The sequence below is a fragment of the Stegastes partitus genome, unplaced genomic scaffold, assembly GCF_000690725.1.
Source record: "Stegastes partitus isolate 25-593 unplaced genomic scaffold, Stegastes_partitus-1.0.2 Scaffold1354, whole genome shotgun sequence".
Classification (NCBI taxonomy): Eukaryota; Metazoa; Chordata; class Actinopteri; family Pomacentridae; genus Stegastes; species Stegastes partitus.
The window spans coordinates 47469-110478 of NW_007579085.1; the positions used below are offsets into that span (position 1 = coordinate 47469).

The window sequence follows — 63010 nt, forward strand, 5'->3', positions numbered from 1 at the left end:
TCCAGTGGTGACCGTTGTTCGGTAACTCCTGCTTCTAAAAGTAGGAGAGCAACTTCGCAACAGCTCTGGGCACAGATGGATGAATTTCTTTAAAAAAAAAAAGAGAGAGAGAGAGAGAGAGAGAGGGAGGAAGATTGATGATGGGGGTTGCACGAAAAGCAAACAAGCATGGGTATTTATAAAAAGATATAGAGTGCCGTAGAAAGGATCGTACAGTTAAAATGCTATTTCTACCGGTTTCACTTCTCTGTTGGTTGAAACACACGTTCGTATAAAAACACGCCCAAATACACCGCTTTTTTTCTTCTTTTTCTATTTTCTCTCTCTCTCTCTCTCTCTCTCTCTCTCTCTCTGTCGCACCCTTGTCTGTCAGCCAGCCCCCTTTTTGCCTTAATGGACCATACACACAATTACTACTGATTAATCTACCACTTAACATTTTGACCCCACTCAGGCAACACACATGCATACACACACCACTTAACATGCTGGCCCTGCCCTGGTATCGCTGGCTTCTCAGGTACCCAGCATGCTGCAGCGATGCTCTAGGGCAGCCCCGCTGAGACCACTGCTGCCTGAAGAGGAGAGGAAGAGTGTGTGTATGTGTGTGTGTGCCCCTGTGTGTGTGCGTTGAGAACATGCCGGTGCCAGCAGCCTCAAAGGGACGACCATCCAGCCCATGTCCTCAGGGAGCCTCCACACTTTAGGAGTGGCACTACAGTGGGGCAGCACCACAGCCGATGGGGGGCCCAGAGGGTTGGAGGTGGTGGAGGAGGGGGGTTGGGGGTCCAGATCATCTTCAAGGGGCCCAAAGGGAAAATATAATAGGGGAAAGAGAAAAAAAAAAGTTGAGAGTGTAATGAAGAATGGGTGTATAGGAAGCTGTCATAGTATCGATACAACAAAGGTGCACGGAGCTACAATCATATGAGAATGTTACATTTCATTCTACTGGAAGTGTGAAAGAATGAGTAGAAACTTGACAAAATGGTGCCAGAAAGTCACACAGCACAGTTACTCATTACCTCATCGGTTTTATTCTGACCTGTGGAGATCGTGCGTCATTATTCAATGAATTCATTAAATAATTTAAACCATTTGTAGGGTCCGCAGGGAAATCGAGGGTAAACAAAACTTAAACTTTCACTACTTATGGATTTTGGCCAGTTGGCAACACTGGAAAGGCGTCATTAGGATAACAATGGAATATCATTATGTTTTGAGTGGATATGACAAACTTTAGAGCAAAAAATTGTTCATTTATGCACCCAGCAGTAACAGAACATGGTTTTTATCAAAGTTATCATTTATTTGAAGTTATTTTTCTGGACATCGTAATGAATGAAAGTCAAATATTCACTCTCTTTTAGATCTGCTTTTCGTGTCTTGTAAGCCCTGAGATATCTGACTTTTACTTCAAGAGTTTCCACTGAAAACAGCTGAATGCTAAAGAAAAAAAAAACAATACTGTATTTTTAGAGTTGCCAGACAGATCTTTTGAAATTCATTCATTTAAAATTGAATTTTCTGTGCGCTCTTCTAATATCTATAATTTGGAGATATTTATGGGAATACACACCAACTACACTATTATGACAATAAAGCCACTGACAACAGACAATGGAGAGATAGCAGCTAGACTGAAAAATAGTAAGAAAGAAAAACGGAACTAAATCATTACAAGAAGACTTATACAAAGCACAACAGTGTTTTAAATTCTGTTTTACATTAAATGTAAGTATACTTAAGCTAATGCATTGAGGGGGAAAATGTACACGTTTGTCATTATTTCAAATTAGTTGTGACAATATTTAGGTCAGCTATGGCTAGTTATGGTGGATTAATAAGTCAGTCATTACATTTTTTACAGGCTGGCTGACATATGGCTGAGTTTTGGCAGTTCAGTTGGGTAGATGGTGGCACAGTCCTGGCAATGTCAGTTAGGTCTCAGCATCCAGATTCATCCCAGTACAGGGTTAGGTCTGCCATTTTATTTTGGTTGAGGTGTTGTGGCCTTTTGCTGGCAGCATCGGCCTTGTCTCTGCATTCGAAATTTCTTCAGTGTACTTAGGCCAATTCTGGGACATAATTTATAACCAGGTTTTAGAAGAGTTTGGCACTCATACTTGGGTGGAGTTTCTTTCTTCTGGCCTGCTGAATTTGGGCCAAAACCGTTTTGACTATCTAAGAGAATCAGAACAGTAAAGATGTGGACTGGACAGGTAAACAATAAGTTGAGACTCACTATAATGATAAATGGAGATTCAGTTGATAGTTCTCTGTCGGTTCATCACTGTGCAAACAATTACAATTGTTCATATTGTTTTAAGATTCTCATTTGATGCATAAGTATTATAAAGATGTCAATTATAGCTACTTTATAATTAGCTGCAATTTCACATCACAATTTTTTGTTTCGAAAACATAACTGCCAAACTATTTGTCACTTCTACAGCAAATATTGTTGTCTAAAGAACTACAATCAGGTGAGAAAGTAAAGGGAAAAAAGGAAAAATAGGTAGAAAACTATAAGGAACGTGGACACTTACAGTCAGGTTGTAAAGAGTCACTCAAAGAACAGTGATGGATTGAAACAAGTTGTGAAATTCAGCCATTATCCTGTATTTATTAATTGCAGTAATTTTCCTTTACTTTGGCATTTTGTCTGCCAGTAATTCTAGCGTTGTCTTATTTAAATATTGTGTATTCTTAGCATGCTTGGTAACATAAGCTAGGGGGGTGTTGTTTTTATGTCTTTCTGCCTGGCATAGCTGTGGCCAGACGCATCATGTTTCTTAAGTTGGGACAGACGGACCGTTCTCATGAATGTAATATTCGCTCCTCAGGGGAATTTTTTTAAAGTTGGTACAAACATTAACTTTACCTCAAGGATGAACTCATTAGAATTTAGTGGTCAAAGGTCAATGTCACTCTGACAAAACGTATACTATAATTCTAACAAAATTTCACACAAATGTCTGCTAGGATAAAATGATAATATTTTATATCCAAAAGGTCAAAGGTCATCTCCACTGTGACATCCTAATGTTCTGCAAAAACACTTTGCTGGCCATTATTCAGTGCCATAACTCAGGAGAGACAGAGGGTGAGATTTTGAACATATTTCACATTTGGTCAGATACTGAATTGGTGATCTTGGTTGTGCAATCACTGAGGCTACATGAGCTGCTGCTGGATGCTCAGTAAATCCCTCCAAACTGTACTGTTGCCTGCTTGTTCCACTACGATGTCTTGTTTTATGTGTAGATATGGAGGTTGTAGGGCAGATTGAAGACGCCTGACAGAGATGAGCTGAGAGACAGAAGTAAACTAAGAAGTAATGTAGAATGCAACAAATGAGTAATATGCTACCACCACCACCAGATATCAACCTACACCATAAAAAAATCCCTCAAAAAAATTGTGAAAATCTGACAGCAAGCATGCCACAAAATTTTTTTAAAAATGGTGTAAATGGTGAAATGTAATGTTCAAAAACTGTAAAAATTGTCAAATTTATAGGAAATATCTGCAATGATATATTTTTTTAGCTAACTTAAATACAGTAAACAGAGCAATTACATGGTCAAATATGTTATTTTTAAAAATAAAAATGTTTGAGTTTTGAATTGTTTTTTGTTTGTTTTTACAGTCAGCGTGTTTGTTTTTGTTTTGTTTTGTTTTTGTTCTGTGATTTTACTAGATATTATTTGTATTTTAACAAAACAGGGGAATTCTGTACACTAATTGTAACAACAAATGATTTATTATTTTTCCAACATTAATAAACATAATATTTCATTCAAATAATGGTATTTGTTACTGTAAAAAAAAAAAAAAAGAAAGTTTACTGTTAAAGCAACAGAATAAATGACTATTTGTAAAATATACAGTTTTTTGATTGTGCTGTTATTTACAGTTTTGGCCTGCTTTTCAGGGGTTGTTTTTAGAGATAAAATGTAAATTAAAAAAACTTTTTTCAATGATTTTTCTACTTAGTTTCTGAAATCAGAACAGGGAGAATCTGTAAAGTAATATTAAGTTGTTTAAAACACTACAGTCACAAACAAAGAAGTTGTTTTTTTTTACGGTGCAGGTGAACAGTAATGGTGCATTTTGTAGTGATGTGTTAAGTTAGTGCTAACATCCCTCTATTAGACTTCCCGACACTTTTAAATCAATGAATGCTAAATGCTGGTAATACCACAACTCATTATTAAATTGTGTTTAATGTTTATCTGTACTTTGCGTTGGAGCTGCATAGATTCACAAACAAATTGGATGATCTACATTTGCAAAAACTCTACTTTTAGACAGTTTGCTGTTCGGACGGAAAGCCATCTTTAACAATGCAGATAATTCACTTTAACATTGTAAAAGCGTAGAAACGAGCTGAGAGCAAAGGGATGAAAGCAGCGCAACGAGCTGAGGGAATTAAATGATATAAAGTGAGAGAAAGAGAGAAAAAAGAGAGATGCATTATGTCGATAAAAGGTTTGAATGTGGCAGAAAGGTAGCAGTGAGGGAGCAATAGATCAAGGTCTGCCAGGTCCACAAGGGGAATGCAGGGATACTGTGACAGTGAAAGATGGAGGGAGGGTCTGAGTCAAAGACAGACGAGAAGGAGAGAGAAGGATACTAATTATTTCCAGGGCACTGATGTGAACACACCACGGGCCTGATGATGGGTTTGTGTGATGTTCGTTCGTGTTTCCGAGATGGTTCCCTGGTGCAGGAGGACTGTGATAGTGTGACAGTTCAGAAGTCTGTGGGGGTTTGTGCTGCACGTTCCAAAGTTGTCAGAAGCTGATGAAACAGAGATATAGATCATTTTAAATGGATAAAGGGTGTAGAAAGATGATATCTGTCTCTAAACCTGTTTGTTACGTTCTGTTATCAAAGGTCATTGGTGCAAAGTAAACAAATACGTTTACTCTAGTGCTTGTTTTGAGGTACTTACATCTCACGAAAGCATTTCCACTTTATTCTGCTATACTTTATACTTTCTTTACAACACAACTGTATTTTCTGAGTGAGTGAGTGTCAGAGTGAGTTCTGTTGCATACATACAGTGATTTTGAAATGACTACAAGTGCAAAGTTTGGTAAAAGGACTTTTTATGTGTTTACAAATCAATGTACAGTTTACACTATATGAGACTCACTCCACACATGATTCTCTCCTTCTTTCACTCATCATTTCTGGAAGCCTACCAGAACCGGTAACAGCAGGTTGGGGTTATATCAGCGCCTGTTGATTTGGTATGCTCTTGACATTGCTTCAGTTATGATCTTGCATTTTGAGCTCAGCAGAGAGGTTTTTTGTTTTTTAGATTGAACGAAGAAAAACTAATGTACATGTACACAGACTATGTCTCATTTAAATCACTGATGGAGCCCTAAAGAGGTACTTTTCCCCAAAATGTTACAAAAATAAACATTACAAAGAGAAAAACTTCTCATTATCCTAAAGGCTATAGGGTAATATGACAGTCCACATACCTATTGGATCGACCTACCACTCTCTGTTTTCAAAGTAGCATCAATTTGTGAACATAGTTATGGAAATCATGAATTAGCCCCTGAGTTGGGAACCACTAAGTTAAAGTAAGCATCTGTAACATATGCTCCACCTCAAACACACTTGTAGGAGCTATTTTTACCGATAGTCTTTTGATTTGACAGTGTAAGCACAATACAATTTGCTTATCATATTTGGTGCATTTGCTTAAGTAATAGTTCATTATTACTACTGTAAACACTAAACTACTACATTACCTCCTCAAGTCATTGCAAACAAAATCAAGAATATGCTAAATCTAATTAAAACCAATATTATTCACACTACTTTTTTTTTTATAACCTTTTTATAGTTTATTATATGGGAGCATTATTCTATATATGTTCCACTGTAATACATGCATGTGATTCTTTCTTCTGCAGAAACTTTCCCTTTTTGAAAATCACATCTGCATATTCAAGGCCCCTATGGAGTAAGAAAAGGTCAATGTAATGCAGTGTAAAAAAAAGCATAGTACCTTTCCTGATCAAAAAGCAGCATTATTATCATGCTACGAATATTGCTAACAAATGGCACCAGTGCACTCTGTATTGCTAGACAGCCTTTTCCAAATCTGTGAAAATGGCAGAGGAATTTAAAATGTGTAAAGTATTTCAGCGAGATATTTGGATTGTTGTTGGAGAAAGAGAGAGAGAAAAAAAAACATACATGCAACTGCAGTGAAAACTGGGTACAGTGGCTGCAGCAATTTCCAGTTGTCACTGCTGCTCACATTCCAGATGTGTTCTGTTTTGACAAGGATTTAATGAAAATCTTACTAAAACAAGTATGTAGAAAAAAATAACAAGGTTGAATAAAAATGATGCGGTTGCTGACAAGTTTTATGGAGGGTAACATGTTGGAAATCATGTCTGTGTGTGTGTGTCTGTGTGTGTGTGTGTGTGTTTGTTTGTGAGTGCCTGTGTGCAGTCCACTAATGAGATATTGACTCCATTGTAACTGTGGTACATTGTTTATCCCACTTATTTATTTATGAACATTTAATGTGTGAGTTCAGCTGAGTTCCTACAAACACATGGCGAACGAGCGAGGCAGAGACAGAGAGATCAATATGCAACATTAACACAGGATTGTCTTTAATGTTATTTTCATTTGGAAAACACAGATCCTCTGTTTATTTCCATTTCCATAACCCTGATTCTCTTATGATTGATGCCAGCGGTGCTCCTTACCTCTCAGTGTAGCTGTCTTACACTCCCCCCCACCACCTCCCACACTCTCACAGGCATCACACCCCACCCGGCCCTCTCTTTTCTCCCGCTCTCCTGGCTGTGTCAGCAGCAGCACCAGCAGTACTTGGGTCTTTGTGTCTCCTTCATATCATCTTGTTAAAAATTAAAGTGATTCTACTTCCCTCCATCTTTCTCTCTCTCTCTAATGCTAATCTGTTCCCTGTTGGACCAGTATGCAGATGAGACGCAAATACGGCGAAGCCTGATGAATAGTGATGAGGCTACAACTCGTGCACACACACACACACACACACACACACTCTTACACACACACACCTGAGCAGCCTTGGAATGCCCTGTGGTTTACCTGTCTGTCTGTCAATCAAAGCAGTGACCTAGTGAGGGAAGGTTGTGTGTCTATGTGTGAGCGTGTCCTCAAAATCACTCCTCAAACTTGTTAATTAAAGTAAAAATATTACCCCAAAATTCTTTACTTTCATTAAAATGGCCAATGTAATCTTGCCAAACTAATATAGTGGATAATGTGTTTTAATATACAAATGGCCAGGAGATGTTAGAATTATCTGAAAGTGTTAATATCTCTCTCAAAACACTCATTTGCATTTAAAAGAGACTTAAATTAATATAGTATACATATTATACAGTATAGTATAGTGTATAGCTTTTAATCATTTGTAATATAATGTACAGAAAATTCAATAACTCTAACATGGTTTCCATCCTAATGGGAGCACAAACATACAAAGTACATGTTTAAATTTTCTTTATGGTCAGTTTATATAAAAATCTGTCAACAGTGAACCCCACTGAAGTGTTTTGCCTCTAAACTTTGTTTCTCTCCTTGAATATCTTGAAGTGGGGAGAGCAGAATTCCCCTTTGCCCCACTGGGAGATGTATGGTTTCCTGCATGAGTGAACTGGGCTGGGGTCTATTACATACATAGACAGAAAACAGAAGTAGAAGAAACCCAACTGGATCAACATGTTCCCAAATTTGAATCCACTTAGCGATACTTATTAGAAGATGATGGCGAAAATAGAATGTTTATTCACAACCAACATGATCCGCTGAACCTCCGCTGACCTCGCTCGGTGCATTACAGGATGTACACTAAGGCAGCAAACTAAACATATCAGATGTACACATTGCGAGTTAAAGAATCACCACACAGAGTTGTAGTGAAAACCTATGGGGAGCCTGGTATGAACCTAATGTCCTCTGGGATGTCAGTTATAAGTCTGGCAGTTGAAATTAGGTGACACAAAAGGTGATGCGCAAAATGTCAGCGATATGCAACTGTGTGATAATAAAATGTGCACAAATCACATCAGTAACCCCAACTACATCGAAACCAACAAATACAGGACCTGTTAAAGTCCCTTTCAGACATACGATACGTAACCTTACGAGCTCCATCAATGTGTTAAAGTGGAGCCATTCAGTCATTGAGACATCACTTATACACCGATGTTCCTCACAACTTCATTCAGTGATGGAGAGAGACACAATACGGATGCAATATTTGTCATACATATGAGATTAGACAGTACATCAAGCGGCACATAATGCATAATAATGCAATTATAAACAATAGATTGAATCTGAATTAGACTAAACAAGGTTATCAAATTGTCCAAATTACTAATGGCCTAGTTTTCTAATGATTAGTTAAAATTCTGTTCACATGCAATGATAATCTAATTACTACTTTATGAACAGTAAAATAAAAATACTGTGACAGCTGTGATGGAGCTCAGGACCGAACCTGAGGACAGCTGCTATGTAACAAATGTTTTAACTGCAGCTGATAAACTGTGACTCTATGCGACAGCTCACCATGTGAAGAAAGCGCACAATGTCATTTACTGTAAGATCCTGATCGATCCTGTCTCCATGTCAAGGGTAATTTATAATTATAAGTAATTAATGAAGTAACTGCTGTTGTTCCATGCGCTCTCTTCCTCGAGGAGATGCTCATAAGGATCCTGCTGCTTGATGCTGCAGGTACAGCATTTAATAAACTCTGGGGGAAAGATTCCTACAAACAGGTGGAGGCGACAAATTAAACTTCAGCTCCTGTTAACATTTTGTCAAATCCCACATTACATCAACTATCAGAAAGGCTCCGTAATCTGCTAAACTTCAGCTGATGATAAACCAAGTTGAAAGACTGGTGTTGTGACACAGTATAAGAGATTCAACACTCACTGTAGATGGTGTTTGACATGTTTACAAAGTGAGACTTCCGGGGAGCATTACAAGCTTTGCAGGAGCACGGGGCGCAGTATATCACTCCACAAGGTGGCTACTTTGACGATGATGACAGTCAACTCTAAAACAGGTGTATTTTTTTTCTTCACTGGCACAAAATAGTAACCTTTTGATCAATCTTTATATTGTTGCCGAAATGTGAAAAAAAAGTACTTCCCCAGATGGATTTACACAACTTTCAGTACATCCATTGTTAGAGAATCTTCTTTAACTGTTGAACTTAAACACATTGGGAATATTGAAACTTGCTGCAGTAAAGGGAGAGTCTTGCAGTAAAGTTGTTTTTTTCTGGAAAATTCACTTGCAAAAAAAATTACAATTTCACTGCAAAGACAATGATTAAGGTGTTTCGGGAGTTTGGCCACAAACTGTGACAAACTTTGCGCTGACTATGATGTCTTTGGACCATTATAAGGAGTGATCAAAGAGTTCCAAGACTATGCACTTCTGCATCTGTCTATTAATCAATAAAACTGCATGCAGTTCAGATTTGTGGTGGGATAAAAGTAAAACAGACATATTTTTAGGTTGTACATAGAATATTGTCTGACAAGAAAGTGATCAAGGCGCTAATTCAAACAAAAAGCTGATGCACTGAGATGCAGTCAGATGAATGGATAGCAGTCCACGTCTGAAAGGGGCTAAGTAGCACCAAGTCTTATTTTAAACAACAGTCTGTTCTGTGGAGTTGCACTTAAGCAGTGTTTTGAAGGAAATGCAAATCTGCACTCAACAAAGTAATGTTAAATAAAATTGAAGATATCACCAAAGTTGTTAAAGTTCATCTTGAAGGCATGTACCATCTCATGCAGTAGTTGTTCTACTATAGATAACAGTCATTATATACAGAATATAGTGAGAGGCTCCACTATAGTGTCCAATCACTTTTCCAACTCTTTTCCATTCCTGCATACCAGGTGAAAAGAGAGCGACAGAGATTGAGTGTCGACATTTTCAGCTGCTGCAGTGTACAATGCCACCTAGTTCTGTCGCCTGTCACTGCATTCATCCAGTCCCTCTTCTGACTATAATAGCAAACTGCTGCAGCTAATGACACACTTAAAAATACACACACACACACACACACACACACGCACATACAGCTGCAGAGTAGGCTGTTTCCTGTATACCGTTCTCAGTGTGTCCACATTACTGTTCCATCTGTGCAGGCATTTCCTGTCCGACCTTGAAATCAGGCCCTCAGCCACCACCACCGCCACTTCACACACATACGCACTCATTCCCCATTTCCCTACATGCTCTGCATGTTTTCAAGACAAGACATCCTTTTTCTCACACATGCGTTCACATACTCATCCACTGACGAACAAACAACAATCCCACATTTCACTTCAGCCCTGGCGGCTGTCCAAATGAAAGCGCAATTTGGCAAAAACAATCACCAGTGGAAGATAAATGCGTAAATGCCTCCAAACTGTAATTATCAGTTATGAAAAAGCAAACCTGTGGGGGTAAAATCACGGCATTGTTTTCATGACTAGAAGCTAAAATGCATCACAAAGTCCCACTTTACAAGCGCCCTGAGCTACTCTAATCTGCCACTTTCACACTGGGAAGCCGTGATGTCATCAATCAGCAACCCGGCGCTCGAGCGGCGGCCAGCCTTCCCCAAACCAGCCACATGTGTTTTTATTCAGCAGGAAAGTTATAGCAGAAAAGGTTAGGTCACAGATAGTTTACAATAATATTATTCATGTAAGGGAAAGTGGAAATGATCCCTGCATGTGACTTCACTCTGTTTACACAAGCATGCCCCGAATACATTGATATCGCCAGCCAGTAAAACTCACCACGTACACACGGGGAGAGCACAACACACATTAACAGCATGCACTGGATTTCACAAGGTGATGGAAAGGAACCAAGCCAAAGTCCGACAATTAGCAAAGATTTAAAATAACAACTGAGGGCCTGGGGCGTAGTGTTAAAGCAGAGGAGACATAATAAGGGTCAGAGTTATGATTCCAACTCACAGGAGAAACAGAGACGCTGTTATAGTGTTCGAATATTCAATGCCAAATGGTTAGTAGCTCTTGGATTAGTTCTCTGGTTGTATTTTAATACTGACTTGACGAGGAATATTAATTAAAATACGGCCCATTAAAGTTGGGGTATATGCATTTTGTGAATTAATGCTGTTGGCTTTGTTTTACCACCAGGGGCAACAGAAACAAATGGATGGACCCAGAGGAAAACTATAAACTATGACTATTTCTGCTTTATGAAGCTGTCTTGTCCAAGAAAAAGTTTGTGCTTATTGTGTGAGTACAGATGTGGAATCCATTAATCATATTGTGGCCAAAAAGGACAAAACTCATCTCACACAGTCATGTTATGTGGACTTCCCTCCCATTTGAGGACAAAAATCTGATGTCCTCAAGGTAAACTATTAAAGTTTGGGGTTGGGATTCAGTTTCTGGTTAAGATAAGCTCCGAGTCTGCATGATTCATGCATCACAATGTCCTCCAAAGCAACAAAACAAGTCTGTGTGTGTGTGTGTGTGTGTGTGTGTGTGTGTGTTACAGTCATAGTTTCCATGTAAAAAAAGAGGACGCATCATCAGACACACAGGATACAGCACCACGCTTCCCATGGGAGAATACAGAACATAACGAGAGAGAGCAAAAGACAGAAATGTAGTCATGACTCTGAACATTCACATGGCTGATAGCTGTTGTCAAACAGTTGACACAGCGTGCACATCCACAAAAACTCCAGCAGTGTTCCCATTCAAGGTTTGTCTCGTTGTTACATTTGCTCATGTGCTGAGTTCGTACCCCTATATCCGTCATCATTAAAGGTTTTTTTAATCAGTTCTTGCACAGATCCAGAGCTTGTTCACTCCCATTAAGTTCCAAAAGGTTTGGAAACATTCATTTGATCACTGCAATCCATCACTGATTATTGTGAGTGAGAGGAAGCCAATTTTGATTAGCAAAGTTGCATCAGAAAACCTCTGTTATCTGTCCATAGACCTTAACAACACCACAACCACGGCAAACCAATACAAGCCTTTTGTGCAGCATGCAAACGTTATACTGCCTGAAATTATATCAGTATCAGTAACATCAGTAAAGTTACATTTCTGTGATTATTTATTTCATTAAAAAAAAAATTTAAAACTTGGAATCAACATGTACAACAGTTTTTTCCAAGTGGCTACAGGAGTTAACAATGCTGGAGAAAATGGCAACTCTACATGCTGTACATGTTGTACTGCTTACATCCTTGATTTATTTCCATACTTGTCTCCTCTCAACTCTGTGAAAATACGGTCTTCAGTTAAGCTGAAAAGTCCCAGAATTTTTGTCATGTGACCATTGGTAATAGCTATGTTTCTAATGGTTTCATGATTGTGCCGCAATGCGTGAAATTTTGTGTTTTTACAGAATCTAGTTTGAGTAAACAGTTCATTTTGGGTGATTTATTTAAATGAAACATGTAAAATAAAGTGATGATTGGGATATTTAATATATTTTTAATATCATAGTTGTAACCTTTAAATTTGGTACATTTTGGAAATGAATGAACGCCACAGATTATTACTTTAAGAACTGTAGAAAAAATGGAAAATCTGGCAGAAAACTGTTGTTTGTTTGTACCCGTGTGTGTGCGTGTGTTTAAGACAACATACATTTCATATCTGTCAGCTTATTTTGAGGTTGCACAATGGTGACCGAGCCTTTGACTGCTGCTGATGAAATTATATTAAAGCTGTTGCATTTACAGTATTATGAGCTGGATGTCTGTTGCGACAGTCCTCCTTCACAATCACAAGCTGGCTCAGTTAGTGATGGATTTTCCATCTCTAAGCAGTTTTGCCAGAAAAGGCCAGACTTGCTCTTTTACATACCCGTGTGTAAAGCAGCATACTGTTGAATCCTCTACTATGTTTGCAAGTAAATGTTACTCTGAACACAGAATGTGATATGAAGATGCGGCCCAGCTGCCAACTGGCTGTCGATATCGCACAGGCGGCACTGCTTAGATCTCCAGTAAGTGAGGTTCAAAAGCAAACCTGCAATATTACTGCTTAGTACTGCAAAGTTGCCGACAGAAATTGACTCTTTTGAGAGCTTCTTTAAAGGGTCTGATCGATATTTTTATACTGACAATAATATTAACACGCGTATGTGAGGGATTGCTCATAGTAATGAACCGTGCAGCTCTGCTCAGCTCTATTGAACTTTATGGCATCTTATTGTTTTAGTTTTAAAGTCCACAACTTAATTATGGGATTTAGTCCCCATGGAGTCTCTTTCTCTGCAGCAGCAGGAGGCTGTTTTTAGCAAAGATGCTCTAAAATTCCATTGTACACTACTGAAACAAAACCAAATGCAAAGTTATAGACTAGCTGTTGAAGATAGCAGAGCATTTAGCTACTAAATAGCCAAAACTTTCCTTTCAAGAGGTCATAGAGACCAAAAACAGAGCCAAAAGAGAAGGGATGCTGGACTTCATCAAGTAGACGGAGATAAAACCCCATGTCATGACACTCAGATTCCTTAGTGCCTGTTTTTATTGAATAGAATAGAATAGAATAGAATAGAATAGAATAGAATAGAACTTTATTGATCCCCTTGGTGTAAACCTCAGGGAAATTGCTGAAGCCTTAATTTATAACATGTAACACAATATCAACACAAAAGGTGATGATATATCACTACTGTGTTTACACATTGTTTCTGCTGCCTCCAGGTGGCCCAAAAAATCAGATATTGCAGGGGGTATTTTTTCTCTCTCAACATTTGTCTCCCCCAACTCTGGCAGTAAGAGTAATTCCTCAAACACTTTTGACACACGTTTTTGCTCTTAGTTGCTCTTGTCAATATGCAGCCACAGCTGTAGTCCACTCTATCTCAATTGATATGTTTTACCCCCCATCTGAAGCTCTGGCAAACCAGTCATTGCTGGCTGACTTTAAACCCATCACTACTGATGCATCAGATTGGGAACGCAACAAAAAAAAGAAAAAAAAAAGGAGATTTAACCCTTTATGGGGCAAGTGACCATATTTGGTAACTTCCTTGGAAGTTCAATATGTCCAGCCTGTGTCTCTCCTTGAGGTTGAAGAACCATTTGCAGTTTGATTTGGTTTTTATATTAGTACCAATATCACTACCTTACTAAAAATGTCACAAACAAGTGTTCCAGGCACTTTATAAACGCTTTATTACTGGTTTGCATTGAACTCCACTTTGATTTATTTTTTGAGGTTAGTGCCATTAATACCACTTTCCCAAGAAAAATGTCACTAAACGAACCTGCCAAGCACTTTATAAATACTTGGTTACTGGTTGTGTAAGTATCATTACCTCAAATTAAAATGTTTCTAAATAAATGTTTTTTGCAGTTTGTTACTTTTTCTTTAATTTCTTATAAATTCTCTTTTTTTTAGCCATAGACGAGCAAGTTACCATATATTATAACTTTATTAATCTTGATTTGCAACTTTTTTTTATATCACAAAAGTAAAAATATCTTGAAATATCCTTCAATAAAACCCAAGGGTTGAAATTTTCATTTTCCGAGTATTTCAAGGAGTGCCCTATAAAGGGTTAAAACTTCGATACATGAGATACAGCGAGATTCACCTGGCACTGATAGGCTTAAACGGAGCCTTTATTGTGTTAACTCAGCTGGCAAGGCTTGAATGTAAAGGATGCTCCTGCATTCTAACTTGGACACTCTGAAAGTGCTCAGCATTCAAATAAAACTTTTACTCAACATGCTATCACGCTCTGCAGCTGCTGTGTGTACAACTGAAGATTAATGAACCTGTTTTAAAAAGAAAAAGAGACAAAAAATAAAAAATAAAGGTTGCACAATTGCAGTCTACAAATCCATAAGTAGGACCACAAGACTAGACTGCCTTGCTCAAGATCTCCCTAATAGTAAAGTGTTGCTTCATCAGTTCTCTCATGCCTCTATCTTCTTCATCCCGCTCAAAATTTGCCGACTCATTTCTGGAACCATTAAGCAACTCCTGCGCCCTTCCTCTGTGCAAACTTTGTTTTAAATGTGGGAGACAATGCCTTTTCTTTCACAAACCCACACACCAATAATAAACACACCCTTTTCCATAAAAGATCAACCTTATGTCATTTTCCCAGTAGACTGGAGCATCTGCAGCAAATCAGCCTCACTCTTCCTCCACTCCCTCTTTTCTCTCCCACTCACTCGCTTCCCCCTTCTTCCTCTTTTTTTCCCTCTTTGCATTTTTCTGTGATTAGGAACAAGTGTAACTAGCCAAAACGTCCTTTCTCTCACACAGAGACACATACACACACTGGCTCCTGATGCATGTTTGCTGTCATGAGCAGGTGCTTGTCTTCAGCCTGTCCTGTCTCATCAATCATACTGCTGCTCCAAGACTCCAAAAGGAAAGGAAGAGCTGAGTATAAATAGAAAAAAAATGAGATTCACTTCTTTATTCCCCATGCCCCTTTCAAAACATCAGTTCTGCAGCATAATGTGACCTTTGTGTGGTCTGTTTTGCCCACATTTTTATTCATGTGCGTCTCATTTGATTGATATATGTATTTGCATTGTGTGTCCTGGAGATGTCTTTGCCTTGTTCTGTTTTGTATTAAATAGTTAAGTGAACTTAGCCACAAAAACAGCTGCTTTTAGGCAGGAACAGCAAAAAAATGTGTGTGTGGGAGAACTCGAGATGCAGAGAAATAACTTGATTAGTCAGATTTAGCATTTAACACTGCTCGTATTCCTAGTTCACACAGTGGAAGTCCCCTCCTGCGCATGTTGTTAATGGACCGGACCTGTCTGTGCGGCGCGGCGGACGCAGAATTTCCCATGGCTGATCATCATCTCTGGTCATGGGTGCCTTCCACCCCCTCCACTTCGCCCACTCTCCATCCCAATGCAACAAAGAGGGAAAACAAATCAAACAATTCACAGTTTCCCATTATTTTCTCTGTCAGCATATGGTTCCAATCAGCCATGTGTGTGTTTGTGTGTGAGAGACTGTGTGTGACACCATGTGAATGTTTTTTATTTTCCATACATTACTCCGCAGATACAAAGCTCTTTGTTCACACTCTTTCTCCATCTCTCTGGCTCCTCCTTCCTCTCACGCCCTCTCCATCCTCCATCTCTCTCTCTCTCTCCAAATCCATGTCTTTGATTCTCAGGTTTAAAGACTCTCTCTCTCTCCCTCTATTTTAGTCTTGCTTTTCTTGGCCGCAAGTCAGACCTCAGGCAGACCTAGAGGTCTTTTTCCCAAGCGATCTCCAGTGTGGACTCCAGGGAACAGAAAACACACACATACACACTCAGAAACACAGGCGCTGCCCTCTCATGCTCTGTCCATTTCCTCCTCTGCCTCTGCTCCTATCCCATATCATTCCCTGTCTGCACCTCCTTGTTGACTCAGTGCTGTTGCATTACTTTCAAAACTGTGTTGCAGTTGTGGTTTAATCGAAGAAAGAGAACACAGTGTTCAAAATCAAGTATTGTGTTGACGGCCTAGTTGCACCACACAGACCCATTGGTACATTATAAGGCTTTATGGGTGTTTTAAAGGTGTTATTTATCCAGGTAAGTCCTTTTGGAGTCAAGGATCTCATTTGCAGAGCAGACCTGCTTGAGAACGCACATTTACTTACTGACAGAACTGCAAATACAAACAAATGCGCCCAGAAGGCTGATCAGTCAATAAGTTTAATAATTAATGGCACTGAATGAAATGTGTGTTTTATCCTTTTCTGCCCTCTCTAAAAGTTTCCAACAAAACTACACACATTAGCGAGCAGATAAAACAATCAGTTTTGAGTTGAAACTGGCTGAATTCACTTTAAAATGGCAACACACTTTAGGTCATTTAATTCAGTGAAAGTAGCAACAATACATTGTGGAGGAAAGAAACAAGAAAAAGTGTTAAATGAAAACTTTTAATTAAATATAGAAGAATTATCATCAAAATGTACTTCTACCACTAAAAGCACCCATCATTTAGACTATTATATATAGGACAATTGTCTTATTATTGCTGTTATTAACTACTTCACACAAATGTGTAACTTAATAAATTATAACACATAATAAGTTCTTTAGACCATTTTTCAGATTAATAGCTAAAGTTTGCAAAGTAACTAGAAACTACAGTTATTAAGCAACTGTAGTGTACATAGTCAAATATATTGTACCTCAAAATTGTACTCAAGTTAACTTAATGTGCTTTCTATTGATGTTTGAAAGTCCTATTGACTGATCATGATTCAGTCTTTGTCCATCTGCGAATGATCAGTGTAATTGTGAATGTATGGCTCTAACAGCATAACAGAACATTTTAATGTTGAGACTGATACTGTGAAAGTGATTTATATGTTTGTAGGCTTTAAAACTGTTAAGTGTGACATAACTGTGAGATCTACTGTGTCCAAGAGGGTTTGGAGGCAACAGCAGGACTACAGTGCTCTCTAGTGGTGAGGCAGGGCAAAGCACAGATGTTCCACACTACCAGCAAAATATCAAGTTTTTGCAATCTTTGCTATTAGAAGTGACCATACATGTTTTTCTATTTTACGAACAACAACAGGTTTTTACATCAATTTCACTTCTACTGGCTTAAATACATCTTAAGAGTATTTGGACTGTCTGTTTGCGTCAGATGACACAGTGGTGGAAAAAGTGTTTATGACCTTTTGTGAAAAACCTCCACACTGAGTCAATGTTGCAAAATGGTGACAACAAGGATATCTAGAACAGGATATTCTTATAGACACTAGAGTGCTTTTTACTTAAACATGCCTTATTTGCTGTTAAAGGTGACTAATTGGACAAAATGTTTGAGCACAATGTGCAAATACAATCAAAAAACAAATGTGCACATATCTACTTACAGCAGTAGGATTGTTTTAAAAGGCTACAAGTTATTTAAATGAGTCTGACTTGACTGTTTAAAGATGTTATTTTCAAAGAAACATGGCTTTCATCATTCTCATTCTCATGCAATCAGACAGTGTTTGGAGAACAACATTTAAATAAGATTCCAATCTTTACTAAAAACTTGAGTCTGATATATATACTTTTTTTTTTTTTCAAATCCACGTTATCTGAGTGAAAAGTCAAACTATTACAAGAGCTGAGATCACTTTGATGCAGTACTAGACTTTACTCACTGGAGGGTGGTATTTCCTGCTGTATGAAAAGTGTCAGCTGCAGTAAAACTTGCAGACTCTAAACACTTCATCTTCAAGGTCTACTTCAGTATATAAAAAGTCAAAACAAGGCAGTTATCTAAAACGTTTGCTGTTCAGTTGTGTGTTAACAGGTTAATATATCTCTAAAAGACACACGTTTGAATTATTTTTATCTGTTTTTGGCTGTAACTCACACAGAACAGTTAATGAATCTGTCAATTAAATGTTCATTTAGAACATCGGTACCACCAACATTTTTACTAATTTAATCAAAACAGTTACATTTCCTTAAGTAAATACTGTGTCTGTTTCAACAGAGAATAACCTTCAACAGTATCATTTTCACAAAAACTGTGAGTGTTGCACAAACTGCCACATTGAGATTTCAGGGGTGGCCTGAAAATGTGCCCTTGTTATAAACGTTACAATATGCTACAATAGTTTCTCTCAGATTAAACCCAGGCTTTACCATTGTGACAGTCCTGGGACCAGACTACTTACATCTCTCAGGTGGTTTCGACTACATCATTGAGTGTCCTGCAGAAGATGACCCCTCTCAAGTCATCGGGATCATTGACGAGGACGATCATATGCAAGTCTATATTTCTTCTGATGAATGAGAAAACCGAGGGTGACCTCGTGCTTTCCAGTCAGAAATGTCTCTGTGCTGCAAAAAAGGAACAGGTACAAAGAAATGTTACACTTGTGCATTTCAGAAAGACAAAACAACAACAAAAACAGGGAACAGTGAATAGTTTCAATTAGAATAAGAATTTCCAATTAACATATTGTGAGTGATGTTTGTTTATTTGTTTGTTTGTTTGTTTGTTTTTCTTGGGGGAGTTTTGCGCATAACTACTTGGAAATTCAAATACAATTTAGCACCAGAGGGCACTATAAGACCTCTCTGAGGAAGTTGAAGACAGAACTACCATGAGGTTCCCACAACATCTCATACTCATCACTTGATGGTGTTATTCTAACAATACTGGACTTTCTTAAATAGTCAAGGTTTTATCATTGGCCATCAGAGATCTGCTGAATCAAGGCTGTGAGAGTAAAAAATGCATGGATCCTTGTGAGATTAGCATTAAAGTAAGTATAATACTGTGTGATTTATGATGGGAAAGAACGGACTTAGTGTGAGAAACATGGCCTGATTACAGTCTGTTAAATCATAAATACAATTTGGCATGTAGAGGTCAACACGTCTTTTCTGTTATAAAAAGGCTAACCTGTGTGAAAACTAAACTGTGACTTTCCATGTTGCCATATAACTTAAACATTCTAAATCTTTACAATAAACCATAAACATCCTATGGTATTTATTTCTAATCATAAAACACTTCAGTGCATACTGTATATTACCGCCCGATGCAATGTAACTGAATTGGTTCAATTTTATCTTATGAAGGAGAATGCATCATTTCTGACAGTCTGTAACAGTATTGCCAGAGTAAGTTCTATAAAGTTTACAAGGTAACTGATAAACCAAAATGTATGAAAATGACTGCTGTTTTCTGTGCTTCTGTAGAGAGAAAAGTATATTCACACTCTTCTAAAAATGCAGATGAAGGGGATCTCGCTGTTTTAGTCAGGGACAAATGTCTGCTTAACACAGCAAGTGCTCAAGGTTTGTTGGTCAAAGTGAAGATTGGCCATTTTTATTAAACTTCTAGATGGTTTTAGCTTCAAACAATTCCTTTGCCTGTTCATCAAACTTCTTCAGGAGTTTTTCCATCCTCAGACCAAAGGTTCCCTTCCCAGCCCAATGCAGTCTCAGTAGACCAGGCTCATATTCATCAAGGGATGCACTTGATGTTCCCTGGAGATCTTTGTTGGCAATCTGATTAAATTCTTCAGATATCTGAACAACACAATCAACAAAACAGTGTAATTCATCAGGGTTGGTCTGTACAGAAAACTCATATGCCATCTCACCATCAGTGTGCATCCATTCTATGATGAGGGCAACATTTTGTTTTTTTAAAGACTATTTTTTCTTGCATTTATTAGTTAGGACAGTGAGACAGGAAAGGGGGGAGAAGACCTACAGCAAACTGTCATGAGTGGGAGTCGAACTCACAACCACTGCATCGGGGAGCTACAGTTCCTGTTCATGGGTTGCCTGCTCAACCAGGTGAGCTATAGGGGCGCCCCAAACAATATTTTGTTTAGAAGAATCTATTGACATCAGGTTGAGGAGTTGCAAAAACTTGCACTGCATGCAATCCACCCCTGAAAAACTGGAAACATATGTATTACATCACAAGTTTTGCTAAAAGCCTTTTTGTTGAACAACCTGTAATTTGCAAACATAGAACAACTGACACGATACAGTTTTTTTTGTTTTTTTCAACAATATGTGAAATATCCCACTGAAGCCATGACAGCCTCATCCATGTTTCAAAATAGGATAATATCCAGGTTAAATCTGTCATACAAAGGGAAGAGAACATGCAAAATGACCAACTAAAAACGCACCAATAAACCATTTGCTAAAAGGACGTGATGTTAACAGTAAGAAGGAGTAAGCTTCCCAAACTTACGCAGGATTGAATGTCAATGTATCAAAATTGTACTATAAAACATGTACTTTTATACCTAGAATTTAAAATAAATTCAGAATTTTGCATTGCATCATTTGAATAAAGCTATATTTTAGGGTGGCCTTTTACAGTGACTGGCCAAAGGAGTGAGTGTCTGTGTTCTGGTCACACTGCCTGATCATTGTCCTTTTAAAGCTTCACCTGACGTAATTGTGGAAACAACTCAAAAACTTTTTGTGCACAGTTGGCAAAAGTTCATGCATTTGTAAACATAGCAATCGAACTGTTTTGTTTTGTTTTTTTTACTTTTTATCAAAATCAAAAAGGAAGAATATTTGCATGCTGCGTTTATATTTTGTTCAGTGTGTGTCTGTTTTTTGTTTGTTTTTTAAATAATAATAATATTAATCCAAATCATAATTTGTGTTTTTTTTTCCCACAAGAAGAGTACTTTTAAATATACGGCCACGTGAGTCATTTTTCATTTAAAAAATAATGAAAGTGTGAATATGTAATAAGTTTAACGTAAAAATGGAACTACTAGAGTATAGCTCTCGGAGAACACAAATGCTGCATTGCGCTGAAGTGTCCTTGAGCAAAGCACTGCATAAACAACAACAGGAATCGAGTGAGGTTGTTTTGTCTTCTCTGCCTCTTTAGTTTTGTCGTAAAAAATTGACATGATCCAATTCGCGAGCCAGCGTACATCACCACGCGTCAGTGACGTCGACAGAGAACGACGTTTCCGTAGCAACTGGGGCCGGTCCGTTAACCGCAGCGGCTGCTGTACTACGGAGCTCATCACGGAGCGGGGGGATTGTCGTCGGTAACCGGACACCACCTCTGGCTTGCGGGGCGTAGAGACACGGGGGCGACGCAGTATCGAGGCGGCGAGCCCGCAGCACCGTGCGGAGATGCTGAATATGTGGAAAGTCAGAGAGCTGGTGGACAAAGCGTGAGTACCGAGCGCAGGTGGAGCTTCGAGCGCTAGCTGGAGCTAAACCGCTAAGTGGCTTGTGAGCTAACCGGCTTGCTCGGCGGCTCCGGGCGGGCAGCATCAGCAGCTTTTACCGCTGACAGCGGAGGGACAGGGCCGTGACGTCACAGCGATAGCCCTCAGCTGTTAGCTCCGACTAGCTGGCTAGCTGCCAACCTTTAACCTTGTGACATAAATAAAAAAAATGTCTGTTTTGCAGTGGCATCTGCTGTTGTGTCCACGTTCACGGCGTTTCATATAAATTAGACCAGGAAAAAACAACATCACAAACTATTAATGTATTTGTTTTTCATCCAGAAGCAATGCTATCCAGTTAGCTAATTCCGCTAGCATTGCTAAGCCCAGGTCGGGTATGTTGTGTGTGTACTGTTTCTGTGGGTGCTGCTGCAGAATCACGCCCTGTCCCACCCCGGTGATGCCCGCTACCTCCACTGTGCACTCATCTAACATTGCACCCATGCTATAACAAGACTAGGCGTCCCTGGTGGGGAGATAAGTGGTCAAATAATTGTAGGAGAGAGGTAAATGTTTTGCCAATTAGCTACCAACCATCTCTCTCAGTAGCTAAACCGGTCTACCGAGGCCCGTACCCCCGTGGTCCCGAACAACAGAGCTTGTTAGCCTCCCAACAGAGCACATTGTAGTAGCTCATGCTGGTGTTGCAGCCCACTACATCGTGTTGTTTGTCTGAGGACTGGACTACGCGTGCTTCTTTGTGGTGTGTGTCTTTGTGGTGTCTATTGTTGCATGTACAATGCGCAGTATACGGTCATTGAACTGTAACAACACATTCTTGCCCTGTCTGTCCCTGTAGCCAAACTGAGCTACATGCCTTGTCTCTGCTGAGTAAAACCTAGAAAACCTCAAATTTCCAAGATGCAGCAATGCAGAGGATTCATTCTTGGTTTTCACCCAGCTGAGTTAGTCAAGATAAGATAACCTACTTCTTCAAACTAGAAGTAGGTTAAGTCAGTTGAAGATGCAACTTGCAGTGAAGAGAATGCTGCTGTCTGCACATGCATACATTTGTAAAGTAGCTTTGCAAAGGACACTGTCATATGTTTCACAGAACAATAATACGACTAACTGCCTTATTTAAAAGCATGAGATTGAACTGCTCAACAGATCTTAGTGATAGTTCAGTTCAGACTTGTTAAGAGACATGCGTATAACAGCTTAGTATAGACATTGAAGTAGTTATTTTTGTCTGATGTTAAATCATTGAGTGGCAAAAAAAAAAAAAACTGTCCTATCAGTATGTCCATGGTGGTGCTTCTGCTGTCACAAAGTAACTTTTTATATATTCATCCTAAATGCTGACTTTAGTCGCTAATTACAGGCAGTTTAAATTTTAAGCATTTTAAGTGTAATAACATGTAAATAATATGTTTAATGAAAATAAAAACACTGCACGGTAACAAGTAGGGTTGTGCCATACTAGAGCGGAACGATTTGTGGAAAACAGCAAACTGCGATTTTTCTGACAGATTTTCCAATTGTGATTTGATTTCCTTGAAAATCCATTTCAATATTCACTGCGTCAGAGATTTAAAACGTAATAGAGCATTACCACGAGCGTGACTGTCGCAGAAAACCGTTGACACGACACTTTAAACCCTGGGTTCAATGAGCTGCATAATATATATCCTGAATTGCTGCCTTTTGCAATTTTCAAATTGCATTGTTTCAAATTGCAATTTTGATTCAAAATCCATTAAGTGTTCAGCGCTCTTTGTCATAGTAAGAGCGTCTTTATTTTTGATGCAATCACTCATTTTGGCCTGTTTTTTTCCTAAACATAGATAATGGTGATTATATATAAGCAGCTTCCAGTTTGTTAAGTATGCCTAACTATAACCAAGGCAGTTGGATTCAAGAGGCCAGCCATAAATCCTACCTTCATGCAGCTTATGATGCTCAGTTTATGTTGGATGTATGAGAGAGGTATTAATTCAACTCTGTGGTAATGGCAGCAGTCTCTTGTCCTACAATACAAATCAAGTGTACCACAATGACAAAATGGATTATTTTAGCCTTCATGAAAGTAGGATTTATAGTTGATCTGTTGCATAGGTGGGCTGCAAGGTGGCACGGTTGTTAGCACCGTTGCCTCGCACCGTTGTCCTCCTGGTGAGGACACCCGGGATCTTTCTGCATGGAGTTTGCATGTTCTCCCCGTGCAGCGTGGATTTTCTCCGACTTCTTTCCCACACGGTCCAAAAACATGTTGAGGTTAATTGGTGATTCTAAATTGTCCGTAAGTGTGAATGTGAGTGTGCTTAGTTGTCTGTCTCTAAGTGTAGCCCTGCGATAGACTGGCGACCTGTCCAGGGTGTCCCTTGCCTTTGCCCTAAGTCGGCTGGGATAGACTTCAACCCCCCAGCGACCCTAGCGACGATTAAGCGGTGTATAGATAATGGATGGATGTTGTATAGGTGTGCATTAGTTTTAGCTAGGTGTAAATAATGAACTGACAAAGTGACTGACATTGATTCTCAAAGACAAAGTGCTTGTCAGGTCCTTTTCTCTGCCTCCAACATCATAGTTTTTCACCTTCAGTCCTACAAACAAAACCATTATCTAAACAAGGTTATAGTAAGATAGTATATTGTCCACTTTGGCTATCTGCTCACAGTTAACTAAACCTTTTAGTGGACCACTTATATCATGAGTGTGATAAGGGAAAGGACGAAGTATCATAACAAATAGCTAGCTAAAACGACCAAAGAAAAGAGATTTAGAAGAAGAAGAAAAAAAAGGTATCATAGACAGCATAGTAGATGGAGTAATAGGCAACAGCTCCTATCAGCTGTTGGTTGTGCCTGGCTGGGCATGATGAAAACACTCTATTATTGATCTCCCTCAACAGAGCTGGCAGTGGTGGCCTTTCTTTTCCAGCAGATAAAGAGTCGTACTGATATACAGCTCTTGCTGTCTGTCTGCATCATATCCACTGATAATAACACAGTCAAAGACAGCCGCTGTAAAGTCCACATGCTTCTCATTTCCCTCTAGCTGGGAGGGCGTCCAAGCTCAGAGGAGAGAGAGATAGAGAGGAAAAGTATGAATAGAAAGCAACTGCTAAAGAATAAAGGAGTATTGAGAGGATTAAGGGTCGGCAGAAGCGAGATAAAACATGTTAGAAAATGAAGTGAGTGAGACTGAAAAATCGAAGAAGGCACAGAAGATAAGACGGAATATGGCAGAGAGGAGAGGAAGAGCGCCTCAAGTTGCAGTGCTTTGCTGTGTTGTTTTGCCAGCTGTCTGAAGAGCTAGCCATGCCCATCAAGAGATGCAACACACACCCACAGGAAAACAAACACAGCAGCAGGTGAGCCCACAAACACAAAGAGGGCAGGAAGCAAGCCGACATTGCTTATGGGGAGGTTTGGCTGTGTTTACCTCTTCCCCTCATGCGCGCACACACACACACACACACATACACAGAGGGATAAACGCTCCCCGTTCACCTCACTTTCATGCACACAGTCTCGTCTCCTATTGTGCGCCAAACGGCTTGTGTATGTGTGTCCAAACATGCATGTCTGTCCTCTGAAGGGCAGTGGTCGACACGCAGGCTTTTACAAAGGGCATTCATTATTCAGTGAACTGAGATTCTCCTTGTCATAAAAGAAACATTTCTTTTCTCTCATTCTTCTTTACTCTGTTGTGTCTATTATACGTGATTGAATTGAGTTATTTGTTGTGATGATCCTGTTTTTCACAGTTAATCTCAGCTTCGGTGTGTGTGATGTGAGAGACATCTGTGAGGTGTTGCCATGTGTAGCAGTAAGTCAGTAAAGTGTCGAGTGTGTGGGTAAAAGTTATATATGAGAATGTCACTCTGATAGCAACCCCCCAAAAATGTCATTTAATAGCTGACCTCTCCGCCTTTTTCTGATGTTCTGTGTAAATATGTCTGTGTGCATTTTTAACTGTATGCCTTTCGGTCCGACTGTGCTCTGGGAATGTGATGAGTGGAGTGTGAATCAGCACAGAGCATTTGCAGAAAGGCCAACTGACTAAAAGACCGACAATAACAATAACAGTGGTCACAATTAACAGTTAAGGAGAGTCAATGTATTTAAGCTCTGCAGGAATATTGATGACGATACGAGTGAAAATACATGTCTGTGTCAACAGCACCAATGTGGTGATGAACTACTCAGAGATTGAGTCCAAGGTGAGAGAGGCCACCAATGACGACCCCTGGGGACCCTCTGGGCAGCTAATGGGAGAGATAGCAAAGTAAGTCTCAAACACACATACGGTTACTGTATATGCACTGAATGCATGCATATTATTACTAATAAAGTCATAGATAAACTGTGTTGTGGCATGTAATGTAATGTGTAAACACAATTCTATCTGCAATAGAATCGTTGCTATACAACTAAAGTAGGTAAGGTTGAAGGATGGAGATGAGGTAGTGGCAGAAGTCAGACACAGGACCTTCATCAAGAAAACTTGGGTTTGTGTCCCATGTGCGAACATGTTTCTTTGGCTTGACTTCTGTTTTCATTCACTTGCTTTCATTCTCAGTCGTTTTTGTTTAAGTTTAGACACCAGAACAACTTGGTTATGTTTGGAGCTTCTCCTCCTTTTGCTTAGTTGCCAGAGTGACAAGTCCCACCCCATCTAATGTATGATTTGTTGGCTAAAAAGGAGCAACTGCTGGAAAGCAAAAAAATAAATAAATTGTCACAGATTTGTGCAAACAAATGTAATCTGGGAAAAAAACGGTATTCTTCAAAAACTAGCGAGAGTGCAGTTTAGTTGTATTAGAACATAATGGCTAGGAGACAGGGTTTGTAAACAAGTAAGGATAATTATCCACAGGCTCTCCTCTCTAGAACTGATTCTGCGTTGCTTTTCTGCGTGAGTCGTTTTCAGCATTATAATGCTTTTATTGTATGTGCTTGTATGTGCAGATCTACCTTTATGTACGAGCAGTTCCCTGAGGTGATGAACATGTTGTGGACCAGGATGCTGAAGGACAACAAGAAGAACTGGAGACGAGTTTACAAGGTACATTAGTGCTCTGGTTAAGAGGTTGGTTAGTTGGTTCTCATCGGTGTATGTGTTGTATTTGTGTTGTGTTGGGGTCAATGTTTGGTGAGTGTTTCTTTGCACCTGTGGGCAGACGTACACATGGCTTTCAGTGTTTTCGCAAGTGACTGGATCAAGGCACTTATGGCTTTTTGAATTTTTATTTGTTTTTTAGTCAGCAGTTTGTTTTTTTTAAAACTACAGTTAAACTGGTTTGCTGTTTTTTTGTCAACTGTTTGTACAGGGAATTTCAGGAGTAGTATGTTTGTTTTATAGTCTACTGTATTGTCCTTGTTGATTCCATGTATAACGTATGTGATCCTGTATACTGCAAAGACAGAGCAATGCAACATAACTGCATTCTTGTGTAATGCCCAAATAATTATGTCAGACTGACTGCAAAGATATTATGCATGAGCCAAGGAAAAGTTAGTTTAAATTTTTTAGAGAGCAGTTGTACTGAGTTAAGGAGGAGGGATGACTCAGGGCAGGAAAACTGTCAGAAGAAAAAAATGTTTAATTTAGGACAAATTATTTCGCAATGGGCGATGCTGGCTGCACAACATCAACATCTCTTGTTATCTCTCATATCTCCATCTCTCTCTCCCAGGCCTTGCTCCTGTTGGCCTATCTGATCAGAAATGGCTCTGAAAGAGTCGTCACCAGTGCCAGAGAACACATCTACGACCTGCGATCTCTAGAAAACTACCACTTCATTGGTGAGTCTCTGAATGAAAAATACACACCTCCACATTGGTGAAGCTCTTTTCATTCTTCTCCACTTCCCTGTATATTTCAGATATTTTGTGTGGTGGCATTTGAAATTAGACACGACCAGAAAGAGCACAGTGTGTTCAGATTTGAAAGGATTCATTCTGTCTACACCATGAATGGAATATCAAACGTTTAGTGTTTCTGACATTTTGCCATTGACCAGAATGGGTAATACTGAATAAAAGGTCGGGGTGTCACCAAAATTAGTGTCCACATAAAAATGTCATTGCAGTGTGGCTGGTAGTCCTCCTATTTTAGTTTTCAATCTTTGAGTGTGTGTGTTTTGTTTTTTTTTTGTACTTGTGTCTGTGTCCAGATGAGAATGGTAAGGATCAGGGTATCAATGTGCGTCAGAAGGTGAAAGAGATGGTGGAGTTCATCCAGGACGATGACAGATTAAGAGAGGAAAGGAAGAAAGCCAAGAAGAACAAAGATAAATACATTGGTGTCTCTTCTGACAGTATGGGTGGAGGAGGGGGCAGCTTTAAGAACTGTAAGTAATTCGCTGCATTTTTCTTTTTTAATGTGGATTAAAATAATAATAGAACTTTCCCTATGAAGACTTGTACAAGGTTATTTTGTAAAGCCATCATGAGACTTTTTGAATGGGCTTTAAAAATATTGGCCCTAATTGCCTTGATTAACAAGCACGTTAAAATAAACATAAATTACATAAATGTGATTGCCTGAAAGATGGAAAGGTGCTATGGGGAGAGTATTCCGTACAATTCAGTGATTTCAGATGCATCATAAGATCATTTTTGTGTTTCTAACCAGAAAATGTTCAGTGGTTCGAATTGATGAATGGCTTTAACATCTGTTTATCAAAATGGCAAAAAAAATGATGTGACTGTTTAGGCAATATTTCTACTTCCACTATCACATTCTTAAAGACTCGTTACATGCTACCTAAAATCAAGTCACAGCTGCTCACAGAATGATGTAAAAGGGTAAATTTTTGCCTAAAGTCTTAGTTAGTTTTTCTGAACAAACCAGTGTTCTGTGTAGTATTAAACCACCATTTACTTCAAGTGTCACCAATTAACCAGGGCTGAAACCGTTAAGATTGACACTCTTAGTGGAAACCAACACTGTAGTCAATTCTTCTCTGCCTGTTTGCTTGTATTTTTTTTTTTTTTTTAATTAGTTTTATGCTTTTATAAAATCTTTTTTGACATTTATATTTTTTAATTATATATCCTTTGATCTGGGACTTAATCAGGGAAAACAATAATTCCTATTATTGCCCTCCTGCTATATTTATGACAGATAGAAAGATTGTTGTGAAAGATTATATATTGTGTGTCCTTTAGTTGATTCATGCAGAACTGAAATCTCTTTTTCATCTCCTTTTCTGTCTTCTTCCTTCCAGCTAATGAGTTGGATCGGAGCAAGTGGGATGAGGACTGGGATAAAAGCAGAGGAGCCTTCCCCTTTAGTGAGAAGCTTGGAGAAATCAGTGATAAGATAGGCAGCACCATCGATGACACACTCAACAAGTTCAGAAAGAAGGAACGTGATGACTCACCTGACAGAATCAGGTAAACATTTGTCTCTGTGTCTACCACGGTCTGAGTGAATGCTTGTTTTAAAATGTTCTTGGGGTGTGTTCTGAAGTAGCTTATTGGCTACTCAGAATCAACCAAAAAAAACACACAATGCAAAGAACCACCCACTCACTGTATATGAGACAACTTTCAGCATTGGTCGAAAATGTTTAAACCGCTGGTTCTCAGATTATACATCACATAACCAAACAATAATATACAAAGATCATGCACATATACATACAATAGTAGCATAGCAACAGAATAACAGCAAAATCTCCTGAGTGCTTATATATCCTTCATCTGGTTGCCATAGTGACAATGAGGAGGACCGAGCATCGAGAAACGGTAGGCAGGAAGCCCTGGAGTTCAAAGATGAGGAGGAAACTGTCACAACCAAGAGCATCCAGATCACACAAGCAACAGAAACCACGACCACCACAACACGGAAACGCAGCGGAGCAACCAGCAGCAAGACTCTGGACCTGGGCGCTGCAGCCCACTACACTGGAGACAAGAGCCCAGAGGAGAAGGTATTCACACACACTCTTTCGGTAATGCCACTCACAATTTCAGTGTATGGACATGTTTAATCACTGCATCTCTCTGCTCTCCTCAGTCATCAATCAGGCAGTCTTCCAGCAGTGGTCTAGCTGACCTGCTCGTGATTGACCCTTCATCCAATCAGAGCACTACAACGGGTAACTACAAACAGCTTTTTGTCAATTTTTGTTAGACAAAAAAGTTTTGTGTCCTTTTTGTACGAATCCATTTGCATCCATCCATCCAGGTGGCAATTCAGACCTCATTGGTGGCTTTGCTGACTTCTCCTCTCCTGCAGCCTCTGCCAGCCTCCCCACCTCCACTGGTAAACCTCCCTCTCTCAGCTCCTCCTGTTGTAAACCTCAGTGTTTGTTTCATATGGCTAATGTACACTCTCAGAGTATATGTAGATTTTTTTATAGTGGACTTTTAGAAAACAAATCTAAGTTTATTTGAAAAAAAAAAAAAAGCCTTGAAGGAGTGGAGCTGCAATCACAACTAAACCCACCACTACTGTTTTTTGGCCAGCTGCTCCGTCATCCAATGGAAATGGAGAATTCGGGGACTGGAATGCCTTTTCGGCCAATCCTCCAGTGTCGTCTAGTTCTGGTCCCTCCCAGCCCGTCACTGACCTGTTTGGCAGTGTCCAGTCACCCACGGCCCCAACCTCTAATCCTGCGACTGTCCCTCCTTCTGCTGAGCTCTTCGACCTGATGGGTGGAGTTAACCATCAACTAAACAATCCGCATACAACACTCAGTGCCTCTCAGAGCATGACTTTCTCTCTGGGAGGAGTGACACCAGGAGCATCTGTTGCTCTACCCACCATGCCCCTTTCTCGCTCTCAACAGGTAGGTGTGGTACGCATGACAGGAAGGTCTTATTTGTTTCAAACTATACAAAAAAAATAGAAAATTGTTGATAAGGAATTCCCCAGAATGAATAACCCAGAACATTCTTGACATCCGTTTTTGCTTTTGGGATAAGAATTTTAGAATATACCATGGTTCTTGGCAGTATGTTGTTTTTCTGCATATGATGCTCCTACTCATATTTTCCAAATTCAGTTTGAACTTTGACATCACTATAATATTTATGTATTCATCACAGAAAAATATCTGTTTCAGAGTTTGGGAGGCATGCCATCCCAGCAGCCCATAGGACAACAGCAGAAGGTTGGCGTCGGAAGTCAGGGATCACTAGGGTCGACTTGGTCTGACCCCTCCGTCAACATCAGCCTGGATTTTCTTTCAGCAGGACTCAACCCCACTAAGACACCACCCACACTCAACAACATCATCCAACAGCAAGGTATACTCCTTTTCTGTGTGGATCATAGAGCATGTGGATGTGATAATTATGGGTTTTGCTACAGTGGGGAAGAAATAAGGATTTTAATTAACACTTTTACATATTCTGTAGGTTATGGCAACGTCAAAAAGCCTTTTGAATATACAGTACTGTCCAAAAAAAATAAATAAAGGCTGTAAGTAGTTATTACTCAGTGTTAACTTTGTACAAATATTGAATCAGCATTTGGTGTGATCACCCTTTGCTCTTTGCACCAGTTCTTTCAGATACACTTGCTCAAACTTAGTTGGCATGTAGGTTGTTATGAATAATTTGGAAAACTTGACATATAACTTCTGTGGATTCAGCTGCTTCTGTTGCTTCATTAAATCCCACACTATGATGTTGGCTATGGCTCTAGGGGAGCCATAGCGTCTGTTGCGCAACTTCTTGTTCTTCTTGTTCTTCTTGTTGCTGAATGAAGTTCTTTCTGACTCTGTGGAGAAAGTTGATTCAGTCTCTGCCCATATGTGTCTGTGCAGGAGTGCCTCCCGTCAATCTGTTGGCCCAGAATTTTGGAGGACTGAACCTCAGCTCTCCGCCCCATGCAACACCCATAAGACCACCAGCCAATCCTATGATGGCAGGCAATGCCATGACGATGAGCATGCCTGCATCGATGGCAACCGGAATGCCTGCTTCCATGGCTGCGAGTATGCCACCTTCAATGTCTACAGGTTTACAGGGGGGAATTCCTGTGAACCAAGGCATGATGGGAATGAACATGAGCATGAATATGGGCATGGCCACTCCAATGATGATGGGCAGTATGGCTGGCATGTCGGTGCCAGGAGTAGGGATGGGCCTGACACACTCCATCACTCCAGCCGTGGTCCCACCCAAACAAGATGCCTTCGCTAACTTTGGCAATTTTGGAAAATGAAGGTTTGCAAATGTGTGTGCGTGTTTGTTTGTGTGTGTGTGTGCACGTCTGACATGAGAGTGTGAACCACAGAAGGACTGCTGTACTTGAAGACAACCTTGCATGTTTCGCTCTCTGCTTCTGCTCTCTTTGGTGAGCCGGCACCAGCGATGGTTCACCGTCTCAGTCTACTGACGTGATCCTGGAGGTAGGGGAAAGCACCCCCTGGTGCCCCTCACCCAGTGGTTATTTGATGTGTGAAATGATGTCACACTGAGGACACTGAAAGGTGTCAACACACAGCCTTTAGTCATTACTTCGCTGTGCGGAAATAAAATCCTCATCTTTACCTGTTTTATATCTGAACTAAAGTATATCCCCTTTCATTACAAAAAATCACTGCGAAAGGTTTTTCTCTGCACTGCACAGAGAATTCAATCAGTACAGTGGACTTAAAGAAAAATGGCATTGCTGCCTTAATTTTGCATTGTAGCCTGAGATATTATGTTTTATGTGATTACAACCAAATCCAGTCACAAAATTTAAGCCATTCCGTTATTGTCGGGTGGGTTAATATTCCTTTCTCCTTGTGCACATGGAGTATAGAGAATCCATACTGGTCCTCCAGCAGAGGGCAGAACAAGTCTAAGTGTTGAGAAAACACTTGATGGTCACACTTACTCTTGAGCCATATTAGGGTGGATGAATTGCATACTACTTATTTTGCATCTTAGTTTCCCCTCTTCTCTTTTCATTTATAGCAGTTCACAACGGATGGATGCTCAGTTGTTCAACTAAACCTTTTGTTAATGTTAAAATACAACATTAATAAGTGCACCTAAAATACTGTTGGGGTCTTTCTATAACAAAAGAAACTGTTACTGTTAAAAAGTGATGTTTGCCCTCGACATTTTGGATGCATTTGCAGGAATAATGCCTGATTAAAGGGTCAGTCAGTATTTTATTCAGAGTACTATCCACTGATTATTTTCTAATAATGTCATTGTGTCACTTCAGACAAGCTGTCATAGGACATTTCACTTTAGATAAGCGCTGCATTCTGACCCACATGGATCTACTATGTTTCTTCTGTTTTTGCATATGGACAGTGCTTATGGATCAAAGTACAGAATACTGTAGGTATTTTCCTACTGGATGTAGGAAAAAAGGGTCAACGTCCACAAAACAAAATAACACAATCCTCTAAATTTCCTTTATGTTCACAGCAGTTACAGAATTTTTGGGACAACCCAGCAACATACCTTTAACAAAGTATTTTTGCCAGCAAACATTTTTCACCTTGCAGCTCACTTGGTGGTCTCTGTATCTAAGGGTTACACACCTGCACCTCACAAACCATGTTTTAGAAAACAACCTCCCCTACATTTGACATGGATTAAACACACTGGAGGAATTTCATTAGCTGAGTTTTCGTAAATGATTTCTATGGCTAGCTGAGACCAATCTAAAGGGTTTTGGGTTCTTGAGTGAAAATTTGTGTGAGAAATGAGTGACTGAGTGTGAGTGACTTTGTGTATGGGTATAGTTTTCTCTGTTTGATGTGCAAACACAGCTAAGCAGAGCCTCTTGTCATTTTCTGAGGAACTGCACTCCAAATGACCAAATCTTTATTTTGTTACTCTCAGAAGGATAATTCCATAGCTATTAGTTTAATATTTTATTAGTTTACTTGTAAGGTTATGTTCATATGAGAGAGCTACTGCTAACATAACTTAGTTGACTGGAATCATGTTTTTTTTTTTTTTGGTTTTGTTTTTTTTTTTCCAGTACAGATCATTTGATTTGATTGTACTCTATATTTTCTGTACTTCATTCAACATTAAATTAAATTATAACATTGAACATTCAGTTTCCTCTTTTTTTCTCTCTTTATCAGCTAATGTATCGTCATAGTTTTTTTCATATTTGCATTTACATTTGATCCTGGACAGCTGGGCTGCCTAATGACTGTTTTAATAAAATGACAAACTATTCTAAATGATCAGGTTTTTCTCTAAAAAAAAAAAAAAAAAAGATTGACCATTTGATGTAAAACTGTAGGTTTGATTTTATTTTAAAGAATTCAAGAAACAGGGCGAGCCTTTGAGCTGTAGATTTAAAAGTAGGCATCAGACTAAATTCTGACTTGTTCTTGAAATAAGAGATTTCCTTTTTTGTTTTTAATAAATTTGCAATAGTTTAAATAAATAAATACAGTTTTCACTAAGTTATTATTGGATATTGGCTGTACATTGGTTGGTAGGGAGTCTTAATCAGTGACGTGCGGTGAGGTTCATGGCTGGTGAGGCACTGACTTCAACAGAATCACATTTACAAATATATGCACTCTACACAGGAGCATATTTGCCATTTGATTGGCAGCAGTTTACGGGTTATGTTTCATATCTGCATCCTTTATACATACAAGCTATAGCCCACAAAACGCACATTTCATTTAAAAATAAAAAAAGGTGATTGCGGTCTTACCTTTACTTATAAATGAAGTCCATGCTCCGCTCCTTCTGGACAAAAAAAGTCTCCTTATCTTCCTTCGCTGCACTTGACTTGCGTATTGTAGATTGCACCTAGCTTGCTGACACTACTCTGCAGCCGCGGAGTCACAAGAAGCCTGTCTGGGATCAGAGCGCCCCCTGCCATGAGGCCAGAAAACTGCCTGCCTCACCTCAGCACACGAAACACGTTACACACATACAGTTGGGAACAAGAAACACTGTACATTATTATATACATCAGCTAAACTATGGAAAATCAGTTCTGAAGTTCTAAATGTGTTTGAACCGTGTTATTGGCGACATACAGACAGCAGCACGCTGTCACTGCAGGCAGCCTGCGCAGTGAGGGATTGCGCAATCCAAGTGAGGCTCAGCTCGCCGCTGCCTCACCGGCGTCTCTTCCAAGCATTTGAATGGGACACTGCGAAAATTTAGCGATTTTGAATTTCAAAAATCATCAAAATTGGTGATGCTCAATGAAAAAATAAATACTTCATAGTACATATCACTGGATAAATATAACCATTTAATTTATTTTATCGTTCTATTTTTTTACTTCCCCTGCCCCATGTCACTGGTCTTAATATTTTTTAAATTTACTCCATGACCCACTTTTACCTGTTCAATCAGTGGCAGAAAAAGTCTAAAAAACATTATTTTGTGTCATAAAACTTTATTGACTGGAGCCTTTAGACCACGTGGTACAAAACGTTCTTGTTGTCAGGGCAACCAACTCTTTGGAATTTATCACAATTCAGTTAAAACAACATTCAAACAATACGGACGCTTTAAAAAATAAAAAATACTACATCGATAGTCACCACAATGGGAAGGCGACACAAGAAAAGAAAACCAGCGACGGTTCGAGCAGGTACATCCGCTACTACGAGCAGAGGCCCGGGACAGAAGGAGCCGGAGAGTCCCGCCGCTCTGCTCGCCCAAACCGGGGACGGACCTCGGCCGCTGGACGAGACAGAAAGTAGGACCAAGACTCGCAGAAATAAAGACGCAGCCTTGGTTAAAGCAAGTAAGTTTTATTATGAAATGCCATCGACATTTTTTGGTTTTAACAAACCACCTGCTTTTCAGCTGGTAGCAGCGGAGGTGGGTCGCCACAGTGACGGCGGGGTCATGTGAGGTCAGAAACGGTCAGAGAGCCTCCGTGTCCAGCAGCAGCAGCAGCAGAAGCAGCAACTTCCCGTCCTCTGGTAAATAAATTATCCCGTTTCTGCTCACCCAGACGCTGAATTACCCAAAAACCCTGCAGCTGGACAATCTCTGAACCCAGATCCAGCCCACCTCACCCAAACCTCACCCAGGCCAGGAGGAGAAGGTCCAGTCATCAGTTTTACCATCCCGCCTACAGAAGAAGGTAAAGGGATTTCTATGAAGATCAAATGTGTAAAGATTTATTTATGTATTTATTTATTATGGAAAGTTAAAAAATAATAATGTACTTTATAAGAATTAAGTGTTTTTTGTTTGTTTGTTTGTTTGTTTGTTTTTTAATGAATAGAATCTTATTGTGTCACAGTTATGGTTATTGTTAGGGTCAAAAAAATATCAGAATTCTAAGTAACAGAATCAAAATTCTAATACTATGTGAAAATTTGGAGGTTTGAAAGACAATAAGACAGATAGCATGGAGGCTGATTAAAGTTCATATTGATCAGGGGTGTAAGTACATTTACTCAAGTACTGGGCTTAATTACAAATTTTGACTTTACATGAATATTTTCGATTTTATTCCTCTACATTCCAGAGAGAAATATTTTGCTTTGCCAGCTTTTGTTACCTTTAAGATGAAGATTTTACACAATTAGTAGTATAAGATTTTAAAATAAAACACATTGAGATTAAACCTGTGGTCTCCAACCTTTCTGGCTTCTGACGTATTACAAAAAAGTCAATGTGTAGTCAGGATCATATCTCAGATGTCTTGAGTTGTTACATATCACATGGTAAAGATTTTAATCCAAAGTCAACATTAAAGATATTCAGAATTTGGGTTTACTAGCTCAAATGTTTTTACTTAGAAAGCTACATCTTTGTTGTATCATTTTTTTCATCGTGCCTTTTTACTTAGTAAGCTTAGTTTGAATTAGCATCTGTATTTTTTTTAAATTTTATTTCATCACCCATTATACTCCGTGAACTGGTGAACATTGGGTTCTATAGATCAGTGACAAGTGTCTAGCACATACTGAACATCTTTATGGAAATAATCAGTAATGCACAGTGCAGATGTTTCCCTAAAACTGCAAAAAAAAACTGCAAAAAAAAACAATCAGACTCTAAATTTCTTCCACAGATCTGAAGCAAATGCTGCCTGTCCTAGACATGAAAGGACACATTAAACGGCCGATGAATGCCTTCATGGTTTGGGCTCACATCCACCGACGTGCCCTGCAAAAAGCCTGCCCTAATACCAGTATGACAGACTGCAGTGTTCAGCTGGGCAATGAGTGGTCCAAGCTCAGTGAGGAACAGAAGAGGCCCTACTATGAAGTGGCTGACAAACTCAAAGACATGCACAGGAAGCGGTTCCCTAGTACGAGCAACAACACAGCTAGATGGCAGCAGCTATGGCTAGAAGATGATGAACATTTCCTGCACAATTACTGCTATACCTTGTGTGCAGATGTACTGTCAGTCCAAATATGTTCAGGTGCAGACAGTAAACCTATGATTTTTACTTACTGTGGTTGTTTTTTTGTTTGTTTCTTTGTTTTTACCTTTCCAGATTACATGTACCGTCCCAGGAAGAAGAAATGCACAGAGCATTTCGCTTCAGAGCAGAATGCAGGAGAGGCAGGTGAACAGAAAGCATTACAGTACCAGGACTTCAACATTCCCTCTTTTGTCACACAAGACATGTATTTAGCTCAGTCCAATATACCGGACCTGTGGGCGTACCAGTGTCCCATCATGGTACCCAACACGGTGGGCTGCTATCTACTCTCATCTTTTGACGCGTATTATCCAGTGGGCTTCTACTCCAGGGTCCAGATGCACCAGTCAAGGTTTGGCATCTTTATTGAAATGTTTCAGCTAGTCTAGTATGCTTTCTGTGATGGTATTTCACCATTCAACTGTAATAAACTGATTCTTGCGAATTATAAATTACACCTAACATTCACTTTTGAATTGGCATTTTTACCATTAACTCGTAAACACAGTTTTCTTTAGATTTCTTTTGAACAGCAGTAGTGAATGATCTGATTTTAGGACACAAATATTCTTGATTTTATGAGTTTTGTTTTTTTTGTTTTTTTTTAATTTGCAAGATAGTTTGCTGCTACATGGTTCTATAACAGGGTGCAAGGATTCTCAAAATTCACAGTTATTTAACGTTTGCTTTGTGAAATTAACTAGAGCGCTTTTTAGTTTACATGCTTGTGTGTTTATATCAGGATTCTCTTCTCGACAGATACCAAAATCCCAGCATTTCTGTGGAAGAAGTGATGAATCACCACTACGCTTACCTGCCGGGGGACGCAGTCGCTCAGGCCAGCATCTCTGGCTTTGTCGCACCCTTAGAGAACCTTGAACAGCCTGAAATCGCCACCAGTGGGGTGGAATATAATTCGGAGGATGATGTTGAAGTTGTGGAACCATAGGGGATGATCCTAACACAAAAAGCAACACAGGGAGTGAAATTTAGATGGACTGATCTTCATTCTATCAGATAAATAAAATGTTCGGTGACTGTACATGTTATTCAGCTTTTGGTATATATTCAATATGTTACAATAAAAAATAAAATGCTGAGGTTTTGGTGACTGCATACTTTATAGGATTAACAAAGTGATGCAAGGAGCAATCAAACCAAACTATATCTTTTGACTACAAACATTCTGTAAGTGTGAAAGATACATCTTCAGCTACAGTTTCAGTATTTAGATCTTGCACCTATCTAATTCTGAGGACAATACTGTACTCTGCATTTGTTTGGCAGCTGCTTTTGTCCAAATAAGCAACTTGGAATAAGTGTATTTATGTAAAGTCAGTCAAGTGTTGACTTTGAGATCCAAAGACTAGCAGTAGTCCTTTTATTCGACAACATGTTTAAGATTGATGTGGTGTCTCCTGTTTGCTTCATGCATTAGAACTTTTGGAGGGAGAATTATGTAGAAGCACAACTACAACTTTCTTGATGCCATGCCTGTGCATCTTCAGATTTATGATATATTTTTAAGTTGATATGTTGCAGACATTGCTGTGCATTTCACTACTATGTATGCAGATATATTTTTGAATACATAGCTGCTCATATAAATGCAGTAGTTTTCCATTGTTGTGTACTATGCTACTTTTGAGTAGAGGACTGATTAGAACTGTTGGTACACAAAATACCCGCAGTATACAAAATAACGTCCACCACCATCGTAAACACAATTGGAGTGTGCAAAAATTGGCAGTGATTACAATCCACCTTATTATCAACAACACCCTGTACAGACTGAACAAAGACATCACGAAAAATGGTACGCAAAAGGACCAATGACCACTTAGCTCAACATTCGCAAGAAAACCAACATCCAATCAGAACCCACTCAGCCCTGACTGTGTTGTGATTGACATGAAGGTTTAGCGAATAGGAAAGGCAGAAAGCAGTTAGGGGCGTTTCCAGGAAGAGAGTCGTTACATTTTCCTGTAATGGCGGACCAGGCAGAGAGCGAGACTATCGGGTTCAACGACAACAGGTCAGATAAAAGCAGATAAAGCGTTAAAATGACTTTCAGCAGAGTGTAATATTAAGCACAGGCCGAGATTTCATGTGCAGTCTGTCGGCGCTGTTTTTGGTTCAAAGATTGTGATAATTAGTGCTTTTACTTGTGATTGTAGCCACGCTAGCTAACTAGCTTCTAGCTAGCTAGCCTGTGTTTCCAAGCGGCTCGCCTCTTCTCGCCGCTCGTGGCACGCGGTAAACACGGGCAGTCAGATTAAACACAGACAGATGTTTTCCTTTCTTACCGGGCTACGTGGCTCACGAGGCCCCGGATTTGTGCTTAGAAGCACCTCCTGACTAAAGTGTGCATTCTTTGCACAAACGTTAACAAATAGTAGCCAGCTAGCTGAGCTATGCTATATTCATTGGTAAGCAGCGGCACACAACTCCGTCCATTCAGTGTTTTGAATGGACTGGGTGTCTGTTAGCTTTGTTAGCAACAGACGGCGTTCACTGATTGAGTGTTTGATTTTACTTACCGTCAAAGTGTGTGTCCATGCACGGCTAAGTTGATCTAATGTAGAATATTTCAGTGTGGAAAGATGTGAGTTATTAATCAAAGCAAAGCTGCATAATGTTTAACAGCAAATAGCTCCTTGGCCAAAACATCCACGTCACTGGGATTGTCATCTCCCAGCTGCTGTTTGCAGCTAGTTTCAATCAGTTAACAGAAACATGTTGTCACAAAACCATAAATACAAAATAGTCACACACATGCAAGAGTAGTTCACAAGATTTGTATAATAATCTGCAAATTTCTCCTAGTTCATACTACAGTTTCCTCTACTGTAAACCTCCATCTTTATTACAATCCGTCTGGATAGTTACCAAATGTTGTGTATTATGCGGCATGATCAGCTGTTTATAGCTTTTGCTCCTATTCATGTGTGATATATCTGTTACTTATATTGTGAAGGATAACTGTGGTGCTTTAACCAGCAATATAAAATGTTTTCTAAGTTGCTTGTAACTGGCAGCTGATAGAGGCGTCACCAGTGTGAAAGTGCATTCTGATGTTATGACTAACATCTTAACATTATCATATTGGTAGTGTGATTATAAACAGCTGCATCTGGAGTTGCCGTGACATTAGGACATTACAGTTATATACAGTTTTGTAGAGTGGTGTGATTGCAAGTTAGCATCATGTTAGTATTAATGATAAGTGTTGATATAAGAGGGTTTTTGTTCATGCTTCTTTGTGTTTTGACACTAGTCACTGATTGTAACTTAGTATCATTTTGTTACACTAGAATGGCGCAGCAGGCAGTGCGATTCCGCGGCCCTGCCCCTGCACCAGCCCCAGCCCCTGCGCCAGCCCAGACACCAGTGTTACGAGGCCCACCGCCACTCCTTAGGCCACCTCCGCCTCCTTTTGGGATGATGAGGGGACCCCCACCGCGACCTCCATTTGCACGTCCACCCTTTGATCCCAACATGCCGCCCATCCCGCCACCCGGAGGCATGCCGCCACCTATTGGACCGCCCCACCTACAGGTAGCTGTTTCCATTTCTTTTAAAGTTTGCATGTGTTTCTTAATGGAACTGTGGGGTTCAACTATGTCACTGAGGTACCAGTAGAAACCAGACGCTGAATAGTCAGGTGCATTAGAGGAGGTGCAAAGATTAGTCGAGAAAGCTAAATTAAATAAAGTAGAAGAACCTCCTCGTTTAGTAGCAGAATTCTGATTTGTTTCGATTATATGAAGCTAATATATTGATTTGGCTCTTTAATAAGGAGACTTTTAAATGACCACGACTTTTACAAAATGCTTGGCAACTAAAACAGAGGACACAGTATCCATAATAAGACATTTCTGTCATAGAAATTTAATATTTTGGATTTTTTTAATCCGTCAAAAAATATCAAGACATGACAGAGTAAAATTAGCCAGTTGCAGTTTGAGCCATTTGTTCCAGAGATGCGCCAATGGCCGTACTTAAACAGTAAAGAGAATTGTAGCTGTCTAACAATGAGTTTACATAATGTTGTCTGTATGGTCTTTCAAGGGCAGGCACCATTCAGATTGCAAAATTCTTATTTATCATATTTCTGGTCTTCATTCTTAACAACAGTTTGGGGTATGACTGGGCAAGCTTTGTCAGTACTTTCACAATCACAGCTGAAATCCATTTAGAGTCTCTGGATGTTATAGGCCATTACGCCCAATTCTGCATATCAGTGAGCAGGATTGCTTTATGGTACAATTACATAACATTACATTAAATTTCACCTTGTTTAGCGCAGCTCCAACGCATGCTGAGTAGATCATATGCTGAATGAAAGGGCTACTAGAGACAAGGCTGCTATATGGCTGTTAATGCTGGTCTTTATTACAGTGGTTCTCTACAGTCTTTGTAATGTTACAGTGATGATGTAAGTACCCGCAACTGGATTTTATGTGTGTGCTCTAAATATACATTTTTGTCCTCTGTGCTTCATATTTCAAGTTGTTTGGTTTAGTATATTAGTAACGAACCTTAAGGGACAGCGAGATTGTCTGTAACTCCTTCAGTAGAGATATAATGCATGGTTTGTTTTTAAGTTCGTATCGATTACTGGTGCAGCCATCTGGCAGGCAGAGTCTGCAAAGAAACTGACCAGAAAGAAAGCTCTCATCCTCTGCTGTATGACTAATAACAACAATGCTACCTTTCAGAACGAGACACTAAACAGAACCAAGGAGGGATATAACTAACGGTGTTTTATAATCTCTTTAGCTCCCGCTATAAATGACTCTTTGATGCAGAGCGATTCTCTCTTGAATGAGACAGTATTGATGCAGAAATCTCCTAATTTGAATTCAGAAAGGCCAGTATGCATCTGCTGCTGGCTAAGTAGTCAACTGCTTATCTGACTGGGCACTTTTCTGTATTCTACGCAGGCTCATTTTGTTGAAGGACAGAGTACTCTAATGGTGTAATTTAGATGCCCGGCCCCACTCCTTAAAGTTTAAAAGCTAAATGCTGGACCTCAATCTTTTTCTGCAGAGACCTCCGTTTCTTCCCCCTCCCATCGGTAACCTGCCGCCTCCTCCCGGGATGCTGTTTCCTCCTGGGATGCCCCCTGTACCTGCATCTGGAAACCCTGGACTCAACCCTGCAGAGGAGATCTGGGTAGAGAACAAGACACCAGAGGGAAAGGTAGGGTAGAAGTCCTATGTAAGCACATAGCAGAGTCATGAAACTGGTTTGTCTGAGACTAGTCACTTGATTGCACTTCAGCAGCTCTGCAGAAGCTTGTCTGCAAAAAAAAAAAAAGAAAGAAAAAAAGAAAAGAAACTCCAAGTGCTATACATTGCTCAAAGGTTCCACCTACACACTAAGAATTATTTCTTTTGTTGAAGGGCTCACGTATCACATAATGCAGACACACAGAATAAATCTGAAATGACCGAAATGAAAAGGTCCGTCATAGTTATTATATTTAACATTTGGTCAGAAATTACACTTGCATTCTGAATAATAATTTTTGAGAGAGCTTCCTTTTGTAACTTGTCAGTATAATGAAAAATATATTATCACAGTAATAAAAAAACCTGTATTGCTACAGGAGTAGATGACAAATGTTTGTCAGTTTTGTATCCTGATTGCTGTTTTTCTAAGTGTCATCTTTTCTATGATTCCTTCTGCAGGCATATTACTACAACGCCAGGACCAGAGAGTCCTCATGGAGTAAACCGGATGGTGTGAAGATCATCCAACAATCAGAACTCAACCCTCTTCTTGTCGGGGGCGCAGGGCCTGCAGGGCCGGGAGCAAGTGTGGGGGTGACTGCAGCTGCCAGCTCAAACAGTGTCAACACTACAGCCAGCACAGCAGCAGCCTCTCCCACTCAGGCCTCATCCACCACCCCGTCTCGCACGCACACCTCCAGTCCAGACTCCATCACAACTCCCTCTCCTTCTGTCACCATCGCAGGTAAACATGCAGTCTTATGTCAACATCGAGCATGCACACATTCGGCTTAAAAATAGTGGAACAAAGATCCATATATGTAGATTGCAATTATTTTGCGGTATGAGTCGTGATTTCAGCAGGAATGATCTTTTTTTCATTTCTTTTCCACTGAAAAGAAATATTCTATAACTTGTTTGCTGTTAAACCAAACATGCAAGTTTCCTAGTGTTTGGAGAATGTGATTTGTAGGTCAAGGCATCTCTGCAGCACCACAATGCTTAATTTAAAATAGTATTATGTGAGACAATTTACATTTCTGTTTGGCCATTTCACTTGGCTGTATTGGGATTTTGATAATATTTCAAATAATTGTTTGTCTCTAACACACATGTACACACACAAAAACAAAACTAAAAGTCCACTGTTTGTGTCTTTTTGTTCCCGATAGCCACCGTTGTAGCAGACCTCCCCCCTGTTGCCACAGTGACCTCAACTGTTGCTGTGTCTCCAGTCACTGTGGTGACTGTTTCCACGGTGCCATCTCCTGTTACAGCAGTGCAGACCGTGCCACTGCTGCCGGCTGCCCTGCCTCACAGCGTGGCCCAGCCCACCGCAGCCATACCTGCCTTCCCCCCTGTCATGGTGCCACCTTTCAGGGTGCCTTTGCCAGGCATGCACATCCCTCTACCAGGTGAGAATGTCACAATAATAGGAAGAGATTTAGTCCTGTCCTGAAATAAATACTGCAATCAGTATATTGCAGATTTATTGGTCGGCCTCATCCAGGCAAATTTTGACTGTGTTTTGTCCATATCAGCCTCCTAGTGTTGCTCTATGGCTGTTTATAACGACAGCCTACTGTTCATCATTTTTCTTGTATATACAGGTAATAATGACTGTGCATGAAAAATGATTTGTGTGTGCTGGCAATGGTGATATTGGATTCTTTTAAGGTAGGCAAACCACATGGTTTTCCCAGAGCCCAACTCCAGCTTTCACTTTTTCTTTCGCAAAGAGCAGCAGTGCACAAAACATTTCTAAAGCAGCTTCTCATTTTTAGCCAGCACTAACTGTCATTTTCGCTGGTTAAAATGAATGTTTTGTGACAACTGACATTGAGCTAACAGTCTTTTTGGAAACTCATTTTGATGTAATTTTTTGAAAAGCTCATTCGGGTTGTTAATTTTGTGCTCTTTATGAAGTAAGGGTCTAGCAAAATTAGAATCAGACAGGGCTAGGTCTCAGTTATGGCAGATAGTTTTTCAGCTGACAAATATCAGACAGGGAGCTTTCTGATTGACTGACATTTGTGGCGTTATTATGCATTCACTTTTTCTGATGTGCTTTTTAACATTTTCCTTTCTTTTCTTGTCATCACACCTGTTAAAATAGTGATATCAGCCTCAAAATAATTCTCAGGTTAGACTGCGATGTGGTCATTCCTAACAGCTTTAAAAGCATTACAGGCACAAATGTCAACATAAACTGTAACAAAACAGTGATGCACAATCCAAAAATTTGGGCGTGTGTTTGTCTGAGTGGGGCCACACACACAAACTTTTACACACCATGGTAGCTGATGTCCAGTGTCCTGCTGTGTTCAACCAGATGCTTGCTTGTCCGTTGTTCTTGCAGGTGTAGCAATGATGCAGATAGTAGGTGCACCCTGTGTAAAGGCAGGCCCCAGCGCCAACGGTAAACACCCAGCCGCTCGCCTCTCAGATCTACAGTAGATGGCATGGTAGTGAATGATGTCTACATGCGTCACATGGTATACATGGGGGACCCTCAAGCAGTGGCATGGTGTTGAATGCTGTGAACATGATCCATTCGGTGTACAGTGGTGAAGTTTCTTCCATTCCAACAGACAGAAGCAGGATATGCAGTTTGATTGTACTTACAAACGTCACATGGTCACTTTGCTCCGTTTACTCCAGTTTAGACTGACAGAGCCACATATTGTTTCATTACCAGCATATTTTTAAGATGTCTTACTGGACAAGTTATTGAAATCGAATATCCACCACACCGGACGTACAACAACAAAAGTATTTCCTGGTGCATTCATTAGAGTATTTAGCTTTCACTAAATAATAGATGCCCTTTGTTTTCGCGTTGTCATCTGAAACTGGTAGGCCATGTGTCAGACTAATAGTTTTTTTTTCAGTGGCAAGTGAAAGGACACTGCAAATCACCATCTAAATAGAGATACTGGGCATTGTTGTTGGTTGTTAGGATCAGTCATTTATAGACACGTGGTTGGTGACTGTGCATACGTTGAGAGAGAGACCGCGTTTGTTAGGACAGTCCCATTAATGCCAGTTGCTGTTGTCTAGTAGTGCTTCAGTTGTGTTACAGGTAGGGCTACGTGTTGTGGTCATGTGATTGTCTTCTTTTGTGGCATGGTTGTGTGTTTGGTCACTGCTTTGTTTGTTTGTGTATGTGGCCTGTGTTTGTTGTCAAACTGTTGTGTCCTTCAAGGCGTCTTTAGATTTGAGCAGTTAGTTCCACAAAACAATAATACTTCTTTCTTTTTAATTCACTCATTTAGTAATCTACTCTGCTTGATGACCAGATAAATACTGCCTGTGGAGCTCTCCTTCTTACTTCTGGTTTTGCTAATACATGTTTTTTTTTTTTTTTTAATCACAAGTGGGCAACCTGGGAAATGACACCTCATGCATCGATGTAGAAACTAATGCCAGTGTAGTCCATTGCAACCATTAGTGACTCAGGCAGAAAGATGATTCATAACCAAACATTGTCCATCTCTTTTCCTCTTTGACTAATGGCAGGCATGCTTCCTGGTATGGGCCCGCCTTTAGTTTCCATGATGCACCCCCAGCTGGCGCTCTCTGCAGCTCCCGCCTCCATGGCTGGATCATTGCAGCTCCCCGAGTGGTCAGAGTACAAAACAGCTGATGGGAAAACGTACTACTACAACAACCGGACACTGGAGTCCACCTGGGAGAAACCACAGGCCCTTTTGGAGAAGGGTAGGAGCTGCTGCCTATGATCACCTGTTTTTTTTTTTCTTTTTTTTTTTGGCTTGTTGCGTTTTGGGTCAAACTTTAAGGTACCTTACAGTTTGTGTCTCTGGGTCCTTTTTCTCTCCCTTTCCGTAGAAAAAGAAGCAGAAAAGGTCAGGGAGCGTCTGGCTCAGGAGGAAGCTGAGGCAATGGAGATGGAGGACGAGGAGAACAAAACAGAAAACCTTAATAATGAGAAGGAGGTATGTGAAGATTAGAATTACCCATTAGAACAACAAAACAAAACTTCTGATCTGAATAAAGGACAATAGTCCAAAGACATGTAGATAGTGTACATTTCAGTCAATATCGATAATTACTTATCATATTTAATTTTTTAAGCTTTAATTTAATCACTTCAACTTACTTTTGAAGGTGCACTGGTAATGTTCATGCCAACACAGTAATAAAAACACACAGATTTACACATAAATAAAAGTATAAAGGAGTCATTTCACCTGATACACATTAAACAAAGCCAGTAAAACCCGGAGGCACATGGAGGACGGCCAGTGCAAAGTATCGATTGCCGGTACATGTCTCTGTTGTGTTATTGCCAGGACCTAACTTTACAACTTAAAGCCCAACTATGTTATGTTTCATTAATTATGGTGTTATGTACTGTAATAATGTATATTGAGAGCAAAAAAAAAAAGAGATGCAAATGAATCATTTAAAACAGCAGTCCCCAACCTTTTTTGCACCACAGACTGGTTTTACGCAAGAAATTTTTCTGACGGACCGGTCATTGCACACATAACAAAAAATAATATATTTTTCTATTAAAAAGTTTCACAAACAAATCAAATTACTTGCTAAATATGTGTTTACTTTTTCTTCTGTCTCAGCGTTGAGTCTCTTCCACTTTCCAAAGAAGCTTTCTGGAGACGTTTGTGTTTTTTTATACATTTCAGCAGCAGTTAGAGTGACGACTTCGTTTAACAGCGAACATGAAAACTGACAGTCAAGTGCGGGAAACAAGCACAGACGGAAGTGTCGGGAAGACGATCTAGCCCTTTTTCCAAAAAAAACACCTTGTAGACTGGAAATAAAAAATAAAGCAATACAACTTTTTTTTTCTTTCTACCAAATGACCCACGGCCCGGTACCGGTCCGGTGGCTGGGGACCTCTGATTTAAAAAATAATATAATGTAGATGATAAACGATAGGTAAATGTAGTTTAATGTAGCAGTAGTGATGAGAATTAATTTCTGTCTCACTCTTTGTCAAGGAGCCTAAAGAAGAAGAGATGACAGAGGAGGAAAAAGCAGCTCAGAAAGCCAGGCCGGTAGCCACGAACCCAATCCCCGGCACGCCTTGGTACTAACCTCACATCACAGCACACACTCTCTTCTACACTCCACTTTATGGCAGTACATCGTTGGCTTTCTTGTTGTTCTCTTGTAATTCATGTCTGTCGATATGCATCAGGTGTGTGGTGTGGACGGGCGACGACCGCGTGTTCTTCTACAACCCGACAACTCGGCTGTCTATGTGGGATCGCCCTGAGGAGCTGGTGGGTCGAGCTGATGTTGACAAGCACATCCAGGAGCCGCCACACAAGAGAGGCCTGGAGGACAGCAAGAAGACAGGTGTGGACAGACACACTCGCATGCATTCAGCATTTTCGATATTGAACACAGGCTCTAGATTTAGTACTAAATCTTTAAGATTTGAAAAAGTAGTTATATTCTGGTTTTTATATTGAACAAGGTGTTTTCAATGTTTCGTATGTTTAAAAAAAAAAAAAAAAAAGCGAAGTGTTGCTATAAATCTTACGTTGTATTTTACAGTGTACGTATTCTTTTTCTTTATTTTGTGTGCATGTTCATGCATAGGTGTCAGTAAGGAGGAGCCAGAATTATCCATTGCAACTGAAGAGAATCAGGATGAGGAGCCAACCAAAGCCAAAAAGAGGAAGTAAGTGTCCCATCATCCAATGCTGTAGTAGGGGAGACATTTTGGTTTTGGCTAAATAGTTACAAATAAAATTGGTGAGTTAGCTTAATCTTGCTTTTTATTTTTTTTTTTGCAAATAACATACACATCTCTGTTACACAATAACACTCAACGTTTGTTTCTGGGATTTACTGGGATCTAAGTGACAGAAGTGAAATGTCACAACTGACCTCACTGGCAGGAATCATTGTAACAGACGGCTGGTTTGTTGTAAAACCTGCTAAAGAAAAAGTCTATGTGAAGACAGTTAATTCAGTACAATTGTGCCTGTGCTATAGGTGGATACTGTTTGGGCAGCTATGTATGATTGATAGATATCTACACATCTGTCCATTTCTCATTTAACAATTCATCCATCATGATGGAAAGATCGATACATAGATTGTCAGATATATATGGACACTATCTATTCATCTATTTTTCATCTATGATAGATGAGGGATAATTAGGTACTTGTAGACATCTATTTCTCTTCCCATCTATGTTATAGACGAATGGGCAGGTATCCATACAGCTCTATTTAGTCTGTCAGTCTATCATGGATAAATATTTAAATGGATGGCTTGATAGATGGAGTATATTCACAATAGATTCTAGATCCAAATGGCAAAATATGTATGAATATTCACAAGAGACATGGAGAAATGTTTTTTGTCTACAAGGTAGGCAGCACACATGAAAATCATGTCTTAAAATCACTTTGATTAGCCACACAACAAAATGTTTGGGAGCCAAAAGTTCAAAAAAGCTCAATCTGGTGAATGGATATCACATTCTTTGGGAAAATTAGTTTCTAGAATCAGTTGTTTTTGTTACAGTTCTGTTACTGAGTTCGTTACATGTTTCAGTGCCATGCCTAATGCAGCAAGACAATTATTAGAATGACATAAGGTTACACACACAGCTCACTAATTGAAGAACAGTAATGATACAGAAATTTACTTTCATGCCACCAAAACACTCTTTGCCACAGATCTCCACAAAAACACCTCCAAACTCTTCGCTTATGGCAAAACACTACAACTACAAAACAGGAGCATGCCCTACTCAATCCTGTGCAACTATGCGAGAAGTCCACGAGACATTAAACCCCACAATAAAAAATGTTCTGTCCAAATAAACAATGTCAAACTTTGTTAAACCTTTTCTTACTTTTTTCTTACCTTTTAACTCCATTTAACCCTCACAGGAAGGAAGACGTGAAAGAGGCAGACTCCGAGAAGGAAGCAGCGATGGAGGCGGAGCTCAGAGCTGCCAGAGAAAGAGCTATAGTGCCGCTAGAGGCCCGGATGACCCAGTTCAGAGAAATGCTGCTGGAGAGAGGGGTAACACAGACTTTACATTGAAATAACTAGCTATTTTAACACAATTTGTCTTAGGGTATTAAGTCAAAATGATGCTTCATTTGGACCTTATTGTTTAAATTACTTAATTCTTCCTTTATATGTTAGGCCTTTTAATATTTACTAGTGAGCTTTCGCGGTATGTGGTCATGGTTTAGCTTTCTGTCTAATGCCAGCGCTGTCTGTGCTATGTGCAGGTATCTGCATTCTCCACTTGGGACAAAGAACTTCATAAGATTGTGTTTGACCCACGTTACCTTCTGCTCAATCCAAAAGAGAGGAAACAGGTTTGGTCTTTTTTCCTTTCCTTAGTGTTTCTCTGTTCACTGTCACCCTTTCTTGTAGTATTTTGTCAGGCACTAGCTATTTTGAAAATTCTTTAGTCACAGTCTTATGATCACATCGTCTTTAGGTGTTTGATCAGTATGTGAAGACGCGAGCGGAGGAGGAGAGGAAGGAGAAGAAGAACAAGCTGATGCAGGCCAAAGATGAGTTCAGGAGGATGATGGAGGATGCGAAGCTCACCCCCAGGTAAAGGCACAGGACTGGTAGTTTGTGATGAGAGCTGTAAATGCCATTATTGATATGTTTGCTGTAATTTAATGATATTCAGTGAGGCGAGTGACGAGTTATTTTACAATGTCATTCTTGGTGATGTTCAACACAATATTAAATAAATAATTCCATATAAGTTATATGTATATTTTTTCTTTCTATTTGCACTAAAGAGATAATTTTATGAGATGTTTGTAATCTTGCTCTGTAAAAAAAACTAATTGAAGCTGCAATTTTTGTTTTTTCATCTTCGCAGAACGACGTTTAGTGAATTTGCAGTGAAGCATGGCCGAGATCCACGATTTAAGACCATAGAGAAGATGAAGGACAGGGAGGCTATCTTCATAGAGTTCATCACTGCGATGAGGAAGAGAGAGAAAGAGGACTCCAAATCCAGAGGAGAGAAGGTATCCCTGACTCACACCTAAATATACAGTACCTCTCTCTGGAACAAAAGAGCTTTAAAGGTCCCATATGGCAAAAATTCATTTTTATTTTGTTTTGTGGTGGTTAAATACTTACTAGCTTAGCTGCTTTACAAGAAAGTAAGAATTCAACCCAGGTGCTACGTAACATCTAATTAATCGTCCAGCTCAAACTGTGATCGACAGCTCTGGCTGTACAGACACAGGCAGCATGTTCTTCCTGAAGGGGGCGGGAACAACAGCAGCTCATTGGTTGTCAGAGCAAAACAACCCATTCAGAACAGCCTAAAAAACAGGTGTTATACAATCAGGTAATATTTAATATCTTTGCAGTATTTTGAGCTGATAAACTGAAAGAGACACTGTGAGGACATTTGAAACTTTGAATAATTGCTAAAAGGAGGCAGAATATGAGACCTCTAAAGGTTGGCCAATCATCAGTCGAGACCTCTGCAGGATTCTGTTGCACTGCTGACATGTCTTGAACAACTTACCTACGTTCTATCTGCAGGGGTGCTGTTCTGCTGGTGACAAGGACTTTGGACAGATTTGTAATTAAGTTTGAATTGTGTGTTTGCTCCCAGGTGAGGCTAGACTTTTTCGATCTCCTAAGTGAACAGCACATAGAAGGTGGTCAGCGGTGGAGCAAAGTGAAAGAGAGGCTAGAGACTGACCCACGATACAAGGCTGTGGAGAGCTCCGCTCTCAGAGAAGAACTTTTCAAGCAGTTCATGGAAAAACAAGCCAAGGTAGGAGCAGCTCCTTGAACAGAGCATGAAGGTTTCATTATGTCTGTGCTTGAGATATTTGAGCTGCTTTAGAGCAGCTGTGGTGTTGTTTGAATGTATATGCAATTTTAGGGATCGAGATGAGTAGTAAATCAATGGAGTACTACTTGTACATGTACCTGGTTGATCTTTCTCCCTATTTGATCTTTTCTCTTCACTATTTATGAGATTTGAGCACATGTTTGGGGGAAACATGATCTTTTACTGTTAAAATTTCCTCTTGTAATACAGCTTTTGCCCCAATAAAAGGGAATATTTTATGCAATATTTACATCAGATATTCTTTTTGAATGTTTTTTTTTGTCACATCTAATGACAAATGAAACTCATAGACCATGTGTGTCATCTCCTACAGAGCGTGGACATCGAAAAGGAGCGAGAGTTGGAGCGGCAGGCTCGGATCGAGGCCAGTCTCAGAGAGAGGGAGCGGGAGGTGCAGAAGGCCCGATCAGAACAGACCAAAGAGATCGATCGAGAAAGAGAGCAGCACAAGAGGGAGGAGGCCATCCAGCATTTCAAAGCTCTCATGTCTGATATGGTGAGGGTCTCTTATTTTAGTCCCTTAATTAAGCCCTGCAGTATGATAAAACATATACAAAGATCATAGTGAAGGTTTCATTAAGTCTTAAATTGTGCAAGTCATCAGTTTGTCACTTAACTCTTTTCACAAGATTTGATAAGAAAAATAGTCAAATATGATGCTGTCCATTCGTACAAGGTACATTATCTGCATTCAGGTCAACATGAGATTTTCTAGCTACAGTTGTAACTCGTATAAGGTAATCATACAGGATGTTTTTGACAAAAGCATTGATCCCACTGAGCATCAAATAATTACATTTAACACATTTATTGTTTATTCACTCCTCAGGTACGTTCTTCAGATGCAACGTGGTCAGACACCCGTCGTAACCTGCGGAAGGACCATCGCTGGGAGTCTGCGTCGCTGCTGGAGAGAGAGGAGAAGGAGAAGCTGTTTAATGAACACGTAGAAGCCCTGGCCAAGAAGAAGAAGGAACATTTCAGACAGCTGCTGGACGAGACCAGCATGGTGAGAAGTCAAACCGTTCAGCTGCAAAAAGCCAAAAGCGCCTGGACAAGTTGCCTGTCAGCTTTAATGTGAATTCAATTTTGTATATAATCTGGATGGTTTTAATTGTTAGTCAGATCTTTTTGTGGACTTTAGCTAATTATTCTCACATTTTATGCAAAAAAGTTAATGACAGATTCTTTTGTTTGTGTTGTAGATCACTCTGACAACTACATGGAAGGAGGTGAAAAAGGTCATCAAGGAAGATCCTCGCTGTATTAAATTCTCCTCTAGTGACAGAGTAAGACTTCTACACACTAACCTCACACCTGTCATTTTGTTTCCATGCTAAAAAGGATAAAATTAGTTACTTCATGACAGCAATTCACGGGAGTTCACAGGTTGGAATGAAGGTTAAATTTAACACATCAGACTAATATCATCAGCTTGCTTCCATTTATCAAGAGAGTGCTTCATATTTTTATGTATCTTAATGACATTTTATTGCAAGTCTAATTACATTGTAATCTATATATTTATGTGAAACACAGATGCATTTTATGAAGTTTTGATATCTAATGTATTCACCTGTGTTTGTAGAAGAGACAGCGGGAGTTTGAAGACTACATCAAAGACAAATACATTACAGCCAAGGCAGACTTCAGAACCTTGCTGAAGGAGACAAAGTTCATCACGTACAGGTTTGTACACTCACTTTTACAAACTTAATGAACATAATGAGAACAAGTGTCAGCAGTATGCAGTATATGCAGATTTTTTGTTGTATAGGTTCAAAAGATATAACCTGATGCAATTACAGCCCAGGAGTAATAGAAATTCTTACCTTTCATATGGCCAGGTCCACAGTCAATTGTCCCACTGCTTTACATATAGTTTCAGTTAATTAATGTTTGAAATGGGTCAGATTTGTTCTTCTCATTTTTCTGTGCCTAATAACTTTGTAAAATCACATACAAGTAGCATTTGAGTTGAAGCTGTAAACATGTAGATAATGATTGTCTGAGATGCTTTTATCTGCTCAGTATTCACATTATTTGAATTAACTACTTTCTTGCACGGTAGAACATGGCAGTAGTTGCTGTACATAAATGTCACCCAGACCTCCTAGAGGCACAGTGAGGATGTTTTTCCTAGTGTTGCGACCCTGCTTCTGAGTCCTCTCTTTCTGCCTCCCCTCTCCAGGTCGAGAAAGCTGATCCAGGAGTCCGAGCAGCATCTCAAGGATGTTGAGAAGATCCTTCAGAATGACAAGCGGTACCTTGTTCTGGAGTGTGTTCCCGAGGAGCGTAGGAAGCTCATCATGTTCTACATTGAAGACCTAGACCGCCGCGGCCCGCCACCTCCCCCCACCGCCTCCGAGCCCACTCGACGCTCTACCAAGTGACCAATCATAATCCCCTCTCGGCCAGCGCCCTTCTCTTCTTCGCCCTCCCTTTGGCCAGAGCATGACCTCCCATCAGCGCTCCCTGAACCCCGCCCTCCAGGCTCACGGCCGGCCTTGCAGTGTTATTGCTGGGGGTTCCGTTGCTTAGAGATGTACCATAGAGATGAACGGTTAAGGTCTCTGTGTTATGTCGCCCCTTAGCCCTGAAATAGCCCTGCATTTAAGGCAACAGCAGGGAACAGAGGCTACCTGATCTCAAGGTGACCCTTGACCCCTCACCTCTGACTGACCACATAAGAGGCAGAGGGATAGTGATAAGGCTGCTGCCCGAGCAGCCACACAGGTGTAAGATAGCTGATGTAAATGAAGTTGAGTGTGTGTGTGTGTGTGTCTGAGTGTGTGTGTGTGTGTGTGTGCGCGCGTGCGTGCGTGTGTGTATGTGTGGTGCGTGGATATGTGAGTATGTGTGCATGTGTTTGAGGCGTCCTTAAGCCTTACTGCTCCACTGTGCCAGTCATTGTTTCAGCGGCTCAGTGTGAATGTTAGTTTCTGCTCAGTGGTTTACTCCAATGTTGCAGCAGTTTCTCTGTGGAAAGAAATAAAGGCAACTTCCACTGTTTTTCAATACGTTGTGCTGTGCATTCTTTTAATAAATTACATCTGGCATACATTTTACACTCTTTTATCTTACTGGACGAAGCTCAGCTGAAGCTAGCACAATGGAGAAGGTCACCTAAAAGTTTTCATTCAGGGTGATACTTGGGGATGCTGTGTCATGATTAAATTAGGTGCAGTGTTACATTTCAATTGTGCAGCACTACAATAACAAGAATGTGCATTTCTGGGAGAAAGTGAAGTGATGCCAGTGGCACTCAGTAAGCACAAACACCTCCAGCTTGTGTGACCCACACAATGTTGGAAAAGCAATTAAATGTTTGATTTTTATTTTAAAAAGCATTTTAATGTCATTTTATTTTACAATCCAAACATGAAAAAGTGAGAGACAGTCTCATTTGCAGTGAATGGCAGCTCAATAGGGAGTTTCATATAAATTAGGGTTTATAAAACCAAAATACTAAATTTCAAGTTAGATATTCACGTAGTATTTTTGGGACCAGATTAAGTCTCAAAAAGGATCTGCTGGTGCATTTAAGGTATATTAGAGCAATAAGCTTTACAAGTTGAGAACCTACCAGGAAAGTTAGGCCTGTTCTTCCATAAGATTTAATTCATTTTAAAATGAATAAATATTAACAAAAAAATTACTGCTACACATATGTGCACTGAATTTAAAAGCACATATTGCACCTGTGGAACCGTTTTTCAATGTTATAAATGTGTTGAAACAAAATATTATACATTATAAAGGACGCAGACTGGTTACCTGCTCTGACGCCTCTGATTGGTCCAAACAAGCCAGCACTCAGATCACGTGATATTGCCGGACGTGGATGTTGATTAGCGGATTGATCTGCGTTATCGCCATCATCAATACATCCTTTCTTAGCATCCGCAACCCACTCAAAACGAAAGATTATTAACACACAAGCGACAGCAATCCGGGATGTGAATGTCCTCGCTGTGGTTCTAGAGTCGGTGTGGAGGAACCAGAGCAGCTAGCATCATGTGTCGTTAACGGAGCGGTCGCTGATCTGCAGCCGCTCTCCTCTCCTCTACCACCGGTCACATCTGCCCTGTAGCCGCGATGGGTGGCCGTCTGCTCCCGCTTTTCGCCGTCTTGTTGGCAGCCCGGTTGACTGTCGGAGACCCGGAGGGACCCGCTCATGTCGACGGAGCTCCGCCTTCAAAAATAGGCAAGAATATGAGCGTGTTAAAGCGTCGTAGCCAGCCGTTAGTTTAGCTAACATTAGCTTGCAGCGTCGGCTAGTCTGACGCAGAGGTAACGATGCTGGAGCCAAGTGCTGGTGTTGTTTCAATGAGCAGACGTAACTTGGAGATGTCTTCACCTTATCAGATACACAAGTATTCCTGTCAGGTTTTGTAACTGCACTTAGGGGGGTAACATTCAGCTCGCTAATATTTTGTCAGCAGTGGCGTCTCTAGAAATGTTTCATTGGGTGGCCAGATGGGGCTACTGAAAAGGTTCGGGTGGCAAAAAAAAAAAAAAAAAACAATCCCAAAAGCCATAACTGAATTTTAGGAGTTTTATTACACTGTTGTGCTACAGAGGTGTGTTGAAAAGTTCCTTCCAGACATGCACTCTTTTCCATTAATCTGATGGCATCTGATGGTGTCAGCTTCATGTCTAGGTCGGATGTCGTCAAATTAAGGGATAGACATGCACAAGCGAGAATACTTCAAGTTGTGTGATTAAGAAAAGCTTTTTCCTCATTTCTGTACCAATATTGGACTGAAAACATCACAGACGTCGCCAAAGATACAATTTGTGCCACAATATATATATTTACAAAGAAATTTATGTACTGCCAGCTTGATATATCAAGTACTTTTCCAAATAAGTCTTTTTCAAGAGTACAGTAAAATGATATTCAGCTGTGATGGAACTCATGTTGGAACTGTTCAGCACATGATTTAGGTTGCTTATAAACTGTGTGTAACCGCTCACCTGCCTGAGGTGAAGAAAACTACACAGCGTTGTTTAATGTTAAATCCTGGACAATTCTGTCTCTGTATCTGGGGTAATTTATGATTTTGAATAATTAATGAAGTTACCGCTTTGTTGTGTTTTAATGCATGCCCCTTTCTTGCTTTGGAGACGCTCATGTGGATGCTGCGTCAGCCCAAAACCCACAGATATCAAGTGCACAAAGATACACAACAGAGAAACGTAGCAAATCTCATGTGCTCTCAGTACAGCATCACCTCAACACTTCCTCGAAGACAGCATTGTGTCTCATCCTCATCGTTAGTCCATCTGTAAATACTCTATGGCTAACCAGTTTAAACTGCAAAATGTTAGGGAACATTAATTTTGAATTATCAGTTGTGATTACTAACACTCAAAAGCGAAGCAGTAAATTCTGCATGATGAATCTTATTTAGATGTGAGAGATGTTTCATTTCTAAATCACAGTCTGATTTCACATTCCTTTTGTGCTCCAGCGGTGGTGGGGGCGGGGATAGGAGGCAGCGCCACGGCCCATTTCCTGCGGCAGCACTTTGGCCCAGAAGTCCAGGTGGACGTGTTTGAGAAGGGTGAGGTCGGAGGGCGTCTCGCCACTGTGACTGTCAATCACAATGACTATGAGTCTGGAGGCTCCATCATTCACTCTCTCAACCTCCACATGCAGGAGTTTGTCAAACAGCTGGGTGAGTTTATACATAAAGAACAAGGCACAAAAGGTCAACAGGTCATTTTCTGGTTATTGTTAATGGCATGGTTGCATTTTTAGTAGTTCAAAAGCTTTGAATTAATAATAAATAATATATTTTCCCCTGTGCTCATATTTGTCAGTAAGTTTGTCAATGTCAGCTTATAAAAGGAAGGATTTTTTTATTTTCTTTGCTTTGAATACTTCATAATGCTTCTTGTCCTGTTTGAACTAATGCAAATTTAAATCACTCCCTGTGCGTGTTTGTCCTTTTTGTCATCCTGTATTTGCCTCACAAGGTTTGAAGTATCGTCGCAGCGTGGCAGGAAAGACAGCAGTTTTCAACGGCGAAGAGATGATTCTGGAGGAGACGGACTGGTACCTGTTGGACCTGTTCCGACTGTGGTGGCGCTACGGCATCAGCTTCATACGTCTGCAGATGTGGGTGGAGGAAATTATGGAGAAATTTATGAGGTAAGCCAAAATTATTAATGCCCCATTTGCTGTTGAATCTCAGTGCTGCTTGGCATGCTGGGTAGTTGACAGGATGTGACTGTGGTGCAACTAAAGGCTGCTAGATGCTCCTGTGTCAAAGCGTCATACATTTGTTTGTAGATGCCCAGTGTGTCTCTGGAGGTGCATGGAGGGCCCCCGGTTTAAATGATTTCTAATTGTTCATATTTTCTTCCATCTTTTTGTGGTGTCAGTAATTTTACTTGATAGTGAGGCTGACATCTAAATATACTTCATCTTTTACTTCTGCCCAGCAAATTTGCATTTCAGATCCAGCAAAGCTTTTTCTTGCCAGAATTGTTTTCTCTGTCAGAAAATAAAGCACAGACCATAAAAACAATAAGTTAAAGCTAGGGCAGGCAGTAATCTGGGAAAGACACAAAAAAGCAGCTCAAAACCGTTAGTGATCCATCCCAAGAGTTCAACGTGTCCTTTGGCTTTTAATATAGCTCACCATTACCTTGCCATGGCGATACATGGCAACTTAAACAGAACGTCTGTAAATAATTTTCTCCTGTCGAAATTCCTCATGAATGTAGACATGAAATTATAGAGATCCTAAAAAGATTAACATATGTGCGCTAATACTTTGATCAGGTGGTCCGCTGCAGCCATTAGCAGACTGTATCGTGCTATAAAGTTGCAAAGTATAACTTCTGCCCTTTTACTACATTTGTTGGGGCATCAGACTTGTGATGTTTAAACATTGTCATCTGTGGCTGATTCTCTCTCTGTTGTATATTCTTCTAATGCAGTTTTATTCTTGGTTCCTTGGTGTTTTTTAAGAGTTAAACTTTATTTTTTGTTTTTGTATGTGTGTAGTGTTAACATCAAACACGCTTGCTGGCATTTATAGATCTTGCAAATTTTTATGGTTTTACAGATTTTTCCATTAAGAAGGTACAGATGAGCATCCGAAAGGGGGGTCTCTGGTGATATAAGTTTGTCTCCCTTTTTGTGGGATTGCTTTGCAGCATAGGCAGCTGTTGTCAATGCTTAAATAGCAACTTTTCCTTCAGGATTATCTGCCATTGAATCAGGCTTTTTGCTGTGTGACAGGACACGCTGAACAGCTGGTACGACTAGCACCCCCTCTCTGTGAACCGTGATTGGATAAGGATCTCGTCACAGCCTAAATTTTACAAATCAAGAAAGCTGAACCAAAAGGAGGTGCAGAAGTCCAGTTTCCTCTTAGACCTCTTGAGTTACAATACGCTGAAAGGTTATTGTGAATTATGAAGATATTTTTGTCTTGTGACGCCAAAAAACAACTGCCTACCTCAGCTTTAAGACATAAATGCACAACACTGCTTACTGGTGATGTGTTTGGTGCTTGAAGCCTAATTTGTGCTATTTATTATTTCGTATGCCTCAGACATCTGCACCAATAATCGCTGCAAAACCTTGACTCATTGTGTGGCTTTCAGAGCATGAGGTCTGCATAAATGCAGACAGCCATCTGGCTCAATTTTACCCATAAAATAATGTGCCACTGTGATAAAATTCAAGCTCTCTTCAGCTTTTACCAACAAAATAACGCAGTGTGAAACAACATAATATTATTTCAGACTGCCAGCAGTGTGAAACCTCACATATGAGTGTGATATTCGGCCAATTTTTCAATTGTTTTGCCTTAATTATGTTTCCTTGACTCATTTTCTACTTGAAAAATGAACCAGTCTCAGATTTTCACTCTACCCTTCCTCCTCCACCTCCATTCAGGGACCTCTATTTCCTCCCTCTGAGAATTATTAATCTTGGTACCCGTTTGGTCATTCTTGCCTTCTAAGTCGATAACAGTAAGCTTGTATATCTTTCTGTCTGTCGCTGTCTGTTTTGGTCATGCACGGATAACTGCTAGGAAATTTGTCCCAACTTCAAGCTCCTAGGAAAAAAGCTGTCAATTTATGAATACCTCTGTGGATTTAGTAATTAACCACCATGATTTGTGTGTTTGTGCAATAAAGGATCTACAAGTACCAGGCCCACGGCTACGCCTTCAGCTCGGTGGAGGAACTGCTGGACTCTCTTGGGGGCAGCGGCTTCATCAACATGACTCGCAGACCGCTCTCTGATTCGCTGCTGGAGCTAGGTGTGTCGCAGCGCTTCATCGATGAGGTCATCGCGCCCGTCATGAGGATCAACTACGGACAGAACGTCAGCATCCCTGCCTTTGTAGGTCAGCTGAGTGTGAAGAAATAAGCGTTTAGAGGAGGAGGGAGTGAAGGGGTGAAGAGACGGGAGGTGGCAGCGTGGAAGAGTGACAACGGAAAGGCTGCAGTGGCGAATTTAAGGCCAGTAATGAGCCGAACACTGCCGATGTAGGTCAGGAGAGAGGAAAGGAAGAAGAAAGAAAAGAAAGATACAGGAGACAAGGATGGGAGGAGCTGGGAGTTGAGAATAGAAGAGAGGAAAGCAAGGTGAGAAGAGGGGGTGGCCTGTGGGAGCGAGAGAACAGGGAAGTGTGTGGGCAGCTGATAATTGGTTTATAGCACTTGGCACTGTCTGTTATGAGTGAGTGTGTGTGTGTTTCAGGCGCCGTGTCTTTAGCTGGTGCCCAGAACAACCTGTGGGCGGTAGAAGGAGGCAACAAGCTGGTGTGTTCTGGCCTGCTGAAGATGGCCGGTGCTAGCCTGCTGCAGGCACAAGTCAACTCCATCTCGCCCGTCCACTCAGGTACTCCACCCCGATGTTTTCTGAATGGCATCATGTCGAGCTATTGATCCACTTAAATTCAATTTTATAAGGATTCTTTGGTCAGACGTGACAACAGTAACACCGTCCACAGGGCTGGTTCTAAGCAGAATATTAGCCCCTCTGCACTGTTAGAATCTAACAGCCTGTACTGTGGAGCAAACAGGGAACACGAGGGAGATGGAGGGGTGACACATGGGGCAGCTGTGGCTCAAGAGCTGGGGATTTGACATTGGTGGTTCGAAAAATGGAGACACAAGTTTGAAACCACATTTTCACATCTAGTTTTCAAAGTAAAACATTTCACTACTAGAGTATTCAGCGGTATTTAAATTTCAGCACAAACTATTCAGCACTGATTAGATTTATCAGACAGGAGTTTAATTGTTCAAATCCTTATCCAGTAGTAAAATGCAGGTTACTATAATAACATTAAAGCTGGCCTTGTTATGTGAAAACGCATCTGAATGACCGACAGAGTCTCAGCTCAGCTCCACCGTCTTCACTGCATCACTGGCAGCTCTCACACAACTCCTGCAGTCTGCTTTCAGACAACGTCTTACAAGTTTTCGCTCTTTTTCTGTGATTTTATCAAACAGCTGTATCAAAGCATGCGTCTCCGGATTGAGAGGGACTTTGTTTACACACGTGGTACAGCATTAGTAACTTGATATATTATTTAATCATTGCCATCTTACAGTAGCCCAGGATGAGTCCAGCACTACTCGAGCTCTTACTACATTTTTTATTTAAAGGAAAAATCCAAATATTGTTACCTCTCGAGAATCACGTTACTTGTTTTTCTGGCATGTCAGTTAGATTTTTACAGGAATTTTTCGGAAGTGCAATAATATCTGTAGCAGTAAAAAAAACAACAGCCATTTTTCAAGTGTTTATTATTTACCATGCATTGTGTCTATTGAGAAACTACAGTAAATACAACTACAACAATTTTCTTTTTTGGACAGTAAATAGACCATATATATATGTGTGTGTAGTGAAATAGTGCTATGTGGCTGTCATATATATATATGACATATATATACACAATACAGACCAAAAGTTTGGACACACCTTCTCATTCAAAGAGTTTTCTGTATTTTCATGACTATGAAAACTGTAGATTCGCACTGATGGCATCAAAACTACGAATTAACGCATGTGGAAATATGTACTTAACAAAAAAGTGTGAAACAACTGAAAATACGCCTTATATTCCAGGTTCTGCAAAGTAGCCACCTTTTGCTTTGATTACTGCTTCGCACACTCTTGGCATTCTCTTGATGAGCTTCAAGAGGTTGTCACCTGAAATGGTCTTCCAAACAGTCTTGAAGGAGTTCCCAGAGATGCTTAGCACTTGTTGGCCCTTTTGCCTTCACTCTGCGGTCCAGCTCACCCCAAACCATCTCGGTTGGGTTCAGGTCCAGTGACTGTGGAAGACATGTCATCTGGCGCAGCACCCCATCACTCTGCTTCTTGGTCAAATAGCCCTTACACAGCCTGGAGGTGTGTTTGGGGTCATTGTCCTGTTGAAAAATAAATGATGGTCCAACTAAACGCAAACCGGATGGAATAGCATGCCGCTGCAAGTTTCCTTGTAGCGCTTGATGGTTTTTGCGACTGCACTTGGGGACACTTTCAAAGTTTTCCCAATTTTTCAGACTGACTGACCTTCATTTCGTAAAGTAATGATGGCCACTCGTTTTTCTTTACTTCGCTGCTTTTTTCTTGCCATAATACAAATTCTAGCAGTCTATTCAGTTGGACTTCAGGTGACTACCTCTTGAAGCTCATCAAGAGAATGCAGAGTGTGTGCAAAGCAGTAATCACAGCAAAAGGTGGCTACTTTGAAGAAACTAGAATATAAGGTGTATTTTCAGTTGTTTTACACTTTTTTCTTCAGTACATATTTCCACATGTGTTAATTTGTAGTTTTGATGCCTTCAGTGTCAATCTACAATGTCAATAGTCATGAAAATACAGGAAACTCATTGAATGAGAAGGTGTGTCCAAACTTTTGGTCTGTACTGTATATACACACACACATATTGTGTGTGTGAGTGTGTAATTATATACTAGTTGCATCATAAAAGTAAAGTTATAAAGATCATAAAGTTTGATCTTCAAGATGTGCAGACACACTTTAACAAATCAGATAATCATGCACAAAATCTGACAGTTCAATACCTCCTGTCTACTAGAACTCACAACTCATTTTGTGAAAGGCAAAAACCAGCATGGAGAGGCTGAGAGTTGCTTTTCTGTTCCTGTCACACCACAACAAACATGTATGCTGTAGCAATATAGATCCAATTTAAAATTGTCAATTTGAGGCAGGAAAAAAATATCCTTGAGTGTATAACATTTTTGCATTTTTTAAAGATTTACTTCAAAAGAATGTCTTTCTTTTTCTTTTTTTTGATGGTGACTGGAAATTCTGTGGAGGCAGCAAGAGAATAGTGTAGTCTCTGAGGGACAGTCTTACTGGTCGACTGCGTGGGCCACACAGAGGCCTCATCCTCCTCTGATAAGAGCTCCATCCGGTCGTCAAACGGGTCAGCCCGACTGAAAGAAATTGGCACTAACAATTTTTCTTTAGAATAAAACCTTTTTTTTAGTCCAAAATCTTCTGGAGTCAGTCGAGCATCCTCTTTAGTCCCTGTCACTGAGATTGTTGGCCATCGGTCACTCAGAAGAGACTTCAGTTTGTCCTCGGCCTTTGACACAGCTGCAGCCATTTTCTCATAGTACTGCACAGTAAAGTCATGGGTGTTGGGTGATTGTGGAGTTTCACTCAGATGTGACAGAGAGGGGTAGCTGTTGAGAAAATGGAGGTGATCTTCTGTTGATGAGAGCTTCTCCAGTTCTGCGTCCTTCCTTCTCAGCTCAGTGATCTCCCGCTGCATCTCGTCCCGCTGCTCTTTGACTCGA

At 40.1% G+C, this 63010-nt stretch overlaps 3 protein-coding genes and 1 long non-coding RNA gene across 5 annotated transcripts in view; 3 read left to right on the top strand and 1 right to left on the bottom strand.

Moving 5' to 3' along the window:
* The first annotated feature begins 21589 nt into the window (after positions 1-21589).
* LOC103369962 (clathrin interactor 1-like) lies at positions 21590-33762 on the top strand. The gene is made up of 12 exons (XM_008298831.1): positions 21590-21732; positions 25918-26022; positions 26706-26802; positions 27434-27542; positions 27914-28090; positions 28970-29138; positions 29461-29677; positions 29764-29845; positions 29935-30012; positions 30216-30538; positions 30815-30998; positions 31520-33762. The coding sequence occupies exons 1-12, from the start codon at positions 21692-21694 to the stop codon at positions 31918-31920; spliced, it is 1983 nt and encodes a 660-aa protein (XP_008297053.1). The 5' UTR covers positions 21590-21691; the 3' UTR covers positions 31921-33762.
* Positions 33763-39063: 5301 nt separating this feature from the next.
* LOC103369965 (transcription elongation regulator 1) lies at positions 39064-54204 on the top strand. 2 transcript variants are annotated; one of them, XM_008298834.1, is made up of 21 exons: positions 39064-39118; positions 40398-40641; positions 42136-42288; positions 42780-43065; positions 43493-43735; positions 44680-44739; positions 45840-46040; positions 46170-46276; positions 47306-47394; positions 47506-47666; positions 47913-47994; positions 49223-49358; positions 49574-49663; positions 49789-49907; positions 50188-50338; positions 50941-51105; positions 51500-51682; positions 52016-52195; positions 52392-52475; positions 52775-52875; positions 53378-54204. In XM_008298834.1, exons 1-21 carry the CDS (start codon positions 39072-39074, stop codon positions 53577-53579), a joined length of 3084 nt encoding a protein of 1027 aa, XP_008297056.1. In that variant the 5' UTR covers positions 39064-39071; the 3' UTR covers positions 53580-54204. The 2 variants fall into 2 exon arrangements, with proteins under 2 accessions (XP_008297056.1, XP_008297057.1); XM_008298835.1 differs by lacking the exon at positions 44680-44739.
* Positions 51755-55044, bottom strand: LOC103369964 (uncharacterized). The gene is made up of 2 exons (XR_520856.1): positions 54964-55044; positions 51755-52093 (listed from the first exon to the last, which is right to left on the bottom strand). It is a non-coding gene; the product is annotated as an uncharacterized LOC103369964 (long non-coding RNA).
* Positions 54988-63010, top strand: part of pcyox1l (prenylcysteine oxidase 1 like) — a 16567-nt gene continuing 8544 nt past the window's right edge. The window contains exons 1-5 of the mRNA XM_008298832.1: positions 54988-55393; positions 56664-56870; positions 57172-57346; positions 59353-59564; positions 59921-60061. Coding sequence (XP_008297054.1) covers positions 55285-55393; positions 56664-56870; positions 57172-57346; positions 59353-59564; positions 59921-60061 — 844 coding nt within the window. The 5' untranslated portion in view covers positions 54988-55284. The remainder of the gene's footprint in view (positions 55394-56663; positions 56871-57171; positions 57347-59352; positions 59565-59920; positions 60062-63010) is intronic.

What these genes read in the sequence shown, in the direction of transcription:
- LOC103369962 (XM_008298831.1), top strand. Translation starts at nt 21,692, where the DNA reads ATGCTGAATATGTGGAAAGTCAGAGAGCTGGTGGACAAAGC. An exon ending in AGAAAACTACCACTTCATTG is followed by an intron (nt 27,543 to 27,913) that starts GTGAGTCTCTGA and finishes GTCTGTGTCCAG; the next exon opens with ATGAGAATGGTAAGGATCAG. An exon ending in CAGCCTCCCCACCTCCACTG is followed by an intron (nt 30,013 to 30,215) that starts GTAAACCTCCCT and finishes TTTTTTGGCCAG; the next exon opens with CTGCTCCGTCATCCAATGGA.
- LOC103369965 (XM_008298834.1), top strand. Translation starts at nt 39,072, where the DNA reads ATGGCGGACCAGGCAGAGAGCGAGACTATCGGGTTCAACGACAACAG. An exon ending in CATGCACATCCCTCTACCAG is followed by an intron (nt 43,736 to 44,679) that starts GTGAGAATGTCA and finishes TTGTTCTTGCAG; the next exon opens with GTGTAGCAATGATGCAGATA. An exon ending in AATTCTCCTCTAGTGACAGA is followed by an intron (nt 52,476 to 52,774) that starts GTAAGACTTCTA and finishes CTGTGTTTGTAG; the next exon opens with AAGAGACAGCGGGAGTTTGA.